This window comes from Nicotiana tabacum, chromosome 15 (genome assembly GCF_000715075.1).
Source record: "Nicotiana tabacum cultivar K326 chromosome 15, ASM71507v2, whole genome shotgun sequence".
In the NCBI taxonomy this organism is placed as follows: domain Eukaryota; kingdom Viridiplantae; phylum Streptophyta; class Magnoliopsida; order Solanales; family Solanaceae; genus Nicotiana; species Nicotiana tabacum.
The window spans coordinates 208,142-280,230 of NC_134094.1; the positions used below are offsets into that span (position 1 = coordinate 208,142).

The following is a 72,089-nucleotide window of genomic DNA, read 5'->3' on the forward strand; positions in this document are numbered from 1 at the left end:
AAAATATTCACCGCCTTGCCACGACTGTTCCTTATTTTTTGGCGTTTTAGGGCAAAAAACCTAGAATTATGTCCGAATGCTAGATTTTCGTGTGCTATAGCCCACCCCTTCCGCATGGCCCCAGGACCCTGTACCCGGACCGCCTCAATTTTTCACGAACCATTATAACCGACCTCAGAAATAATATTCATCGCCTCGCCAAGACCGTTCCTCGTTGTTTGGAGTTTTAGGGCCTTAAAAAAAAATTCTGCCTGATTCCCAGGTATGTTATAGCCCACGCCTTCCGCATGGGCCCGGGCCCCCGGATTCAGACCACCTAAAATTTCTCCCAGCCCATAAAAAATGACCTAAGGAACAATAGTCACCGCCTCGCCATGACCGTTACTCATTTTTTGGCATTTTATAGCCTAAAACCTGGAATTTCGCCCGATTCCAAGATTTTCGTGTGCTATTGGCCACATCTTCCGCATGGGCCCAAGCCCCCGGACCCGGACTGCCTAAAATTTTCCCGGGCCATCAAATACGACTAAGGAAAACTAGTCACCGCCCCACTATGACCATTCCTCGTATTTAGACATTTTAGGGCCATAAAACTGGAATTCCGCGCGATTTTCGTGTACTATAGCCCACGCCTTGTGCATGGGCCCGGTCCCCCAGACTCGGACCGGCTAAAAAAAATTTGGGCCATAAGAAATGACCTAAGGAACAATATTCACCGCCCCGCCATGACCGTTCCTCATTTATTGGCGTTTTAGGGCCATAAAACTGGAATTCCGTCTGATTCCCAAACTTTTGTGTGCTATAGCCCAAGCCTTCCACATGGGCCCTGAACCCCGGACCCGGATCGCCGAAAGAATTTTAGGGCCAGCAAAAATGACCTAAGTAACAATAGTCACTGCCCCGCCATGACCGTTCCTCTTTTTTGGCGTTTTAGATCAATAAAACTGGAATTCCGCCTGATTCCCTGATTTTTGTTCGCTATATCCCATGCCTTCCTTATGGGCCAGGGCCTCCGGACCCAGATTGCCTAAAATTTTTTCGAACCATAAAAATGACCTAAGGAACAATAGTTACCGCCTCCCCATGACTCTTCCTCATTTTTTGGCATTTTAGAGCCATAAAATATAATTCTGTCTGATTCCAAGCCTTTCGTTCGCTATAGCCCACGCCTTTCGCGTGGGACCAGGCCCCCGGACCTCCTAAACTTTTTTCATGCCATCAAAAATTACCTAAGGAACAATAGTCACAGTCTTGCCACAATTGTTCCTCGTTTTTTGGTGTTTAAGGTCTATAAAACTGAAATTCTGCCTGATTTCCATATTTTCATGTGCTATAGCCCCCGCCTTTTGCATGGTCCTGGGCCCCTAGACCCGGACTTCCTAAAACATTTTTGGGCCATAAATAATGACAAAAGGAACAATAGTCACAGCCTCGCCATGACCGTTCATTATTTTTTTGTGTTTTAGGTTTAGAAAATGGAAATTCTGCCCGATTCCCAGATTTTCGTGTGCTATAGCCCACACCTTGCGCATGGGCTCGGGCACCCAGACCCGGACCGCCTAAAAAGTTTTTGAGCCATCAAAAACAACCTAAGGAACAATAATCACAACCTGGCCACTACCATTCCTCATTTTTTGGCATTTTCGGTCCATAAAAATAAAAATCCTCCCGATTCCCAGATTTTCATGTGCTTCCGCCTTGGCCCGGGCCCTTAGACCTTGACTGCCTAAAAATATTTCGGGCCATAAAAAACGACCAAAGGAACAATAATCACAGCCTCGCCATGACCATTTATTACTTTTTGGCATTTACGGCCATAAAATGGGAATTCCGCCCGATTCCCAGATTTTCGTGTGCTATAGCCCACACCTTCCGCATGGACCCGGGCACCCAGACCCCAAACCGCCAAAAAACTTTTTGACCCATCAAAAATGACCTGAGGAACAATAATAACCACCTCGCCATGACCGTTCCTCATTTTTGGCATTTGAGGGCCAAAATATTAGAATTCTGCATGATTCCCTGAATTGTTGTGTGCTATACGCCATCCACATGGGCCCGGGCCCCCAGATACAGACCGCCTATAAACTTTTCGGGCCATTAAAAGCGTATTTATGAACAATAGTCACTGCTTCGCCACGATCGTTCCTCGTTTTTTGGCGTTATAGGGCCATAAAATTGGAATTCCGCTCGATTGCCTGATTTTATTGTGCTATAGCCCATACCTTCCCCATGAGCCCGAACCCTCGGACCCGGACCGCCTCAAAATTTTTTGGACCATTAAAAACAACCTAAGGAACAATATTCACCGCCTCACCAAGACTGTTCCTCATTTTTGGGGGTTTTAGGGCCATAAAACTAGAATTCCACCCTATTCTCAAATGTTCGTATGCTATAGCCCAAGCCTTCCGCGTGGGCCTGGGCCCCGGACTCGGACAACCTAAAAAATTTTCTGAGCCATAAAAACGACCTATGGAGCAATAGTCACCGCCTCTCCATGACCGTTCCTCGTTTTTTGTGGTTTTAAGGCCATAAAACTAGAATTTCGCTCGATTGCCAAATTTTCATGTGCTATAGCCCATGCCTTCCCTATGGGCTCAATTCTTAGATTTTCATATGCTATAGCCCACGCCTTACGCATGGGCCTGGGCCCCGGACCCGGACAACCTAAAAATTTTCCCGAGCCTTAAAAACGACCTATGGAAGAATAGTCATTGCCTCGCCCTGACCGTTCCTTATTTTTGACATTTTAGCACCTTAAAATTGGAGTGCCGACTGATTCCAAGATTTTTGTGTGCTATAACCCATGCCATCCGCATGGGCCCGGGCCCGTAGACCTGGATTGCCTAAAATATTTCGGGCCATCAAAAATGACCTAAGAAATAATAGTCATTGCCCCGCTATGACCATTCCACATTTTTGGCGTTTTAGGGTCATTAAACTAGAATTCTGCCCGATTTCCAAATTTTTGTGTGCTATAGCCCACGCCTCCCGTCTGGGCATGGGCCCCAAGACCTGGACTGCCTAAAATTTTACCGAGCCATTAAAAATGACCTAAGGAACAATAATCACTGCCTCGCCATGACCATTCCTTATTTTTTGGCGTTTTAGGGTCATAAAACTGGAATTCCGCCCGATTCCAAGATTTTTGTGTGCTATTAGCCACGCCTTCCGCATGGCCTCCGGACCCGGACCGCCTAAAATTTTTCCGGGCCATCAAAAACGACCTAAGTAACAATAGTCACCACCCCGCTATGACCAATCCTCGTATTTTGGCGTTTTAGGGCCATAAAACTGGAATTCCTCAGATTCCTAGATTTTCGTGTGCTATAGACCACGCCTTCCGCATGGGCCCGGGCCCAATACCCGGACTGCCTAAAAACTTTTCGGGCAATCAAAAATGACATAAGTAACAATAGTCACACTCCTCCATGATCAATCCTCGTTTTTTGGAGTTTTAGGGCCATAAAACTGGAATTTCGTCCGATTCCCAGATTTTCGTGTACTATATAGCCCACGCCTTCCGCATGGGCCCTGGATCCTGGACCCTGATCGCCTAAAAACATTTTGGGCCATAAAAAATAACCTAAGAAATAATAGTCACTGCCTCACCATGACCGTTCATCTTTATTTGGCGTTTTAGGGTCATAAAACTGGAACTCCGCCTGATTCCCTGATTTTCGTTCTCTATAGCCCACGCCTTCCGCATGGCCCCAGGCCCCGAGACCCAGACCACCTAAAATCTTTCCGGGCCATCAAAAATGATCTTAGTAATAATAGTCACAGCCTCGCCATGACTGTTCCTCATTTTTTGGCGTTTTAGAGCCATAAAACTGGAATTCCGCCTGATTCCTTAATTTTTGAGCTCTATATCCCACGCCTTCCACATGGGTCCGGGCCTCCAGACCCAGATCGCCTAAAATTTTCTCTGACCATAAAAACGACCTGAGTAACAATAGTCACCGCTTCCCCATGACTGTTTCATTTTTTGGCATTTTAGGGCCATAAAACTGGAATTATGTCTGATTCCCAGATTTTCGTGTGTTATAGCCCACGCTTTCCGCATGGGCTGGGACCCCTAACCCGGACCTCTAAAAATATTTCGGGCCATCAAAAATGACCTAAGGAACAATAGTCACCACCTCGCCATGACCGTTCCTCTTTTTTGGCGTTTTAAGGTCATAAAACTGGAATTCCGCCCGATTTTCTACTTTTCGTTCGCTATAGCACACGCCTTCCGCATGGGCCCGGGCGCCTAGACCCGGACTGCCTAAATTTTTCCAGGCCATAAAAAACGATCAAAGGAGAAATAGTCATATCCTCGCCGTGATTGTTCATTATGTTTTGGCGTTTTAGTGCCATAAAATGGTAATTCCACCCGATTTCCAGATTTTCGTATGCTATAGCCCACACCTTTCTCATGGGCCCAGGCACCCAGACCTGAACTGCCTGAAAACTTTTCGAGCCATCAAAAATGACCTGAGGAACAACAGTCACCACTTCACCTTGACCGTTCCTCATTTTTTGGCGTTTTAGGGCCAAAAACTAGAAATCCGCCTGATTCCCTAAATTGTTTTTTTGCTATAGCCCATGCCTTCCGCATGGGCCCGGGCCCCCGGATTCAGATCGCCTAAAAATATTTCGGGTTATCAAAAATGACATATATAACAATAGTCACCGCTTCCACATGACCGTTCCTTTTTTTTGGCGTTCAAGGGCCATAAAACTAGAACTCCGCCCGATTTTCTGATTTTCGGTCGCTATAGCCCACGGCTTCCGTATGGGCCAAGCCTTCCGGACCTCCTAAAATTTTTCCATCCATCAAAAATGACCTAAGGAACAATAGTCATAGCCTCGCCATGACCGTTCCTCGCTTATTAGCGTTTTAGGGCCAAAAAATAGAATTCTGCCTGATTCCCCGAATTTTTGTGTGCTATAGCCCACGCTTTCCGCATGGGACCAAACCCCCAATCCAAATCGCCTAAAAAACATTTCGGGCCATCAAAAACGACCTAAGGAACAATAGTCACCGCCTCTCCATAACCGTTTATCTTTTTTTGGCATTTTTGGGCCATAAAACTGGAATTCCGCCTGATTCCCTCATTTTCGTTCGTTGTAGCCCCAGCCTTCCGCAAGGGCGCTGGCCCCCCGGACCTCCTCAAATATTGCCGGGCCATCAAAATCGATTTAAGAACAATAGTCACAGCCTGCCATGACCGTTCCTTATTTTTTGACGTTTTAGGTCCATAAATTTGAAATTCCGCCTAATTCCCAGATTTTCATGTGATGTAGCCCCCCAACTTCCGCAAGACCCCAGGCCCCTAGACGCGAACTGCCTAAAAAGTTTTCGGGCCATATAAAATGACCAAAGGAACAATAGTCACAACCTCGCCATGACCGTTCATTATTTTTTGGCGTTTTAGGGTCATAAAACTGGAATTCCGCCCGATTCCAAAATATTCGTGTGCTATAGCCCACGCATTCTGCATGGGCCCCGACCTCTGGATCTAGACTGCCTAAAAACTTTTCTGGCCATCAGAAACGACCTAATGAACAATAGTCACCGCCTCGCCATGACCGTTCCTCGTTTTTGGAGGTTTTAGGGTCATAAAACTGAAATTCCGCCTGATTCCCTGATTTTCATTTTCTATAGACCACGTCTTCCGTATGGGCCCGGGCCCCCATAACCGGACCTCCTAAAATCTTCCTGGGCCATCAAAAATGATCTAAGGAACAATAGTCACAGCCTCGCCATGACCGTTCATTATTTTATGGCATTTTAGGGCCATAAAATGGGAATTCCGCCTGATTCCCAGATGTTTGTGTGCTATAGTCCACACCTTCCACATGGGCTCAGGTACCCAGAACCGAACCGCCTGAAAAATTTTTGAGCCATCAAAAACGACCCGAGTAAAAATAGTCACCACCTTGCTATGACCATTCCTTGTTTTTTGGCGTTTTAGGGCCTAAAAACTAGAATTCCGCCTGATTCCCTGAATTTTTGTGTGCTATAGCCCACGCCTTCCGCATGGGCCCGGGCCCCCGGATCTAGATAGCCTAAAAACATTTCGGGCCATTAAAAATGACCTAAGGAATAATAGTCACCGACTCGCCATGACCGTTCCTCTTTTTTGGTGTTTTAGGGCCATTGGAATTCCGCCCGGTTCCCCAATTTTCGTTCGCCATAGCCCACGCCTTCCGCATAGGCCCGGCCCCCCGGACCCGGACCTCCTAAAATTTTTTCGGCCATCAAAAACAACCTAAGGAATAATTATCATAGGTAGGGGTGTACATAGGTCGGGTTGGCTTGGATTTTGCAATTAAGAAACCAAACCAATTGTGTCGGGTTATTAAAACTAAAGATCAAACCAAACCAATAAACTCGAATTTTTCAATCTCGATTTTTCTCGGATTTTCGGGTTATTCAGGTTTTTTTAGTTTTTTCTCCGGTAAAATCTTCGTAGCACAAAACATGTAACTTGTGCTCCAAATATTTCTTTAATCCTAGTAAGATACAACTATATAAGGTATTTTCCAAGAAAATAATACAAAATATGAGATGTGTCATGGCAATATCCTAAAATATTCAACAATAAAGTTAATAAAATCACGTAATACAAATATTGCTAATTAAAAAACCATAATAAAAATAAACATAATCTAAAATTACTAAGTCATGCTAAAAATAAACATAATCTAAAAGTAGCAAGTCATGCTAAAATAAGTAAACTAATAAGGGAGTATAAATTACATGACTAAACGCTAAAGAAAAATAAAAATAGGTTATGCATTTTTATCTAAATTATTGCAAAACAAAAAATAAATATTCAATACATTGTCATTCCTAGTATTAAATTGAATGTCTTTTGTTAGCATTGGTATTGATTTGATTTTGGTTTGGGCTTTTGTTAGCATTATTTGAGTTACTAATATTAATGGCTATAAAACTTATTAGAACATTCAAAAGTTCTAAATCCAGCCTTAGAAATAATACCTTAAAAGATAAAATTATGAAAAAAATTTAAGAAATATTTATAAATTATATCACAATAAATATATTTATATATTAAATATATCTAAAATTTCTATATATGTATTGTCGGGTTGGTTTGATTTCGGTTTGAAATTCTTTAGTTAAAACTAAACCAAACCAATTATGGTCAGGTTTTTTTTCAACACCAAACCAAATCAAACCGAACCATAGTCGGGTTTTTTTCTCGGTTTTACTCGGATTATCGGGTTGGTGCGATTTGTCGGTTTCCTTTCTACATCCCTAGTCACAGGCTCGCCACGACCGTTCCTCGTTTTTTGGCGTTTTAGGGGGAAAAAATAGAATTCCGCCTGATTCCCTAAATTTTTGTGTGCTATAACCCACGCCTTCCGCAAAGGCCCGGGCCCCCAGATCTATATCACCTAATAAAAATTTTGGGCCATCAAAAACGACCTAAGGAAAAATAGTCACAACCTCGCTATGACCGTTCCTCTTTTTTGGCGTTTTAGGGCCATAAAACTTGAATTACGCCTGATTCCCTAGTTTTCGTTCGCTATAGCCCACGCCTTCCGCATGGGCCCAGGCCCCCGAACCCGGACCTCCTAAAATTTTCCCAGGCTATCAAAATCAACCTAAGGAACAATAGTCACAGCCCCACCACGACTGTTCCTCGTTTTTTGGCGTTTTAGGTCCATAAGTTTGAAATTCCTCCCGATTCCAAGATTTTCATGTGTTATGGCCCCGGCTTTCCACATGGGCCCGGGCCCTTAGACCGGACTGCCTAAAATTTTTCTAGGCCATAAAAACGACCAAAGGAACAATAGACACAGCTTCGCCATGACCGTTCATTATTTTTTGGCGTTTTAGGGCCATAAAATGGAAATTTTGCCCAATTTCCAGATTTTCATATGTTATAGCTCATACCTTCCGCATGGGCCCCGGCATCCAGAGATGGACCTCCTAAAAACTTTTGAGCCATCAAAAAAGACCTGAGAAACAATAGTCACCGCCTCGCCGCGACCGATCCTCATTTTTGGCGTTTTAAGTCCATAAAACTAAAATTTTGCCTGATTCCCAAATTTTCGTGTGTTATAACCCACGCCTTCCTCATGGGCCGAAGCCTCTAGATCCGGACTACCTAAAACTTTTTCGGTCAATATAAAACGACCAATGGAATAATAGTCACAACCTCGCCATGACCGTTCATTTTGTTTGGCGTTTTAGGGCCATAAAATTGGAATACCGCCCCATTCCCAAATTTTCGTGTGCATAGCCCACACCTTCAGCATGGGCCCAAGCACCCAGACCCGGACCGCCTGAAAACTTTTCGAGCAATCAAAAGCGACCTGAGGAACAATAGTCACCACCTCGCCATGATCATTCATCATTTTTGGCGTTTTAGGGCCAAAAAACTAGAATTCTGCCACATTGCCTGAATATTTGTGTGCTATAGCCCACGCCTTCCGCATGGGCCCGGGCTCCCGGATCCAGATCACCTAAAAATAATTCGTGCAATCAAAAAGACCTAAGGAACAATAGTCGCCGCCTCGCCACGATTGTTCCTCATTTTTTGGCGTTTTAGGGCCATACAACTGGAATTCCGCTCGATTGCCAGATTTTCGTGTGTTATTGTCCATGCCTTCCCCATGGGCCCAAACCCCCGGACTCGGACCTCCTCAATTTTTTTCTGGCCATCAAAAAAGACCTAAGGAACAATAGTCACCACCCGCCATGACCATTCCTCACTTTTTGGCATTTTAGGGCCATAAAACTGGAATTTCGTCTGATTCCCAGATTTTCGTGTGTTATAGCCTACACATTCTGCATGGGCCCGTGCCCCGGACCTAGATCGCCTAAAAAATTTTCGCCCAATCAAAAACGACCTAAGGAACAATAGTCACCGCCCCGCCATGATCATTCCTTATTTTTTGGCGTTTTAGGGTCATAAAACTGGAATTCCACCCGATTCCAAGAGTTTCGTGTGATATAGCCCACGCCCTCCGCATGGGTCCAGGCCTCCGGGCCCGGACCACCTAAAATTTTTCCGGGCCATCAAAAACGACCTAAGTAACAATAGTCACCGCCCCGCTATGACCATTCCTCGTATTTTGGCGTTTTAGGGCCATAAAACTGAAATTCCGCCAAATTCTCACATATTCCTCTGCTATAGCCCATGCCTTCTGCATGGGCCCGGTCCAGGACCGCATAAAATTTTTTCGAGCCATCAAAAACGACCTAAAGAATAATAGCTATCGTACCGCCATGACCGCTCCTCGTTTTGTTTGGTCTTTAAGGGGCATAAAACTGGAATTCCGCTTGATTCCCAGATTTTCGTGCGCTATAGCTCACATCTTCCGCATGGGCCCGGGCACCCACACAAAGACCGCCTAATTTTTTTCCGATCAAAAACGATCCGAGGAACAATAGGCACCGCTCCGCCACGACTGTTCTTCATTTTTTGGCGTTTTAGGGCCCCCGGATCCGGACCGCCTGAAAATTTCCCGGGCCATCAAAAACTACCTAAGGAACAATAGTCATCGCCACAACCGTTTCTCATTTTTTGTCGTTTTAGGGCCATAAAACTGGAATTCTGCTCGATTCCCGGATTTTCTTGTGCTATTGCCCACGCCTTTCGCATGAGCCCGAGCCTCCGGATCCGGACCGCATAAAATTTTTCTGGACCATCAAAAATGACCTAAGGAACAATAGCCACCGCCTCGCCATGACTGTTCCTCGTTTTTTGGCGTTTTAGGGCTATAAAACTAGAACTCCGCCCGATTCCCAGATTTTCGTGTGTTATATTTTTTACGATTATTCTCATTAAAAAAAATATAAGAATGTGCTTTTTTGGGATGGACTAATAAGGAATCTAAGACGAACAAATTAAAATGGAAGGAGGACATCTTATAATATGATTACGCCTACGTCTAGTAATAATAATAAAGTATTCACCATCCCCTACGAATATCAATTGGCAGATGTGTTCTCATAAAACCAGTAGTTTGAAGGAATGAACATGCGAAGAGAAATTAGTTCAATGATTATCTTGTTCCAATGCAACATCTGAAATAAACTAGAGTCACAAGTTCGCCTTCAAGACATCATCAAGTGTCTTAGAACGTTAAGATAATGAGAACTCAATCATTTGAAAAGAATTTTAAGGCCAAAAGAATTGTGTACTCTAACTCTCTTCGGATCCCTATGAAAGTTACACAATATCATGTACAAAATCAACAATCTACTATCCTACAACTAGTAACTTCTCCTAAGGTTACACTCTTCGAAAAGAATGTCTTCTAACAAGTAAACTAGTACTATATGCATTTCATTTTTACAATCATTTCTACATTGAAACAAACATACAAGCTTACAAGATGGACGGCTTCAATAAGTTCTGTGCATATGCTGCAAATTTTCATGTATCCTAAACTTGGGTTTTCTCAGGTTGCCGAGAAACTTCCTTATCAGCAAAGTGAAGGAGCCTTCGAAGCCTTAATACCATGTCACAATGAAAAGGCAAAGCAGATCTTCTCTCCAAGTATGCTGGACTTACAGTCATCCATGATAAAGCATGGAGCTCTGCAGCTATGTTCTCGAGAATCAAGTGAGTCTCTATTTCAACGTCTCTTGTTTCTGAGCTGGTACCCCTTCCCCCAACCTTGCCGACACCCTTAAAGAATTTTTCCTGGATGATGTTGCTGCCACCATAGTAATCAACGAGGCTGACAGAAAGAACTGAGGGCCATTCCTCTTTAGAGATGCTCCTTGCATCTCTCCTCATTGTAGGTACTGCTTTTGAAACCACAAAACCAGTTGAAAGAGGGATAGCACAGCCCTTGCTGTGGAGAAGATGGGCGAGTGGTGGTGATTCAGCAGTTAGGCAAGTGTGAAGCTGAAGACCAACAGGAGGTAGGAATCGCATATTCGGTGACGGGATTAGAATATAGGAGTTGGATGTAGAACCAAGGGACTTCACTGGAGTATAACCTTCAAGATAACCTGGCTGACTCAGAACGCCACTACTTTGACTTGTCCCTGCAAATTTTACATATTCATATACGATCATACACAAGTATGAAACAGATATAACCAGGCATAAAAATGTGAAATTAAAAATCCAAAGAAAATAAAAAAATTTCCATATGGTAAACCCCCCCCCCCCCCCCCACACACAAAAAAAAAAAATACCAACACAGATGCCAATGCTTACCCCTATCCCGCTTTACTCCCTTGGTAACTCATATCCTAACCACAATTCCTTGACATTAGGCTATTCCTCCCTTGAGTTTAGCAAAGAAAAATTTCAATACCTCCAACTAGAGAAGCGATTCCCTTGGAGTTATCTTAAAAGAACATCATACTTACAAGTGGCCTAGTGCATTTTATCTCTGATTGGTTAAGTATTTAGAAATAACATCTCCTTTACAGTCCATAGTATAAGAGATTCCAGAAGAAAGGCAAGGAGCGGTAACTCAATCAGAGAAAAAAGGGAATCAAAACCAAAAGAAAACGGGAAAAGACGACACCTACCATGACTCACTATATCCGCTTGGAACATAAGCTGTAAGGAATGATCAATTGAAACAGAGACAAAACTAATGCTTTGCACCCATTGAAGTAAGCCCCTCGAGTTGTCCACCATACCCTGTCCACCAATTAACTGCTTCCTTGTGGATGGTTGCCCCATGCCACCTTTCATGAAAGAGGAAACCTTTGAGTGAGGACTGTACAATGGACTAGGGGAGGAAGGAAGTGCTCTTTCCTGAATCAGACCTATTTCCTGTTGCTGCAAGGATGTCCCATTACTACTTGCCGACATTCCATCAGGCACGGAGCGTCTTAGCTGCAGAGACCATTTCTTCACCTCAGATCCCCCAATTGCATACAAGGCTTTCTGCCATTCTGCGTCCAGAAAATTGCATTAATAAGATTAGCAACTTCAGCAACATTACAGATGAATGATCAACCAAGTAGACACTTTATTCTAGTCCCTCAAAAGCCAACAAGTCAATGTCATCAAAATTCAAAACCAGTAAGGAAAGCAACAATCATAGCAATAAGCAGAAGATATTGATAGGATATGTTTACCCTGGCATTCGAGCTCAAAGAAGCTTCCAATACGTGCAATAACAAAATCCCTAGGCTTGGCATTGGCAGCCTCAGGAGGACATGCCTGAAGTATCTGGCATCCTTGCTGCAGAATTTGCACAAACAAGGATTGCAGACCTTTCGTATCCTGCCTACTACTAATTCCTCCAAATGGATATATATAATTATCAAGCAATTCTCCCCTGGAATCTGTCCATATACAAACCAGCCAGCGCCAATCCTCAGTCCATCCATAACAACAATGCAGGCTTGGAAGTGACTTTTGATGTGCAGAACCAAAGCCATCTGGTTCAGATGTTTCAGACTGTGTGTTTGGTCCAGTATCTCCGCCACCTGAAGAAGCTGAACTCTGCATAAAATTTCCACTTGTACCATCATCTAACAAAAGCTTTGAAGATTCAGCCATTAGATTACCCGACATAGGAAATGAAAGTCCACGATCCAATGAACCTGGTTCAGCAAGAATGTAAAGGGGCTCAAACAAATAACGAACTTCATCTTGAAAAGAAAAATCCCCAATTCTGTTTGGATCACATCCCAGACTTCCCCCTCTTGATATTTGCCAGTTGTCCCAACTACCAGACCTTAGGCTAGCATCAAGTTCAGCCTCTCTTTGAAGGGAAGTTCCTATGCTTCGAGGACCAACACAGTCCTTCCACATACCTGGAACTGGGGAAGTCATTTGCATCAAGACCGGATGAGATCTACCAGACATGGATGATGACTGAACCATGTCACTGGAGGACCCTCGAGATATTCTGCGGGCTTTGTTATAAACTGTGAAAGCAATTTCCTTTAGGACGAGAAGCTCACTCAGAGCAGGACTTGTAACCCTAAAAATTGCATCAACAGTTACAATCTGCAATACCAACTTAGGAATACAAAATCCTGAAAGAGTTAAAACATTTGAGAGTGACTCATCCACTGCTGCTGAGTAACTTAAGGCCTTCCCGACTTGATTCTGCAGTGTAGATCGCCTCTCTTTGTCTGAAGAAAGAACCACTGATCCAACAGCAATAGAAGATTCAACCACCGTCTGTAGGACCGCAAGAGGCTCAGGGAAAGGGCAAACCACGTATATCACCTGATTTGACATTCAAATATACACTCCGGTATCAGTTTCTGTGAAATATTTTATCCATATAATACTGCTTAAATCAGATACTCCAATGTTTCATAATTATGGAAATGGTAGAACAGCAAATAACACAAGAACAACTATCCTCAATCCCAAACTAGTTAGGTATGCTATATAAATTCTCAATATCTAGTTCTTCCCATTTGGACTCAATAGAACAGCATGTCAAATTCTCATTCAAGGCTACATCCCACTGATTCCTCAAAAGTATCGATAGGGTATTTCAACTTTTCCGAAGAGAAGCATTTCGGACAGATGGAAGTCAAAGACCAAAATGATGTAACAAGTGGGTATCCTAAACTAATAGAAAAGAAAAAATCAGTAATTATTGACTCAGAAATGTAACCAGGAGTATAAGAGCCATTTAGCCTTAACCAAAGTTGCTTCATCTCAATACTAATTAAGCTTCTCAAACGTTTCAGCTGGTCACAATATATCCTTCTTTATAATAAAAAACTTTTTAGCTATTGGTACGTCTAGTGAATCTCCTAGGCTACTAGTACTGTTTCTTATCCCTGGTTCTTTATTATTACATGTTGTATCATTCGCTTCCGTTGCCCTATTACATTGTTGTTGCTATTGTTTGTTGGTTTATTTCCACTGTTCCTTGAGCCGATAGTCTATCAGAAATAACCTCTCCATCTTGTGAAGGTAGGGGTAAGGTCTGGGTACACATTACCCTCCCAAGACCCCACATGTGGGAATTACAATCACTTCGTATGCTGCTCTACTTTAGAGATTTATCACTTTTGAAGCTGACTAGTCCCCTTTAACAGATGTATTTTAATAGAAAATTTTGACCCCTACGGAGGACGAAACATTTATAAATGCCCCCTACTATATTCGCCCATCCAATTAATGAGCATTTCACTAGCCTCAGGTAAGTGAGAACTACTCTACCAGTGGTAAATAGAAAATAGACATTGGGGTAACAATATTATAACAGACCAAGTCACTGTGCAAGTCATTCTTTTACTATCAACTTGACAGCTCCTCAACCCCAAGCCATAGCATCATAAACATTGTTGTTACGACCAATCATACATGAGCTAAGGCACCACCCCAAGCCATAGCATCATAAACATTGTTGTTACGACCAATCATATTGAAACAAATGGGTATGTAGTGGAGGCACCAGAGACAGTAAGAAAAGTTCTAGTTGACAAGTACTTTCCAATTTGTCCTTTCGGATCCTCTTATCCAGAAGACATGGAATCACTCTTTTCTCTCAATCTATTCTTTCCGTTTTGCTTTGCTGGCGAAGCTTAAGTGTATAAAAAGGTTCCCATATCAAGAGAAAGGGGTGGCACTGTCCTAACATCTAAACTCTATTAACAGGGTACATTATTTCCACCAATCCACAATGGACTCGGGGAATTTCAGTTTAATGATGCATCTTCGACTTTATAGTGCAATAGAGAAACGAGAGGGAAAAAGAGAGAAAGAGAAAACAACAGCAAGATAGAGAAGAGAAAGTAGACGAGGAATAAAGAAGAACAAACAAAGAGAGTCACAACTTACTGTACACGGACCAGTACTTCCTTCTTTTGGATTCATAGTCATGCATGAACTAAGCTTTAAATTCCTGAGAACTTTTGAGAGAGACTTCAAATAGCTTTCTAAATCCCAGCCATTGGAGAGGGATAGGAAATAATCACTGATTGATCCCAGCATAGATGTGCTACTGCTGTCTATCTTCATTGACTGAGGGCAATCAATCAGAACAAAACCAGAAGATACATTCTTCCCGGAGTCTATCTCCATCTCATTTCCCATACATTGAGGTGAATGAGTTCCCAGTTTGCATGTCTCATAAACTGAAAGAGAGAAGTATAGTCAATATACAAGTCGAGGAAAAATTTCATTCCTCAAACATAGAGGTAGCCATATTTACATTACAAATATCCAAGTCAAGGACAATTTTGAAGCTTGATTTATATCGAGAGGAACGCAATAATATGATCTCCCTTTTTCAATTACTTTAATATACTACTTTCGTCTCATCTTCTTGTGCAATTAAAAAAAAGATCTTAAATTAGTCACTTATCCACATCTTCAAAATGGAAGAGACATGCAGATTGAGTAATAAAATGTAGAATATTAAATATGAACCAGCCACCTTGTAAAATCAACTCGAAAATACACTTTTCAGATACCTGAATGTTATAGCATGTTTGGCCAAGCTAGAAAATCATCTTATTTTGAGAAGTGCTTTTTCAAAAAGTGCTTTTGGAAAGAAACAGTTTGTGTTTGGCTAATCACTCCAAAAAGCACTTTTGAGCAATAATTTGTGTTTGGCCAAGCTTTTCAAAAAGTGCTTTTAAGTATCAAATTACAAATAAGGACATGTATAGATTTACTTAATAATTAATATTATAAGTAAATAAATAATCTCAAAAATTTATTATTAAAGACAATAATTAAATCTTGTCATTTTATTTAAGTAAAATATGAGAATAAAATTAAAAGTACTTTAATTCTTATAATATGATTTAAATATATTAAAAATCATTCAACAAATATAAAAGTATTCACCCCTAAAGTCACTATATATTAGAAAGTTATCCTAAAAATAAGAAGAAATACTTATACATTAATACCAAAGTATTAGGTTTAAAATAAGTAAGGTTATTTTGGTATATACTATATTTTGTTAAGGGTATTTTTGGTAAGAAAAAAAGTCAAAACTGCTTTTGCTTTTGCTTTGGGAAGAAGCTACTTTTTTCTACTTCTCAGAAACTACTTCGGCTTCTTCCCAAAAGCACTTTTCCCCTCAAAAAAAAATTGGCCAAACACCTTAAGTTGGGGAAAAAAAGTACTTTTGGGTAAAAAAACACTTTTGGAGAAACTTGGCCAAACAGGCTATTAACCTTCTTATAACCATAGCAGCCAGTATATTATTTTCTATTCAGATCAACATCAATTTAAGTATACTAACCAGTTCCAAGCTGTTGGAAAAAATCAGTTGCAGCTGTTGTTAGAGCATTGATGTCTGGGCAGACAACGTAATATGACATCTGAAAAATGTTGGAAAAAATGGTTAAGGAAAATAATAGTTAAGGAGATGCAAAAGAGCTTCTTAAAGATAAACTTGCTACTTGTGTTATCTATCTTAAACTTACATGCTTGGGCATTGCATAGGGCTCAAAAGGTGCCTTTTCCCAGAGCTGAAGAGAACTAGGTGATGTCTTAAGCCAATCATCTTGGTATCTGCAACGTAAAATGACTTTAGTTCCTACCTTATAAAAGCGAACTTAAGACCAGAAACAGAAAAGGAACTCAAAATAATTTGGTGGTCATGAATACAATGTAACAATGTCCATGTGAGTCCTCTCCATTAACAGGTGAATACAAGAACCAAATGCAGCTCCAGCATGCTTTCAGTTAATTCAGTTATCAGCAGGTTGAAGCCTTATAGGTAATCCATATGAAAAGAAGTCCTAGAACTTAGTAAGTGGTGACAGATTGCAACTAAGTAAAAGGTAATCCATATGAAAAGAAGTCCTAGAACTAGCAATTGGTGACAAATTGCAACTTAGTAATTCAACTAACACCATCACATTTTAAGGCTTCAGGAGGTCTCTTAAGGGACTTCACCGCCTTGTTCAGGGAGCATTATCACCTAAGGGTCATCCATCTTTTATTTGCAGACGACACTTTTTGGTTTTATGTGATACAGATGCTTCTCCGCTCTCATATTTGAGGCAAATTCTTATTTGGTTCCAGGTTGTCTCAGGTCTCAAGATCAACCTTAGTAAATGTGAGATCACACCAGTGGGGAAGGTGAACAATGTTGAAGAGCTAGTGCAAGTTTTGAAATGTAAAGGTGCATTACTTATTACATACTTGGATCTACCGTTGGGCGCTTCAAACAAGGATCTTGCTGTGTGGAACCCGGTGATTGAGAAAGTCGAGAAGTGGCTAGCAGAATGGCAGAAGAGGTACTTGTCAAAAGGAGGGAAGGAAGTGTTGACTAAGAGCACTTTGTCTAACATGCCTACATACTTTATGTCATTATTATAGGCACAGGCTACCGTGACAGAAAATCCGGAAAGACTTCAGCAGAATTTCTTATGGGATGCTCCAGACGGCACAAGCAAGTTTCATTTAGCGAATTGGAAAGTCGTCACATCTACGAAGATATTCGGGAGGACTTGAGTGAAAGATCTTAGGTGATCAACAAAGTCCGTCTAGGAAAATAGATTTGGAGGTTTGATACGGAGGAGAATATTGTTTTAGTCTCTACTTGATTCCCACAAAGATAACATCTGGAGCATAGTTGGAATTTTCTCTTCACAAAATTGTCTTGTGTCAAAACTGGCTCTGTCGCCAAGAGCCAAGTAAAGTAGGCAACTTTGTATGGTACTTTAACTTTCTATATCATCTTGCATGGTCAATATCCAACCCGATTGTTTGATATATTACATTCTTCATAAGCTGACTCATAGAGAACATTCCTTTGTTATCATTTTGCCATATCATACAGTCCTCCACCCAGTGTTGGAGGAAGCGAGGGCTTCAACACTTTAAGAGAGAAGCGAACCGAAGGGTAGTTCGCTTCAAATGACTGAGGCAAAGCAGTTTTAATGAAATGAGATCTTCATCCCCTGAAGCGCGAACCGTGTGCAGCAACTGAAGCGATGAGGCGTGTGTTTTTTATTTTTCTTTTTTATTGTTAAAAAGAAAAAGAAGTACCAGACCTGCGTGTACATGTTTCTCACCCTTGGTGTGACTTTCTTGTGCAAGTTGCGACTAGGTTTGGGACTTTATATTGCTCTACTTCCTCAAGCTCCAGGTATGGCTTTCTTTTTTCTCCTTTTTTTCTTCTCCTTCTCTTCTTTGTTTCTCTGTTGCTACGTTTTTTTCCTTTTCTGTTTCTTTTATTCTTTCACTTCTTCAGCTTTTATTTTATTCATCTGTTTGACTTTTTGTTTCACCATGTTAATTTAATTGAATTCTTTAAATTATTCTATTTCTTTTTAAAGTTATATTAATTGTATTAATTTATTTATTTGTCTTCTTCTCTCAGTTTTTTCCTCATTTTTTTCACTTTGTTAATTTAATTGAATGTTCAAATTGTTCTTTTTTTTTTGTTTTCTAATTTGATTAAATTTTATTTATTTATTTTTCTTCTTCTATCTGTGTTTTTTCATGTGCTCTAATGTTTACTTTGAACTTTTTTTAAAAACTGCACTTCACTTCAATGAAGTGAGCGCTTCGCTTCTCGTTTCGCGCTTTAAGTGAAACGAGCCCTTGTCGCTTTTTGTCCCTTCACGCTCTAACAATTACTGCCTCCACCACTAAAATCCCTCTGAAATTTGCTAGGACACTATAGAACTCTGTTAATCTGTCCACCTCACAATCATTCAACAACTTTCTGAAGCTCAGATTCCACGCTTGATCTGACCATACCTCACCCACAGTAGCTCTTTGTTGCTGACACAGGTTGAAGATGTAAGGATACAACTGCCTTAGGATGCTTGAACTAACCAATTGTCTTTCCAAATGATATTTTCTTGTCGTTACCACTATTGAAGTGTGTAACCATCTCATCTAAAAGCTTAAGTTGTTAGAGAGAACACACTTTTATTTACTTAATTATGTCTTCAACACGCCCCCTCACGTGCAAACGTGATTTTTTTTATGAGCCAAGCACGTGGAATTTTTTTTTTATATTGGGTGGCGATGAGACTCGAACCCAGGATCTCAGCCTGTTGTGATACCATGTTGCAGTGTGTGACCATCTCATCTAAAAGCTTAAGCTGTTAGAGAGAACACACTTTTATTTATTTAATTATGTCTTCAACAACCAACTTTGAGACTGGATTTCCTTTTGATAACTGGCCATAAATTACTTATGGATCTCTCCACTCAAAACGCATAAGGTGTATTTCCTGGTTTTGTTGTCCGATTGCATCTTTAGTTTTAAACTTCTAATAACATCCTTCCACAAGGATTTTTTCTTCAGATGCAAACATTTCAACAAGCAGCTTTGGTTATGAATCTTTAGGTTCCTAATTCCCAAACCCCCCCTCTTTTTTGCTAACAGTTAAGGACTTCCAGTTGACCAAGTGAATTTTTTACTTCTCGCTATTGCCTTGCCAAAAAGCAAAACTTCTCCTAAGAGCATCCAACCTTTTAGTTACACTTGCTGATGCAGGGAAAAGAGACATCATGTATGAAGGTATTGTATCTAGTACCCAGTTAATCAGAATTGATCTCCCTCAGACAAATATTGACTTTTCCAGTTTGTCAACCATCTTCACATCTTTCCAGTACTCCATTCCATATTACTTTGGATCTACTCTTAGCACCCAGTGGCACCCCCAAGTATGCTATAGGTAGATTTCCAATACCCCCCTCCCCCCAAAAAAAATGTCTGCCAAAGCTTGTATCTCCACTGTTTCATTCCCTGGGTAAATATGACACTTACCCCAGTTAATATGTAATTCAGAGGTTGCTTCAACTAGGATAAAAATCACCCTCAGCATTCTATATTGATCTTCCTCAGCATCACGAAAAATTAGAGTATCATCAGCATATTGAAGGTGAGATATATCCGGGCTATTGTCTACCCTGCAGTTCACTTAAATCCGTTGATCCAATCATTCACCTTGGTAGTTTTTAACATGTTATTATATCCCTCCATTGCTAGGATGACCAGAAAAGGAGACACAAGATCACCCTGCCTTAAGCCTCTTTGAGATGAGAAAAACCTGAAGGAGACCCATTAATCAGGACCGAGAACTTCACGGTACTAATGCAGAAATTGATCCATCTATGACCAAACCTCATCTTTTGTAGAATCCCTGGCAGAAAGCTACAATTTACATGATCATAAGCCTTTTCTATATCCAACTTATGGAATTGTGCAGGGGTAACTCACTTGTAGTGGAGAAGTATGAATTATGGAAGGGGGTGGAGAACTAGTAACATCACAACCTGTGTGGATGTGGTCTTTGGAGGGGCATGATGAAGGGGTAGGAAGATTTAGGGAAGGGGATGGCAGCAGGATAAGTTTTTTGGGGCGTAGGTGGTATAGAGAGAGTAACCTAAGATTTTCTTTTCCCAATCTATATAGACTATCATGCCAAAGAGAGTTGACTGTCCAACAAATCTGTGGAACACATGGGGGAGTTCGCTGGGGCTTAAGGTTTAGGAGGAACATCCAAAACTGGGGGGCGAATTTCAAAACCTGGTTGATCTATTGTACGGGCAAAATGTTCCAAATGACACTGCTGGCTTGTGGAGATGGAGAGAGAGAGAAGGGACGTTTGTTCATTGTTAGATCATATTACCAGAGTTTGCTAGTGAGAGAGGAATCAGCCTTTCCATTTGGATTCCCGGGGCGCCCAAGGTGTGCTCCTTCACGTGGCTGGCAGCGAGGGAAGTGATACTGACAGCAGTGAATCTGAGGAAGCAAAGGATCACTTATCTTAGTTGGTGTTTTATGTGCAGATGCTCGGGAGAGGATGTAGACCATCTCTTGCTACACTGCCAAGTGGCTACGCGGTTGTGGTCAGTGATCTTAAGTTGGTTTGGAATTTAATGGGTGATGAGGTGTGGCATAGTTGGGCCTTCCGAGGAAGGAAAAGAAGACCGAGAGCATGGGACGTTGCACCATTAGCCATTATGTGGGTTTCATGGAAAGAGGGAAACATGAGAGTTTTTGAAGGAGTTGTTAGTGATTTCGTTAAATTACAGAGTAGTCTCTTGTTTCTAGTTTTGTTTTGGGGTATCCATGAGGCTCTTTCATGTAGCTGATTGGGTTTCTTTTGTAGAGAACCATCTTCTGGTGTACCCATGAGGTTCCTTCATGTAAAGATGATGGGTTTCTTCTGTAGAGAACCATATTTTGGTGTACCCATGAGGTTCCTTTAAGTATAGATGATTTGGGTTTCTTTATGAATACAGGAATGTCTTTCTTATAGAAAGCAGGGGTAAATGGACCAGCACATGAGAAATAAAGCAATTTGGTATATAACGAAATTTGGAGAAAAGGCAACGTGCAATGTTCACTAATTCAAAGAGGAATGGACAAGGATCAACCACCTTCAGTATAAAATACATACCCAACAAGTATAGCAGGATACGGTACTGCAGACAATGTTGGCCTAAGCCTTGAGCCTGGTAGCTGCTCTGACTCTGATAGGCAAGTGTCTTGGCTTAATCTGCGTTCACTTGCCTCATCCACCCTAATTCCATCTGAAACAAAAAAGAATTTTATCAAAACCCATGGCAGGATAATTCACAGTATGACCATGATAATTCACACCTTTCAAACTAGATCCACCAGCGGAGGACTGAGATGGACTTATAGGTTCTCCAACAGAAAACGATATGGTACTTGAAGAATCTCGACATTCACTTGCACTTGCAGTGGACTCTGCAGAAAAACCATCACCAGATATTCCCCCATCATTTGATTGACTGCGACCTTTGCACCAATCAACAACAGATAAAGGACCTTCCATAGTACCAAAAGCAGATTTCATAGCTGTTTTTATATCATTCTGCAGCAGAGTGAGGGCAAATGATGCCTGAACCTGAATGAAGATGTTCAAATATTAAGTTGCGAAAGGTGAGAAACCCAAAGTTATACAATGTGCGAAATTTAGCAACAAGTAATTATGCATCTTCTCACCATTCAAACTAAAAATTTGTTTCAGGTGCTTACCCATGGAATCAATAATGAGAGTAGTCGCATGCTAACCAATGTGAAGAAGAAAATGAACGGAAAAAAAATCACAACTGAGAAAGAACTTTCCTCCGACTCAGATGCTAACCATGTGACACCTAAATTGATAAAAAGGAAAACTATACACTGGGGAGATAAAACTAATAAATAAAGTAACAAATTCTACATCATCTCATCGATAACGATAAAGATCAAGAGAAAAACTCTGAGCTGAAAAAACACGGATAGAATGCAATTTAACATCTCCATGCAGCTACACTCATGGATGTTTATAAAAATCTTGTTTAAATATTCTTTTCCTCAAAACTATCAGATAGCACTTCCCAATCTGTCCACAGTATCATAATCATGAGTAATAGGTCATCTGTGGTATTATTGCATTCTTATGAGACTACACCACCAGCATAAACAAGCCACTGTAGCCTAGGGTAGTAGACAAAGCAGGCTAAGAGTATGCCAGAGGTGCCTCTGCTGAAAGGGGAGAGGAGGGCTACATTCTATCAACTGTGAACCCATACAAAAAGCATTTACTTAAAAACAAAAGGCTTACATCAGCTGAAAGTGGATCAATAAGCTCCACGCCAGCAATATCCAGTGAATGACAGGAAGCCAATACTCCCCCACAACCTGCATGAACCATGGATGGTCCACATGAAAAGCCACGCCTCCACTGCTCCTGCAGTGCGAGCCAACCATAAGGACCATCATTATTATCAGCATCTAGTGCAACATCAACAAGAGATGTAGCTTGCTGCACAAGTAAAGCCATCCCATCAAGGAGTTCCTGAAGCGGTTGCCGTAGCCCATAAGCTAGCATACTTTCCTCAATGAAAGAATTATGCTGAACAGAGTGGCAAGCTTCTAAAGCAGATGATGGTTGTTTCATGCCCTTAGAAACTCCAACAGAGCGCCACACACCAACTTGTGCATTAAGGGTCCCATCCAGTAATCCTCCATCAATATCACCTGCTATCCTAACTGGTATTATTTCTTTCTTTTTCATCTCGGATTTGCTTGACATATTGTCCACTGTAACCACTGCTTCACCTTGTGGCTGGTTTATAATGGTACTCCCTGACATCCTGCTCGCGCCAACAGGAAGGTAGCTGCTTGAAGACAATAACGTATGCCGAATCTTACACATAAATGCCTGGCACATAAGGCATTCAACTTCTGTTGCTAGCACAGTTTTCATTGATTGACCAAAGCTGTCTGCTTTTAGTAACGCTTCATTGGCTTTCTCGGTTTTATTGTGGATAGATTTAACAGAATTTGTTGAATTGAAACCATAAAATGGAGACTGTTCTACTTGAGCCTCACGTGTAGCGCAACTATGGTCAGAACCAGACAACTTGCCGTCATTTTTCTCTTTTCCACTTTCAATATGAGTGTAATATCTCTTTGATTGAATAATGGAGCTTGTATCACGCCTTCCAGAACCTGTTTTGAGGTTTACAGTGACACCAGACTTCTCCTCACATGCGTCAAAGTAAGGCGATAAAGGTGGGGTTGCAGAGTAGACATAGCTATCTGAGCTTGAATTTGAAGTATCCACTTCCCGGGACTTCGGGAGATAGGGATTCCTGAAAATCAAATGGGACTTCTCACCTGTAGGGGTTTCAACTGCTCCATACTCTGGAGCAAAAGTCATCAGAGCTTCAGCTTTAATTAAGTGATCGAATTCACCAGCAATAGCTGCTGAAGAATTGTTTACTTGATAAGCAACTGCAGTGCTTTTTATAACTTCTTGATGTTTGCTCAGTGAATCATCCAGACTTGCTGGCGGTGGTGGTTGATTAAAGCTATCAAATGATGGAAAACCTACTGGCAAAAGCATCTGATCTTTGACATCCATCATCGAAGGACAGGGGCTGCTACCAACATCTGCACTATCTGCTGCAGGATACATAAGAGCCTGAGACTCTGCAGTTCCTGGAGGCTTCAAGAATAAAAAAGAGAAATTAGCTCATTTACTGGTTAGGGAAGCAAAAGAAGAATATCTACTACAACAAGGTGACTCGCATTCATCTGGCAAGCAACAGGCATCTATTAGCTACCAATGATGTCCTGTTATGTCCAATTTATTCATAGTTCCACGTCATCCAGTAAAACAGCACATCCATCTCTTATGTGCATTGTGCTAACTTCGCAAACTCCAATTAATAACTAACACCCAAACAGCAGTGCATTCAAATATCTTGAAGCAATTAAACTTTACGGCAAATCTGTATACAAGTCGTAGAATTCCTATCTCCCATGGTGGCATGATTAATGTGTACACACTCTACTCCAAGAAAACAAAAACAAAAATGAATCATATTTAGGTTGTTGTGTTTCATGCGATGAAACTACTGGATCATCTGTTCCCTTGAGATGCTTTGGTTTGCTTAGTTTCATAGATTAGCAAAGCCTTCCATCTGATATAAGAGGGCTGATTGGTTTGACAAAAATCAGCTACTCAACTGCATTACACATTTATATTTTATAACTCTGAGATTTTCAGATTTAACTTGTAAGTTCCAGGTCAAGGAATAATCAGGGTCTTAACAAGACTCTAGCACATACAGTTGAGATGATGCAACCGCACTTTGTCATGGAAAATATAACTACCTCTCCAAACGGCAAAACGTCATTCTCAAAGAAGTCACCAAAATCTCCAAACTCAGATAGAAGTGCCTGAATATCCATGCCTACACCTCTATCATCATCATCCCAACCCCACTGAAGCCCAATCTGATCATTTCCTCCAGTTATTGCAGAATTATTAACTTCCATTGAGGCATAGTCACTTGTTGATGGATTTATCACTGCTCCTGCCTGACTAAATGACTCTGAAATCCCAGTTCGTGACCTCTTAAAGCCCTGCATAGAAACATGAAATGTCATTTCAGCCAATTCCTGTAAACACACGCACACCATAAGAATTGAGTGGAGAAAACAAAAGAGCACACGGCACATGCTATCAATATGGATAACTGGAACTTTCACATTTTAGTAACATTTATGCAAACATTTCAGAGAAATAAGGTAATCACTAGTCCAACAAAGGTGGGAGCAAATACTGTAACAGAGTTCCTCTTCAACACCCAAAAGAGGGGGAGAAGAATCTCTATGCCAAAGAAATTAATCATCATCGACCTCACAAAGAAAAGATCAATTATACCAATGTCATAATTATGCTGCAGAATCTATGCAATTCCATATTTCAGTTACACATGCTGTGCCAATTTAATACTTATATAAAAGGCGGATCCAGGATTTAAAATCTATGGACTCAACCTTTAAGATTCTTAGCATTGATGCCCTTGTATTTTTAAATGGGTTCAGACCTACCGTTTGTTGCAATTTTAGTGAACTTTTACACAAATTTATGTTCCACGTCAAAAGTACTGGATTTAGATGAACCCGGCACCGCAACTCAACATCCGCCCCCAACTTATACTACAAAGAGCAGCTATTATGCTGGGGCGGGGCCTCTAAATCTTTTCTAGCCTTTATTAGAGTCCAAATTCAGCTAGAATACTATGTGCATCCAGTGCAAAATACGTCTTATCCACCCTCCACTAACTAGCTTCAATCAGATACTATTATCTCTGAAAACTCTTCTCAGATCCTTCCTCTTGGTTCCAACATTCCAGATCCTTCCTCTTTGTTCCCTTTAGCAAAAGAGGTATAATGAAATGGACAAACGGTTGTGCGTCTCTCCCTCTTCTATAATCATAAATTATCATATTTATCAATACTAATTATGCCACTGTTACAGAGATAACATAAGCAACAAACATTTCTGAGAAATTCCATCCATACAAATCTTTTTCATTAGCATCATTGCCTGCTGATCAGAGCAAAAAGTTCGCAGCCACAATAACATTTTTAGGTTTAAGAATTTGACAGATATCTTTATCCATGACCAAACAATCAAGTGAAAGAAGTAGAAGCAGCCAAAACAGAAATTGCAGAAGCGCAATGAACCAAAAATATTTATCTTTAAAGCAGAATTCCTAAAAATGAACTCAAACTTTAAAACTCCAGATAAGTTGTTGATTATCTTCATTTTGAATGTCAAACTTAACTAATTCTCGTAGTGAACTCACAATTTCTATATTTCTTACAACTTTGACCTTTTTCTTTCTCTATTAGGAGCAGAACAATGAAACAATTGAGAAGCCGGTATGTGGACCTGAGACCTCAAGGTTTGATTATAGAAGATACAAAGAGAAGAAAAGACCAACAGTATCGGCGTCAGCATGCTTGTCAGTTTTGCTGCAACAAAGTCCTGAGATAGAATAAGCTCTCTATTTGTGCACTACAGCAGAGAATAAACACAGATGTGCAAGACTTCATGCTTCAACAATTCATAGCTTCCAAGTCATGTTATACTTTCTTTAGTAGATTCCTCCTTGGATGGACATGGAGTGAAGCACATAGAAGGTTGCAACTCAATTCTAAGAAGGTACTATGTACCTCTTTGAATTTGAAAAAAAAAAATGAGATAACAAGATAGTAATAAGAATAGTTTCCAGTTCACTAGTCATAGCAGGATAAAGAAGGTTAAGATCGAATCAAGACTACATATTTAAATATAAGATAGTGCGTACAGTCCAGTGGATACAAATTAGAGAGAACTCAAAATTATGTACAGGAAGCATACCGTTTTAAGATTGTCATTTCGAGACTGATCCACAGAAGATAATCCAGACGGTCTACACATCAAAGAATCGGCATCTGCTTCAAGATCGCCAGCTCCTGAGGTCTTGTAATCACTATCACTAGAAGAGGTACTTACGCTGCTAACACTACTACTATTGCTATTACTACTACTGTTATACTGCCGATTTGAGCGCATGATGTTTGCATCAAGCCAAGATCCATCTGTCGAATTGACTTTGGCATCACTACTAAAATCAAAACTGCAAATATTGTGGATTAGATGTATGAGATAGAAGTTCAACCTAAAAAAAGTTATGGAATGAACTGCCAATATGAACAAGCTGAGAGTACCAATGCATAAAGGAGGATGTAAAGGACAATGAGGGCCCAATCCAGTTCTGCAGCCAGAATCTGCGAATAGAATGTTTGAATGTTAATTTGTTCTCTTTTTCAGTAGTGGAAAAAGAAACTTGAACGGTTTCTAATTGTGCATGTCATCCTTGCATAGAACCATCTTAATAATCTTCTCTAAGCCATTCTAATTTTATCAAATGTCCACGGAGGAACTCTTCATGATTCTCAAGTAAGTTTTTAAGGGGAAAAAAAATTCAGAATCATTTTAATCATTCTATTTTTTTTTTTTTAGAATCACAATTCTCAAGTAATAGAAAAAGCAAAGTCCCAAGGGAGGTTCTATGGAGATCTTTGGAGGCTAGAGGTGTTCCGGTAGCTTACATTAGGGCAATCAAGGACATGTATAATAAAGCTAAGACCCAAATTACATCGGTAGGAGGAGACTCAGAAAACTTTCCAGTAGTGATGGGGTTTTATCAGAAATCGCTCTTAGCCCGTTTTTATTTGCCTTGGTGATGGAAGAGTTAATGTGATGACGCATCAGATTCAAGGGAAGGTGTCATGGTGCATGTTATTTGAAGATGACATAGTACTGATTGAAAAGACGTGCGGCAGCGTTAACACCAGACTGAAGGTTTGGAGACAACCCTTAGAGTCTAAAGGTTTCAGGTTAAGTAGCACTAAGACAGAGTACTTGGAGTACAAGTTCAGTGCTATGACTCGTGAATCTGACATAGAAATGAGGCGGAATTCACAAGTCGTCCCCAGGAGAGGGAGTTTCAAGTACCTTGGGGCTATAATCCAAGGTAATTGGGAGATTGACGAGGATGTCACACATCGGATTGGAGCGGGGTGAATGAAATGGAGACTCGCATCCGGTGCCTTGTGTGATAAGAATGTGCCACCAAGACTCAAAGGTAAGTTCTACATAGTGATGGTTAGACTGACTTGTTGCATGGGGCGGAGTATTGGTCAGTCAAGAACTCTCATGTCTAGAAGATGAAAGTTGCGGAAACGAGGACGCTAAGATGGATACAAGAATGAAGATATTCGGGACAGAGTAGGCGTGACCTCCATGGCGGACAAGATGCAGGAAACAAGGCTGACATGGTTCAGGCATGTCAAGAGGAAATGTACAGACGCCTCCGTGAGAAGGTGCGAGAAGTTGGCGATTGCAGGCCTAGAAAAGGTAGAGGTAGGCCGAAGAATTACTGGGAACAGGTGATCAGGCGGGATATAGCGAGTTTGCAGCTTACCGAGGACATAACCCTTAAAGGAGGGTGTAGAGGTCGAGGATTAGGGTAGAAGGCTAGTAGGTAGTTGCGCGTTTTGCTTTTCCTGTCAGTAGTATCAGTAGTATTTTCGTATTTCCTTATTCTTAGTTCTCTAGTACTACATGTTGTTTCTTCTGCTTCAATTTTCTTATTATCTTCTTGTTGTTACTGTTTATTTTACATCATTATTGTGTTTATGCTTTCTTGAGCCGAAGGTCTATCAGAAACAGCCTCTCTACCTGCACAAAGTATGCATATGGTCTGCGTACACACTACCCTCCCAGGCACCACTTGTGGGATTACACTGGGTTTGTCGTCGTTGTTTAATTCTCAAGTAAATTTGAACTGAAAGGCACCCTAGTCACACACAAACAGCACTAATATGCACTTTTGAGAAAATACTCGCACGCATGGATGTTAGGCAAGAATATATTGATTTGTCAGGTTGATTCTGGGTAAGGGTCAAGGTTAAAGCAACTAAGCAAGAAACACTAAAAATTAGCCAATAAGTATTCAATCCCAGCTTTATTAATTAGATCAAAGTATGAGATGTCAGTATAGAAACTTTGCTTACAGTGGAAACCACAGATATAGACTTCCCACAGAGAACTTATTCTCCATCAGCCACTCACATCGACTCTGATAAAATTTTAAGAGATGGAATCTATTATAGCAAAACCTCAAAAGATGGAAGACCATAATATTTCTACAACCTAGTAGTGGATGGATGGTTATCTGACCATTACTGTGGCGAAAAGGCCAGATATTTAAAAGAGTAGTTTTCTGTCATTAATGTGGAAGGTCACAGATTTGTCTTCCAGCACTCCAGTGAAAACCTTCAACAAGACTGAAAGGACACTAGTTATATGCTGACTGACACTAGTTTAATGTATCTCCTTTTTTATCAGCAACTACTTTAATGTAATCTTCTTCCACATCAGCTAGATGCAAACTTATGCTCCTTCCCATGTGCTCTTGTCTCTTGCTCTCTCTCTCTCTCTCTCATCAATGAAACTTCTGTTCCTACTCCAAAAAGGAATGAAGAGAAAAAACATTGTCAGAATTTAACAAATATACCTTTTTAGAGAAGATCTAGCACATGCTGTTTGCACCACTGGAACAAGAATAGCCTCAGGAGGGTAAATAAGCATTCTTGAACTTTCTTTTATATTGTTGTTTCCTGGCGTAGTGCAGCCAAGGCTAACTTCAACATAGCAATTCTGTCCCTTGAGCTGATAACCAGATCGAGAAACATTGCATGGTAGCCCAACAATACCGTTTGAAGCACTAAACTTGCAGGAACTGTTTGAGCAAGTCAAATAAGAAGAACCACAGTAAGGCAACCACATTAAGATGAGCTCTATCACTTTGAAAGAATGATGTTCACAAACACGAAAAGGAGGGAGTGAGAAGGACAAATTTTAAAACAACCAAAAAAAGGGGGAAAAAAGAGGCAAATTTGACCTAAGATACACTTGCTTCACAAGATCAGCAGGGCAACATCCAGTGAGCCTCCCACGCATTCCATGAGGTGAGACAATAACTGGAAAAGAGGAAAAAAAGGGATAAATGAAAATACGAACATACCTAACCATTCAGGAGCATAACGATGGTGCCAAAAGGTTTTTTATTGGTTGAAAACCAAGTTCAACAAAAACAACAACAAACCAATAAGTTACTACAAGTGGGGTCTGGGGAGAGTAGTGTGTACGCAGACCTTACCCCTACCTTGGGAGGGTAGAGAGGTTGTTTCCGGTAGACCCTCGGCTAAAGACGAGATGAATCAGTGGCAATAAGTGGTAACAACAACAAGGTATTAAGAAACAACAACAACAAACCCAGTGTATACACTCCGCAGACCTTACCCCTACCTTTAAGAAGGCAGAGATGTTATTTCTGGTAAACCCTCCAAGGTATTAAGAAAACCGAAGCGAAAAAAGAAATCAAATAGTAGGTAGAACCAGCAACCCAAGAAAGAAGAGATACTAGAGCAAGAAAAAGGGAAACGCTCGACTGCCTACTAATTGTCCACCCTAATTCTGGACTTCCAAAACCAAGTTCAAAATTTTTATATATGAATAAAAGCTCATATTTTTTATTGTTAAGTTTGTTTAAACTATAAGTAGACTGATTAAAATGTGGATTTTCTTTAACCCATCTTTCTCACATGCTAACAAGAAACATGTTGCTAATAAGATCTTACAATTAGATCTTAAAATTTCAGGAGGCTCATAAACATTTGTGAGAGGACGAAATTTATAGCTTAACCATAGTGTATCATTTATTTATTTTTTTTGATAAGGTAACAAGTTTCATTAAAAGGACCCGTATACAAGCAGTACACCGAAAAACATAGAACCATAACGTATCATTTAAGCAATTGACAATCATGGCATACAGAAGATATCTATCTTAGCTTTCTAGCACTTTTCACAAGCCATAACAGCTTACTGCTGCCAGAAAAGCACTCCCATACAAGCAATACGTAAGGTTTGATCCTAAAATACTCACATCCTAAACAATCTCGGCAACCACCTCCCCAGAAGAGCAAAAGTTACAAACAGCCCCCCCCCCCCCCCTTCCAATCCCCCATTTTGCACATAGAAACCAATTAAGGCTTAAAAATTTGTAGAGCCTTCTAAATTTCAGGAGGTCAATAATATCGACTCTACAAAGGACTAACAACCAAGAGAAATCAGAAGATCAAACCATCTAAAAATGCAGACTTGTCTATTAAAGTAAATATAAATTTAGGCCTTACAAATGATTTCTATATATGATTTTACTCACAAATTCAGCACATAATGGAGTGCAACAAAAATGTGCATGTTTTGCCGCTGGGTTTATTTCCAACTTCCATTATTTTTGGAGTACTTTTACAAAATCAATCTCAAGGATCAACACATTTCTTTAGCTTCGCTTAGATTCCATTAGGTTGTAATTAGTGTAAAGATAGCAAGAATCTCACAGGTTCTGGAAGAACCTATTGGGTGATTAACAAAATTCAGCATCTGAATGTACATCCAAGCCTTTAATTGTTTGTAAAAGCATTGTTTTGCAGCGAAACCAACCTGGAAGCCTCTCACCAGAGACATTAGATGTATCCTCTGATATTTTATCAATGTCACCACTTGAAAGTGCTCGTATAAGCCTAGAAGAAGGTATGAAGAGCAATAACTTATTACAGGACCAAATAACAGATAGCCAAAAGGATAGATTGCAATCCCTCCCTCAAATTAACAATGTAAACAAGGGTTCATTAAACTTACTTTGCAGATATTATAACGTGGACAAAGATAGCCTCTTCCGTAGCAGAAAATATGAACTCAACCACTGGCTGTCCCTTCCTTTAAGAAAGCAGCAATTGCAAATCAAACAGATATAAGGGTTAATTACAATGAAATCGCGATTAGAATGACAGAAGAATAACTCGGGAACTAGCATACATCAAGGAGAACAGTAATACAAAAAACACTTAGACCATGATTAGTATCCAATTCAAAAAATGAAAATGCAAATTCCAGGCACTGGGGAAGCTATGAACATTTAGCAGGCAAATAAAAAAGATATAGCTACTACAAGTGCCACATCCAGAAAAGACTAAAAAGATGTACGTTTTCTCAAACTTCTAACTGTACATAAAAACAGAATGACTCCACAGATTGAGGTTGTAACTGAAAAATCCAAAAGTATACTAGATTGGAATCAGCACCACAGTCCTTTTATCTCCATAACAACTTCTAAGCCGAGGAGCGCACGATTTCATGGCAACATAAGGAAGATAGTACGGTAACAAAGGAGGTTATAAAATCATAGTAAAATCACAATTCTTGATCTCTGTGGTGTCAAACCACTTAGGCAAACAAAACAATGTAACATTAATAAACATACCTGAACAACTCTTCATTCTGTGAAAATGGATGGTGTTTTGTAAATACATCTCCATATCTCACATATGAAAGTCCTCTTAGTTTTCTGCCATTTCACGTTAACAAGTAAATAAATAATAGATCATGGAGACCTCTAACATGTTAGAATAACAAACATTACCTTTCCATGCAATTCCTTAAGGCCTGAGATAGCGCAGCAGCAACCTCTTCTGAATCTCCAGGAGCCACCCAGAGACCAGATGCCAAAACTGCAAAAGATATGATAAAGATTGTTAAGCAAAGCAAAACGAAAAACAAAAACGGGAATCAGGATAAGTTCAAGAGTTAAGTGCAACTCAATTACAAAAACAATGACAATTGGTCAATCAGTCCATCAACAACGCCTCAATCCCAAACTAGTTGGGACCAGTGATATGAGTCCTCTACATATTCCGCTCTATTCAGGCCCGTCAATATTGGTAAGTAACTTGCCGTTTAACACAGATGCCTAGTTCTCTAAGATTGGAGGTTTTCAAAATTCCACACGTGTCCTCGCCAGACCTAACTCAAGTGTAAAAACAACTAAACCCTTAATCTCAACTAGTTGGAATTGCCTACATGGATCCTTTGCTTCCATTGTATTCTACTCTTGGCTAAACCTGCTTTGATTCCTAAAGATTGTAGGCATTTTCAGACAATTTTCTTCATGTAACTTTAGGTCTACCTCATCCTCTTTTAGCACCTTCAATCATCATAGTGTCGTCTAATATAACATACCTCTTAATTTGGATACAGCTGACTGTGCCTTTTCAACAACAGATGAATGCTGCCCAGGGGAAAAAAGCCAGAGCTTGATCTTCTCATCTGAAAACTAAAAGCAAGCAGAAGTTAGACAACTAAGAAATTTACAGTTTAACTACTTTGCTGATCATCCATACCAGGGTTGTGAAGACCCTGAGATGGGTCCCAAGGTCCAACAAAGGAATTGGTCCACGTGCTGAGAAATCCTTCCTTCTGCAATTGCAGATGCGATGAGAGCACGAGCCATGTAGCAGCGTCTTTCTTATCCAGCTTCACACTTTAAAATAGATCGCAGAACACGAAGAATTAAATAAATTTTACAGGTAGTTTATTCAAAGGAGACAGCACTATGCATAAAATGGACTTTAGACTGCTCAAATATCAAACCTTTTGTCCACCAGAGAGCTGACATCAGATTCATGAGGAAGAAACTGAAACCAAGATATCTGATGTAAGCCACCCTGCAAAACCAGAAAATAATAAATGAGTCCAAGGCAAATATATGCAATCATAATAAGCATCACAACATCAGGGACAGTTCAAGAGTATCATATTAGAAGAAACTATATCTCTTTCTCAGTAATTTTAGACAATCAGTACAAATGGCATGAAAAAGATGCACACAGGCCACATATTTATTAGGATATACCATCAAAGCAGCTGAGACTTCCTCAAAAGAAAGAAAGCTGGAGGACTGATAAAATCCCGAACGTGAAAGGGAATTACCGTTGGTACTACATTATATGTGAACCAGTTTTTGGATCAATCTGTGTGGTCAAACTTTTGGGAGCACCGTACGAGAGCTACAAATATCTGGAATGGTGTAATTGAGAAGTTTGAGAAAAGACTAGTTACAAGGCAGATGCAATGCCTTTCAATGGTTGGCAGACACACACTAATAGTTAGTGTCCTTGACAGCATACCAACTTACTACATGTCACTCTATCCCATGCGAAATAAGGTTCTTAAACAGCTTGACATGATCAGAAGAACCGTCTTACGGGAAGCTAACAGCAAGAGCCACAAACTCCACCTAGTGAAATGGTCCAAAGTCACAATTCCAAAGCACCATGGTGACCCGGTATAAAGAATCTGACTATGCACAACAAATGCTTGCTCATGAAGTGATTGTAGAGGTCTACACAGGAGGATCAAGCTCTATGGAAGAAGGGTGTCAATGCTAAATATGAAGTTCAGAATCATTGGTGTAACAGCTGCTTAGAGTTCCACATGGAATATGCGAACTTTGAGGTCAGTTCTCTCAGAATACTCACTTTGCACTAGGTAATGGTTTACATATCAAATTTCGGGAGGACAATGGTTGGGCAGTTGTACTCCTAATGGATGATTACCAAACCTCCTTTCAAATTTCACGTGTTCCAGATTCAACCATATTCCAGAACAGAGAAGACAGCACCTGTAACCTATACAAGACTGCATGTTTGAGGACTTACTTGACCTTTTCTCTAGACTGGATAATTGCATAGTGAATAACCAGGCAGTTGACAACATAAAGTGGGGGCAATGCCAGTGAAGGGAGACACCCAGTCAAAGCAGGCTACACTTTCTACTGTGCACAGAATGAACGGTTGATTGTTAGCCATGGAAGCTAATATGGAAAAACTAAAGTACCAACAACTGTTATATGTTTCAGCTGGAAAGCTCTGCATGAAGCATGTCTTACCAGGGATAACCTCGGTAAAAGGAACATTCAGATTGTGAATAGATGTTATATGTGCCTTCAAAATACAAAAAACAACAACCACATGCCACAGAGTACTAAGCACGCCTTTGAATGTTGCACTTGGAAAGTTGGTAAAGCCATCAGAAAAATTTGGAAGATGATCCCTTCTAGCATTTTTTTATAATGGTGGTGTCGGGGACAATTTGCACGCACTTTGACTAATTTTATTGGGTACCTCCTACCAGCACTAGTACCGGATAACTCGCCCACCATGACTTAGGCAGATCGGGAAGAAAATACCTAGTGTCTTTTGCCTCCGGGGTTTGAACCTGAGGCCTCATGATTCTTTCCACTTCATTGACCATTAGACCACACCCTTGGGTGCGATCCCTACTAGCATTTGTTGGTGTGCATCAATGTTGTAAATAGCGAGCGCTACATCGCTAATAGCGTGTGGCGACGCGAGGCGAGCCAGCTGCGCTTTTTTGGTATGTTGCGTTGCGAATCAGAAAAGGCGAGCGCCTCTGCCTGTGTAGCGAGAGGCACTGCGAGGCGAGAGGCGCTTCGAGGCGACGCTATTTGAATAAAAACGGAATAAAAGTAAGCGATTTAGATTAAAACACAAAATTAGGGCTTGGGTTTCACTTCTTCTCCTTCAGCGACGAGCAGCGACCATTTCTCGGCAGAAAAATTAGGGCTTCATCTTCTTCTTCATCTTCATCAGCCATCAGCACACTAACTCAGGTATGTTACTTTCTTTTCTTTTCTTCTTCTACTTTCTTCTTCTTCTATTTCAGCTGTCTTTTTCTTTTTTTCTTCGCTCTGGTCGACTTCACTATTGTTGTCTTCTTCTTTTTTCTTTTTCTTTTTCTTTCTTCACTGTTCAGCTCTTTCTTCTTTCATTGCTCTGTTTTTCTTCTTCTTTATTTGCTCTGTTTTTCTTCTTTCTTTGCTCTGTTTTTCGACCAGAGCTCTTTTTTTTTTTTGGGGTTCTGTTTTTCGAGCAGAGGCAGTAGCCCTTTTTTTTTTGCTTTGTTTTGTTTGCTCTGTTTTTTCAATTATAGACTTATAGTTTTATAGAGTAAAATTAATAGCATATTGACTTGATAATTTTTTTTCTATAAAACAGCATTGAAATGGCTTCACATTGAGTCTTTAATTTTTTTCTATTGAGTCTTTAATTTTTGAATTGATATATTTATTAATATATTATTGTTATTGAGTTTTTAGTTATATGAATATAATATTTTATGTTTTTGTATAAATTGTCACTTCACATCAAAAAGGCGAGCGCTTCGTTGCGCGCCTCTCGCCTCAGTGAAGCGGGCCCTCGTCGCTATTTGTCGCCGCACGCTATCCAAAACACCGGACAGCATGGACATAATGGAACAGAAAATGTTTTGATGGTTTATCAACCCCAAATCATTCTCTTAAGGCTAGAAGTCTATTGTATCTCGTTAGTTGGCATAATGTGTCCCATGTAGATCCCCTAATAACTCTTTTGAACTTTGTTAGCTCCCGGGACTTAGCATAACCATTGCAGCAGATCTATGGAGTATGTTTATATCACTTTTTGGGCTTAGATGGGTCATGCCACATAATATCAGGGATGTTTTTGAGTCTTGGAGTTACTGGAAAGTTGATAGCACCATCAGGAAAGTCTGGAAAATGATACATGCAGCTATTTTTTGGAGCATTTGGAATGAGAGAAAGAGCAGATGTTTTGATGGAGTATCAACTTCTCCTCACAAACTCAAGGCTAGATGCCTCATGTATCTGTATAGCTGGGCTTATCTATCCCCTATAAACTCCCCTGATAGTTTTTGAATTTTGTTAGCTCCCTAGAACTAGTATAAACATCTGTAAGGAGCTAACAATCCTCCCTTTATTTTGCTATACTCTTTTGTAATTTCTGCATCTTCTTGATGCCAGCAATGAAACCAATTACTTCACCAAAAAAAGGACTTAGCATAGCCATTATGTAATGGAGCTAACATCCTATATTTTGCAATCTTACATTTTGTGCTCTTTTGCATCTTCTTGACGGGAAGCTACTTACTTCATCAAAAAGACCCTAAAAGATGGAATAGGAATGTATATACAAGGAAGAAGATCACGTTGAGGAAATTGATGACAAGTTCTGGGACTCAGAGAGGGTAGGAGGAGAAGGATTTTACTGGAGGAGAAAATGAGAAAAAGGGTGATAATGGAACTAGTGGTTGTGGTAAGTTGCTAAGGAAATTAGCTGAAAGCAAACGAGAGTGTTCGGTAAAGAAACTGTCTGCTGGTTGGGGAAAAGTATTTGAGGAGGAGAAGAGGTCAGGAAGGCAATTGAGGGCCCCGCTGCTCTCCTTTTTTGTGGGGAAAGAGAGGCTAAGCTATGTCGATCAAACTCTTCAAAATCCATGTACATCCGTGTCGACACGACATGGGTTGGGTGTGGGTATGGATCCACGTCAGATTTGGACAACTTAGGTGCTTTGACTATATCTATGACCGAGAAGTATAGATTGATTAGTTTGATTAAGGGTTTATGTCATATAAAGAATGAGAATGCTTTGCTATTACGCGTATCTTATGAATACAATATTAGGTGTTTATAAGGAATTAAATTTTATTAATTTTAGTTCAATAACTTTAATTAATAAAACACTGGTCGTAATATATATATATATATATATATATATATATATATATATATATATATATATATTTAGTGTGGATACGGGTGCTGGAATATGACCGATAAAAGAATATATATATATATATATATATATATATATATATATATCTTTTATCGTGGTGGATTCATACCCCCGAATCCTAAAATTTATGTGATGAAGAATCCGACCTCTAGATCTACACCCTTATTGGATACCCAAACCCGAGCCCGAGCAACATAGAGGAAGTACAATTGAGGGCTTGTACCAAAAAAAAAATACTCTAGCAAGACTGGAAATAAGAAAACGCATGTTAAGTTACCTATTTGAATTCCATGGAAACGGGATAATAGTTAGGACACAATTTCATTACTAGGGTTTTCAAACTTATAAAATTAAGCAAGTAAAAATAACAAATCAACAATAAGAACTTGCAACTTAACCCTCAAAAATAGTAGTCCTAATATCAGAACAAAGGCAAGGGTAATGAGTCATAAAAGGATATAATGCAAGAAACATACGATCTTGAACACATTTGTCCACATTATTAGATAATTTTGAAGCCCGCTGAAGTAAACACGTGTAGTTCTCTGGAATTTGGATCTTAGGGTATATGACGTGTATCGAAGGCATGAAGCATTTCCTTGCACAACAAAGGGGCTGCAGTTCCTTCTAACAGAACATGGAAAACGAAAAATAACAAAGGATTAGTGTTTGTACGAAAAAGATAAAGGGACTTAATAATCTCACCCCAAAAAAAGTAAGCTTCTGCTTTTCTAGGACAACTAGAGAGCAAACAACTACTTTTATGTTACTTGGGGAGATCCTTTTAGCTAATGGTAAAGCAATCAATAGATTAAGCGTAGAACATAATTCAAAACTTTAACTCCAGATCTCTTCAGTATGCAATAACTTTCCATCTAAAAATATGCATCTCTCTCACTTCCAGCTTCAAATCATACAAAACTCCATCAATCAAATAAAAACAACAAAACACAAACAAAAAGGCACAAGATCAGAATCCAGAATTATCACTCCGCATTATAATAACACCAAGGAAGGCGATATTCATTTCAGAATTAGAATTCTACATAGCAAACAAATTTGAGATCAATAAATAACAAGGCAAAAATATTATAAATTCACATTTTAAATGAAAATTAAGTTGAGTACAAGTAGACGACAAGAGAAAAACTGCAGACGAAGCACTACCGTATGTACTAGTGACCATCTAAGGCTCCAAGTTAAAATAAAGAAGCGTCTTTCGAAATCAACCCCATTTGTAACAAGGAGAGCGAAAGAGTTAAAAAAATTCAGTAAGCCAAAACTCACAAATCCAAATAGATTAACTTAAAAGATTTTCTTCTAGATTAATAAACAATAAATTGAAAAATTGGTTGCAACATGAAAACTTGCTACTAGAGAATTGGAAGATAGCATCATCGATGAAGATTTTAGCCATAGAGATTTTAAACTTTTTAATAAATAATCAAAATTTCTCTTCGTAATTCGAGAGAATACTTCTCTACCTTCTTAAGGTAGGAATACGGTCAACGTACACTCTACCCTCCCCTGACCCACTAGTGGATTACACTAGGTTTGTTATTGTTGTTGTAATTCCAGAGAACACTTCAACAAAGCCACCATGCACACCGTCATACACCCGGCCGACATCCCAATGGCCATTAAAATCTCCTCCTAGAATAAGCTTCTCGGTGAGCGGAATGCCCCGCACTAACCCATCTAAATCTTCCCAGAAGCGCCTCTTAACCTCCCCGTCCAAACCCACTTGAGGTGCGTAAGCACTAACTACGTTCATGGTACACCCTCCCACGACTATCTTAATAGCCATCAACCTGTCATTCACTCTCTTAACCTCCACCACTAACTCTCTAAGTTCCCTATCCACTAAAATGCCTACCCCATACTTCCCTCTCACTACCCCTCAGACAACTCTAACATATGAAAGGAAATTCTAGACAAGGTTTCTAAAGTAAATGATCTTAAACCATGATGTATAACTCGATAAGCATTAACATGGAGTCTTGAAATGATTTCTATACCCAGTGAAATTTACAATATGATTTCTACATGAAAATTCTAAGTCATTATTGCTAAACAGGACAAACCTCATACAATAAGCATTTTCTTTCTTGATAAACATGTACTGCTCACGTTTTAATTGATACAATCAGAGTTTAACTTCCTAACAGAACATGATTTATACTAAGAAATTAAACAACACCAAACGCTTATACAAAGAGCCAGCCGTAATTCATGATATTTAAACTAAAATATTCGCACAAAGGTCGATCCTAAATCATGGTATCAATAAAAAAGTAGACCTTAGCTCGCGTTTTCTAATCAAGCCATATAATCATTCTAGTTGTTAAGAAGAAAAATCAGAGCCTTAAATGTTACTGACCAATTTTGGAGCAGCGAAACGGGGCTTCGACGGCTTCGGATCTACTCCTTTTTCTACGGATTCGAACTAAATGGAAGAAGTTCGGAGTAAAACTTGCTGCCTTAAAAGAAAGTAATCAAACGAGAAACTACAGTAGCGTGGTCCAGAACTTTGTGTATATTTTGAACAGTGGTGGCGGCTCTGAACAAAGTAGTCTGAGATGCAAGTATTGATAATAGAAAATCTAGGGCTTGAGTCTTTGAGCGAGATTTTGAAAGGCTCTAGAGTTTTCATCCACAGTCATATAAAATCTTCGAGGATGGATTTTGGGTCAGCCTTCGGCAGAAGAAAAGCAAAGAACAGAAAGCAGGTGTTCTTGCTTTGAAATCGAAAAGGGGGAAAAAGTAGATTTTGTGTCTCAATTACCTTAGTCAAAATCGTCGAGAGTAAAGGATTTGCTTTCAAACGATTACCCAAGTGGTGAGACCCCTCCTACTTGCTTGAGATTTGTGATTTCTTGGAGAAGGAAAGAGAGAGGTTGAGATGGGAGGAGGGGTAATGTAAAATAGATAAATAATCTGTTTAATACATAAAAATGTGTTAATTAGTGAATGATACCCAATATATTATGGCTTTCCGAATGTGATTATTTAATGTTGAAATTCCAATTTGAGTCTTTAAAATATAAAGTTAAACATTATTCACGAAGTATTTAATTTTTAAGTTAATAATATAAATTTTATTCATATTTAATTTATTTTTAAAAAAATTATTATTTAATCCATCTTTATGAATAATTATTTTTTTAATTTATTTTGCCATCACTAGTTGAGAGTCACGGACCTATTTGTTTGTAATCTGAAGGGCTTTTGGGTTTGTGCTGGTCTTGATGGTAAATAAGATGGGTTTGTGCTAGGTTGGGCTATTTAGTTGTAAGAGGTCTTGCTAGGCCGAATTTGATAGGCTATTTTTTTTTTTAAAGAATTAACCCAAATAGCCGTCTACCTAACATCTTAAATTAAAAATAGCCAATGGAGATATAGTGTATGCATAATTTATATATTATATGTGTATAATTATGTATAATGAATGTATAATCTATGTATATGCTAGAAAAAATAAACAATAAATATGACCGGCTATTTGTGTAAAGATCCCATTTCCTTTCTCAAATTAATTTATCTGGGCTTCTTAGTCTTAATAACTTGGACTAAAATAACAACAACGATAACAAACTCGTTGGAATCCCACGAGTAAGTTTTAGGGAGAGTAATGTGTATGCAGACCTTACATGTCATATGAAGGTGAAGATACAAGTTATTTATTGCTCATGTGTTGTCCATCTATCATTATTCATGATCATATCTAAGCAGGGCCTAAGGCAAAACCATATTCGGAGGCCCTTAATCCCAGTATAATCTCACTAGTGGGATCTTGGGAGGGTAGTTTGTACGCAGACCTTACTCCTTGTTTCCGATAGACCCTCGGCTCCCTCCCTCCAAGAACTCCCAACTTGCTCTTGGGGTGACTCGAACTCACAACCTCTTGGTTGGAAGTGGAGGGTGCTCACCACTAGAGCAAACCACTCTTGTCAAATATACTAATTAATGAGGGAAGAAAATTATCGTAATTTATAAATTTATTGTATAAAATAACCTCAATCAAGTAACAAAAAATATACTGTAACACTTTTATTATTCTAATTATTTATATAAATTATATAATATATAATAATAACAATAATAATAAGAATTTAAAATAAATTTGGGGCCTTCAAAATTTGGGGGCTAAGGCAACCAAAGCCTTAGAACCGCCCCTGTATCTTAGTTTGGGTCAAGTTATAATTATTTGCTCGCTTGATTTATCTATATAAATCTAAAAGGGTAATAACAACTAAATTCTAAAGTTGATCAAAGGTTTACATTTGGATCGTACAAATAAAACATGTCTTCGCGCAAAGAAGTATCATTTGCTACCGCTGCCTTTTAAAAAGGCAAGAGGTCCTGTTGATTGGCCATTATATTCGACAATGTACCATTACTGGACGAAACAAATTGGAAGGGAATTTTCGATTTTAGCGTGTCAATTTTTCATTATTGTTAACATGTTGAATAAAACTAGGGGTGTCAATGGATATTTATAAATCGATTAAATCGATTGAACCGTACTGTATCGAACTGATTTTTAGGTTTCTTTATATAAAATCAAAGGTTTTTATATAAATCTACAACTGTACCGATAATTATGGTAGGTTTTTTATTTTATGAAAATAAATCAAAAAAATACCGAACTGTACCGAATAAATTTACATGTAAAAAATATATTTATATACTAAGTTTAAAAATAATAAAGTATTAAATTTTTCTTAACCTTTGAAATTATAAAAATAATTACAAGCCAACAAGTAATTAAAGTCAAAATCCTAATTTCCAAACCTATTATGTTACTAGCAAGACACAAAGTATTCTAACGATTATAAGTAGCAAATTATAATATATTGAATATGTTTCTTTTTGTATGATTTAGATTTATCTTTTTGAATATTTAATCTTCTATAGACTTTATTCTTAAGTCCCAACTTGGTTAATATCTTTCTACTCGTGTGATTTATTTTTTCTTTGTCTTTGTTTAGTTTCTTTTATGTTGTTGTAGAGTAGTTGATGGATCTATACTATAGCCATCTTTCATGTTTTCTTAATTCATCACCATTTAAACAGTAAAATCGTTTAGAGAGTTTTGCTAAGTCCAATAAAAGTATGTATATTATTACATTTTACTTTTACTAGCGACTTTTACATGACATTTAAAAAAATATCGAAAATTAACCGAATCATATAGATACCGAAAAGAAACCGACATGATCGGGACGATTTCGAAAAGTTTAATTTTAATTATATATAATAGAATAATCAAATAATAGATATGATACAAATTTTATAAATTGGTCGAACAATTGACACCCCTAACAATGATCCCACTAGGTTTTGTCTCGTATAATGATTGCAAATGAAAAGTAATGATGTTCAAGAACTGTCCAAACCATATTTTGTACGAAATGAGATAATAAGAAACCAAAAAGTAAAAATGAATTAAGAGTAGAGTGCCAAAAAAAAAAAACTATTAAACTTTTCAGGAAGTAGACATTTTTTTTCTTTTAACTAAATTTTGTAGCATTTTTCCTCTTTAAAATTTTGAAGTTCAAAAATATCCTCCTCCCCTTGATTTTTGGTTAACATTAATTACAAAATACGTAGTAACTTAACTCTTTAGTCTTTTTTTTTTTTTTAGTAAGAGGGGAAACCCGCATACAACCTTTTTCACAGTCTCTTTCCTTTGGGCGAGCATTCGGTAGTAAATACTTTGTGCGCATTGGGTAAACTTCCCCATGTGTAATAACCTGCAAATCACACAGGGAATGTAACCGCACTAAATAAGCTATGTACGACATGCTCAACTCATAAACATTGAAAAGAAAATCGATCACAGATCATCCGTATAGATGATCGTTCTCCAAAAACCCCCCGAAGGGTCTCTTTAGTCTTTATGTGTGCTTTTCTCTCTGTTCTTTTCATAATGTTTCTTTCTCCATTTCTTTCCTTTTACTTCCAACCACCAATTTCCACTACATAGTCAACCCACTCACTCCTCTCCTTTGGCTCCTCTGTTTTGTCCTGCTGCAATCATTCTTCTTCTTATACTCCCCCCTCATTCTCTTCCTTTCAATTGTTCCCCTTCTCTTCCTTCCTTCTGCTTCTTCTCTTGACCTATCAATTTCTCATTTCTTCTGTAGTTATTTTTGTTTTTCATTTATTTATCTTGGTGTGCCATGATCTTTTTCTTTTTCTCTTTTCTTTTCATCTTGTTCTCCATTCCTGCGAAGCAGGTTGCTAGTAAAAAATAGGACTCCCTTTTTTTAGAAAAATCATGAAGAAGCAACAAACTAAGGATAAACTTGGTATTTTAACTATAAAAAGTAGCAGGATAAAAATGTCACAGACAAAAAGTTCATGAGGATGTTATGAAAATTACTCTAAGAAAAAAGCATTTATTTTTCAATAATCAAAAGAGTTTTGTGGCATATTACGTAGTACTAGTAGTACTTAATAAAGAAGAAAAGAAAACAGCCTTTGGAGAGCTGAAATATATTGGTTCCAATTGTCTAATATATCAATTGGATATTTGGTATTTGGAATTAATTGTAAAGACGTCCTTTTTCTCACACTCGAATCTAAATCCCTTTTCTCACACTCGAATCTAAATCCCACGATTAACATTAACAGAGATGCTTATCCGTAAAATGGTACAGTTGAATTTATACGTGGTGTCTAGATAAGTGAACTAATTTGATCCTGAAATAATGCAATAATTAAAGAATTGTACAATACTTAGCCTTAAAATGTAGATAAAACAGCAGAGATGACAGTTCCGGGAACAAGGTTTCCGAGCATAGTAATGATGAGATAAAAAAAACGGGAAAGTAAGATTACATTAAGCTTTATATAGAATGTAGTGTAAGTTTAGCCAGAAATTTCGTGTCCTTTACAATGATAACTGGGCTCACTATTTATAGTTGTGTCTAGGGAAGGAGGTCCTAGGATTGTGCCCTCCTTTAATATCAATTATGAGGGTCATTGATGAAAATGTAACGGTAAACATAAATGTCAAATTCTCTATAACGGGTCGTCGCTCTTAATGCTGCAGAATATTCTTTATCAAATGCTAACGGGCGCAGAGCATTTAATACACTTTAATGAACGTTATCCCTTCGGTGACAAGCGGAATGACTGCGTTCGGTCTTCGGCCTTCCCCGTCTTGGATTCCACGTGTCTTTCCTTTAGATGATCATGTGTCATATCATATTTTACCCTATACATATAGCCCTCTGCTTTCCGGTGACATAACTTCATATTACCAGGAAGTTGGTAGAAACACTATTTTGGCGAGAATTACTATAACTTCCTCTGAAGGCTTCTGACGGTTGACTAGACGTGCGTCTATCCGCATTTAATGCCCCAAACACGCGTCATCCCACGATTCAGCACAGCTTTTGCAGATTGTTGAAGTAATCATGGCCGAATTTAGCCACCAAAATTTCACTTATGCGCATCATTCTTTTCCTTTGCATTTCATAATTTCTCGAGCTTCTGATTTGTATCTTTGTTCTCCATCCTTTCTCTAATTCTCTTCAAACAAAACCCTTTTCCTTCGTCTTATTCAATGGCTTCTTCCTCCGAGCGTGCCGGTTCTTCAAAGAACAAGAACAAAGTCGAGGACTCTGCTCCTCCAACAATGGGTTCCATCATCCCAAGAAGACTCAGTACCACAAAGGACTTTGAAGAGAAACTCCCTATTACTAACCCTCGTACATGGGTTGTTAGTAGGTACCCTTCTTCCATTCGTCCTTCCAGTATTCCTGCTGTGAAGGAAGACTGCCACTGCCATGAGTTGGATATCATTGCTCCTAATCTATCAGAGCGAGTGACCCTTCCCAAGGAAGGTTTTACATATTTTTACACGTATCCATTTACTTTGGGTACGTTTTCTTTGAGTGGAGAGCTTGATTCCGTGATTGCGGAGTTTTGCCTTCGCTGCCAAGTGTGTTTGGCACAGGTAAGTCCTTCAGTGTGGAGGACGGTTGCATGCCTTCGACGCTTGTGTCAGGAGACTGGAGAAGAGCTAACGTTAGCTCGTATAATCAATCTCTAATCCCCCAAAGTTTTTCGTGAGGGTATGATAACCCTCTGCAAACATGGTCACCATGCTCTGTTGACTAGCATGGATAATGACAATGACCGTGGGTGGACGAAACGGTCTGTTGCAGTTGCCACCAATAATATCATTCTGCCAATGGATTCATCCTTTCCGCACGCTTGGAACCGCACTCGTAAGATCTTTATTTAATATATTTTCTTTCACTAAATATTATTCTATGGTTGTATCGACTCTTCACCCTTCGCATGTTTCAGCAACTCGATGGATCCCACCGGTGGTGGAAGGCTTGGACCGGTGGGTTCAGAAGATATTGGACGTCACGACGCCCGAAACTCGTTTGTGGAAAGAATTGGCCCTTAAATACGGGTGGAAGGCCAAAAATCATGGTAATTTTAACTTACCTTGCTTCCATATTTTTTGTATATGGAGAACATGGTCGAACCTTCTGACTTGTTCATGAAATTAGGTCTACATGCGGGTTCTGTTATTATCCCTGAGGAGGACGTCTTAGTTGATCATGCTGATGCAGCGAGGCTGCTTCAGGAGGCACTTACTCGAACAGTCTCCGGGCCTATTTCAGAAGCAAACACTTCTTTACGGCATCCCCGGCCAGAGGATAAACAACTAAAGAGAAGACGTTCCTTCGTGGTCGGGTAAAAGAATAAGAGGGAAAAGACTAATGCCCTCGAGTCATCTCTGGTGGCGATGGTGACTGGTCCTCCTTCCGGGCCGATCATAGACACCGTGATGATTGATGATGATGAAAAAGCTAGTGATGGGGGAACTTCTCTACATAGGAGGCGACGATCATCATCATCTTAACAGGATGCTTGACCTGTAAAGACAGTTACACCAACCGAGGACGATGTCTTAACATTGTGGGGAGAATTTGATTTGGTAGATAATGCTAACTCTCGTTTTAGGGCCCCAAGTGAAGTGTTCGGTATTGCGGGGTTGAGTACCGGATCCATGCCGTCTTTGGTTGGCGAGCATCCATCCAATAGCACTACATTTGATGCAACTTTTTCTCACCTTTCGACTCCACCAGCTTCATCTCCACCTTCACCAACACCAGCAACTGCTACATCATTTCCAGCGGCCGCACCTGACCATGGAGAAGGTGTTAAATTCCTCTTCCCTTATCCCCAGTTCATGTGAATTTAGGGCAAAATTAGGCTGCCCCTACCAAAGATCCACAAAGGAGGAGGAATGTTATCCTTTAGGTCTCTACCGGGTACAACCTGCTCTCCTGGCCGGTGGAGCTTGCTAATTACCTGAAGCCTTTGGCTTCATAGAAAGATTGGCAAAAGATTCAAGCACTCTCGGGGGAGTGTTTGTTGAACAATGACATGCACAATGTCGTAACTGTGCATTCCTTTCTTCCTTTGTTACTTCTTCTACTTTTGTATGAATGTATTCTAAGTTTTACTTCTTCTTGTTTTGTAGGCCAACTTTATTGCTTCTGAGGGCCTTCAGAGGTTGATTCGTTAGAAGGAGGAACTTACTTCTGAACGGAATCAACTTTTGGTAGAACGGGACCAAACTGTTCTCTGCCTCTCGGAACTGGAAACCAAAGCTATTGAGCCCATTGTTTTGGAGGCTCATTTGCAGCAAAGTGAGCAAGAAGTGGTAACCCTTAGCCAATAAATTAGCCCGCTGAGGGTTAGATTTGATGAAGCCAAGGCCAAATGGGTTGAAGTCCAGGACGTCGTTCTTGCTGCAAACGAGCGCGAGGCTACTACTGCCGAAAAAGTGACAAACTTAGAAGCGGCGTTGAACTCTAAAATGGAAGAGCTTGTTGTAGTGAGGGCGAAACATGCCCGGTTGGAAGAAAAGTACAAGAAAACTATCGAGCACAACAGGTGTTGATACCCAATTTTGCCCTCATATTTTTCAATAGTATATATACTTTCAAATTTTTTTTTTTTTTTTGCATCATTACTTAATTTACAAAAGTTATACAAGTATTTTTCTTAAGCCTTAAAATTAATTTTCTTGCATTTCAATTACTTGAATAGGTATTAATTACCCCTTTAAATTATTTTGTGAATACTGAATTTAAACTTTTTATATGTTTATAACCTTCAGCTATTATTTTAAAATGCTTATTTGATTAAATCATATTTTTTACACTTATTTATATACTTTTATTAATTTTATTTCTTTTCATATCTTTATTTTTAAAAACTGGCCCAAACCAGACTATTTCTTCGGACCCATTTGGCAGCCCAAACATCCCACCTTAGCCCAATAAATACCCCAGCCCAAACCAGATTCCCTCTAATTCTATAACCCGATCGGGACCCGTTCTCCTAACCTGCCCCATCTACCTTTAATCATGGCCATTGATCTCAGATGATCAATGGCCCATAATAATTCCCCCACTTCCCTTATATCCCATAACCCAAACCCTAGACCCCATTTCCCATCTCTGCCGCCTTCAAACACTCCACTTCACCTCTCAAACCTAAACCCTAGCGATCGAAATTGTCTCACCCTTTCTCTGCATATTTCCTTCAAACTGGAGATTTTCTTGCCTTTTCTTAACGCTTACCACTCTAATATGTTAATATTGAGTACCGTTCCATATATGGAAGGTGTATCTCGTGTAAATCGGGTCCAAATGGGCTCGATATTGAAGATATTGTGGGATTCCAGCTAGATACCTCAAAGAGCACGGAGTATCTCTCCAATTTGGGCATATTTTCATCGAATCCAGCTTAATTAGGGTTTGCCTTACTCGTTGACCTAATTCCAATTTGAAATTGATGTGCATTTAGTCTTTTCCTTACACTGTATGATGGATTTCCTTTTTCTTATTATGTATGATTGATTTTGTTTTCCTTATTCTGTATGATTGATTTCCTTTCCTTATTCTGTGTGATTAGTCTTCTTTCCATGTTCGTTCTTTCAGTTCCTACTACTATATAAACCCCTCCCCAATTTTCCCCCAAGGAGACTCTAGCCGGCTTAACAAATACGATTATTCTCTCACTTTCGCCTTCTATATTATTTATTCTCTCTTGATTATGGCCGGCTGAAAGCCAAGGCCATCATAATCTTCTTCATTAACTTCCCTAGTGCGAGCACTGCTCGGGGCTCACTGACGCTCCTGTGAACTCTGATGCACTGGGATCTGGGGTTATCACTTTTGTCTTTCTTTTGACGTCACTGCTGAGATTCTGAGTTAGTCACTCTTTTGCTCGTTTATCTTTGCAACTGGTTAGCATTCTTGACCTTTTACAACCTTAATTATTACTCCTTTACTTGTTCATGTATATGTATTCTGCGTGCCCACACTGTTTGAACTTTTAGACAAGTATGCCTTAAGCTTCTTTATTATTTGTGAACTCCGAGCATTGTATTGTTGTATGCTTACTGTAATTCTATTGTCATGATGATTTTCTATAGTTCCATGTTCTCTAGTATTGAACTCGATAAGTTTCAACATGTGTAGTATACCTACACTCTTTATCATTGAATCAAATGATTTCTGGCCTTCTTAGGTTCTGTCTGATTGGTCATGCTCATGTTAGCCTCGATATCGTATCTTTTGCCCTTTATGAGTTCACATTCATGCCTTGGATTTCTGTGATTTTTGTTTTTGGTAGAAACTGCTCGCCCATAGTCTACTTTAATCCTTCATGTGTAACCTGTTATTTCATGCAAATTGATTCTTGACTCTCACATGTTATATTATTGTCTTGATCTCTAGCCAAGCATGTTTGTTTGCGATTTGATAATTGTGTTCCTTGACTTGTCAATCACGCATTCTTAGCATTGCTTCTAGGATAAACACCAATGTGTAGCTTTTTTTTAAAATCTCATGTAGGGCTGACTAACATGAATGGATGCTTGTCTTGTAGCCTATAATTGACATGTGAGTTCTTTAAAATCTTTGTGCTATAGTTAATGTCCATCATGTTAAGTTTCGTGATCAACTAAGTGATGTTTGCCAAATTGTGCCCACTAGCATGTTGTTATGCTGTTTGCAACTGCATTCTCACAAGATTCTCATGTTAAAACCTTCCTATAGAGACTGCACTCTACCTGCTTCTTGTTCATGATCCTGTTAAACTATCATCTAAAGGTCTTTAGGTTGTTTTTGGTTCATGCTTTACCTTGAAACTCTTTGGAATGGTTTACTGTCCTATGAAGGTCAATCTTATCACTATCAAACTTTGTTTCTGGAATTACAAAATATAGGCTTGCCTCATATGTGTCTTGTGTGCTTTTCTATTTAGCATGGTCCTACTTATATATCTTGGCTAGAATTGTTGATGGTTGTAGCTATAAGAACTAAGTGTTTAAGTTGTTCTATGAGTATTGTGCCACCTGCATAGCTAGATTTAGCATCCATTTGGGTAAAAAATGTATTGTTGGACCTGGGCATTGGATTCAGGCACACTCTAGTTGTCTTGTGAGCCTGTGGTTTGGGCTTGTTGTTTGGCCGAAGAGTAAGACTATTAAAGGCCGAGAATATCCCTTGGTTACTTTTGTATTGGGCTTGTAATCGCTTTAGCAGGCTTGTTTCAACCTGTATTTTGTCATTTTCAAGTTTGTATTATTTCATTCTTAGGTCTGTAATAATTAGTAAACAAACTATTGAGGTGCTAATAAAATTAGAGAAACAGGTATATTCTAATGCTTGCACAAAAGGGTAGAAAACATGCCTATAGGGTCAATGTGGTCTATTTGATATTTCGTTCAGTATGCCTTATATGATGTTTAGTTTTATGTGTTGTACATTAATAGAAAGCATGCTTATAGGAATCATGCACTCACTTCACTTCATTTGTCAAATATGCTACACCTGTTTCCATGTCTCCTATTCAACACTCTTCGATAATATGTTTATAGGATACAACAATGCAATACCTTTACTTGCCTAGATATCATGACTATAGGGTCTTAACTAATTAATCAACTACTTCGTGATGTTTTCTTTGTACTGCTTCACTTAGATAGCATGCCTGTAGGGATAAAGTGTTACAAAATCAAGTCCATTCGACAGTTATTAGAAATCTTGCCCATAGGATGTTGATTTGCACTGCTAATCTTGTGTTTTCAAATGACTTCACTGCCTAATTATACGACTATTATAGATCATGCCTATAGGGATTTCCACCTACATAAGACGATGTCTATAAAACAAGCATTAGTAATTCAGAATTAAGAGATTGTTTTCACTAACTTATTACGCAAAACGATTAGATATCATGTCTATAGGACTTGCAATACTCAAATCTGCATATACGTTAGTCTGGAAATTACAGCATTGCCTATATAATACTGGAATCTAGAATCATATAGAAATCATGCCTATAGGACTTAACGATTCCAACATGTCTTAATGTCGTCTAGTGCCTAACCAGAAATCAGTTTGCGTGCTTTCCTACTTATGTGTAAGGGTTAATTGAGCCTTTTATTGCAATTATATGCAGTCATATCTGTTTTTGTTGTCGCCTAGTTTTATCATTTTTGAGCACCTGAGTGGAGTCTAGAACTACCAAATAGTAGATCCAAAGCCTCCTGGACAATAGACATGGGACGGGTAATGCATGCATAGGGTATGACTTAGAAATGAATTAGAAGGCCTTTAAGTAAACAACTTTAATATAGTAATCGGGTAGCAAGAGATGATAGTCTGTGCCCGCTGAATAATATGAGCAACCCCTATCTTAAGGGAGTTACGAAGTATTATTTATGTTGCACGGGGTGATCCTTTAGGCTAAAAAACTTATGACCCCCCTTTTCTCATTTATGTACTTGTTATCTATATTTAATCGTTGAATGTAGATCAACGTGGTTTGTACCTACGTAGTCATTAAGACTTGTATCGATTCCCATATGTTTTAACAAGACTCTACGGCTTCCGAATTTCACTTCTATTTATTTGATCACCTAGCTTAACTATATAATCCACATAGTCTAAAGTTCGGCCGGGACCCACAGTTGTGGACCTCGAAGAGTGCCCAACACCTTCTCTTTGAGGTAATTTAATCCCTTACCCGATCTTTGGTGGTGCTGAATAGTCAAATAGAGTTATTTTAAAACGGGTGCCCTAACGCACCGTAAAAATCGTTAGGTGGCGACTCTTCTTTTAATATCTTCCTTTAAAAGAGTTGTCACACGTCGAAACCCGCTTTCGCGAGAAAATGGGGCGCGACAGCATGGCGACTGCGCTGGGGATCTTAGGCTTTTACCATAATGAACTTGACTTATGTGGATTGCTTTCTCTTGTTTGCTTTAAACTTCTATTACATGCACATCCCTTCCCTTATTCACTTTTATTCACTTTAAACTGCTACGACGTGCACATCATTTCCTTCATTCTCCTCTATTTGCTTAAATTGCTATGACATGTACGACCTCTCTCCATCTTCTTCATCTAAGACTGATATATTATGACTCTCTCATCCTTATTTCCCTACCTGTTTCGTTATGTTCTCTCACATTTTCATGGGCTAAACTGGCATCTTTCTTGTCTTTCTTTTCTCTTCTTTTCTTGTTCACTTTGCTATTTTATTTACTGTTTTACGTACTTTTATCGTACAAATACTTGGCAATGTGTTATTATTCCTGCATAAAGAATGCTCCGCATCACACTTCACTCGTGCCCATTATCAATATAGCGACGCTTGATGAGTGTCCGCGTTTTCCTAAAATCACTCCTTTTAAATCGGAAAGGATTATTTGCGGTAGACTAGTCGATCAGCGGTGCAGTCGACGGTCCCGTGCCTTTCCCTCTCAAGTTGTCCACTTGGGAGTACCGGTTTAGACCTTTCTAGAAACCCTACTCAGATTTGAAATGTACATGCATCATGCAAAACCTAGTACAGGTTGAAGCGTTGTTAATGTAATAACCTGCTAAGATGAACCTTGTCCAAAGTCCGATGGGATTTCCACAATCCCAATGGAAACTACTATATTATGTGCATTACTTGGAGAAAATGTGCCAACCTGTTGATCATTATTGCGTAAGTAGTCCAAATCTGGAGGGAGGAAAGGCTAACCTTTGTTTGTTTGTAGAAAATGAAGCACGAAATCCCTAGGTTCGGTATAGTCCAAAACATCCCACCTTTGCTACTTGACTGGTGGAAAGACCTTGCACCTTGTGACAAAAATCATGTGAGGAGAATACTTGGTGACCTGCCATCTTTGATGAACGTTCGACCAAATATGGAGTTGATTGAGGCCGATGCCATGTTCTGGGATGAGAAAAGAGATGTTTTCCGATTTGGCAATATAGAAATGACTCCTCTCTTAGAAGAAATAAGAGGCTTCACCAAGTTTCCATGGGATAGTCCGGGATTACTTGTAGCAGAGAATCGCACTCCCCGCGGTTTTCTAAAAATATTGGGTTTTAAGAAGAATGATGAATTACTCTGTCAAAAGAAATCATACATCCCTTTCGAATTTCTTTACGAGCGTTATGGGCATAGCAAATCGTATCGTCTTCACCATGATGAACTCGCCATTACGTCCTTGGGTTGGGTGCACCGTCTGGTTTATGTGTTTGTCGTCTACTTCTTGGGTTTGTTGATATTTCCAATGAAAGGAGGAAGGATTCATACTCGCTTAGGCATGGTCTCCAGGACCTTGATGGATGCCATCGAGGGACAAACTTATACCATAATCCCTATGATCTTAGCTGGGATGTACCGCGCTCTAGATCAGTGCAAGCAGGGATTTGGACACTTTGAGGGTTGTAATCTATTACTACAAGTCTTGCTGCTGGAACACTTTCAGAGAGGAGAGTACCGTCAAGAGCTTCTACAAAGGCCACTGAATGACTACATAGCCAACCATCACCCAAAGAAAATGATGTTTATTCCAGACAGGTTTGCACAACCTGAAAATGCTATAAGTTGGGTGTGTTTCTTTAGCAATCTGTCAGACGATAAGGTACATTGGATGTTTGAATGGTTTCCTAGTAGTGAGTTCGTCATCAGGTCAAGGGGGACTACTCATTTGGTACTGATCGGGTTGCGAGTCATCTATCCTTACGCTCCTATAAAGGTAATGAAACAAGCTGGAAGGAAACAATTCATACCTCGGATTTTCAACATGGTCCAGTAGAAAGCAGATTTCAAGGGAGACGTCATTCCATTCAAGGGAGACGCCATTCCATTCAAATTCGAGGCACAACATATGTGGAACCAAAAGATCGTTGTGAAAAGAGAAACTATCGAGCCAGATAGGTATCACGCTGGTCATATGTACTACTATCTATCATGGCTGGAAGACGACGTAGTAGGGGAGGTCAAGCCAGGAGTCAATCTAAAGAATAGGATCATAGACGAAGTGGTTGAGGCACACGTTAAGTACAAGAGACTACGTAAAAGGGTGTCCGAGTCTGAAGCTAAACATCTGGAGCAACACAAAGTGAACATGGAGGCGATAGGGGAATGGAAGGAGATTGCCACTAAATCAACAGAAATATTGGAGTACTTGGAACAAGGACTGATTGTTACATCCCGTACTTTTGAACGTTGGATTTGTCATAAGATAATTGACATAAGTTCAAGGACAAGACTATTTTTGAGGTTGTAAGTATTTATGATATTTCAAACAAGTGATAAGTAAGTGTTATCAAGGTAAGGGGGTAAACGAATCAGAGAAATTGAGTATCGCCAAAGGTTGTCAATTTGGGATAAAATACGATCTGAGCTATAATACCCGGTATTTATGGACTAGTGTCATACAAGGTACCCTATGACCATGATAGTACGGTGTATAAGGTATGTTAAAAGTAAGTAGATGTGGATTTGTCGTATTCCACGTGTATATGTATATATGTCTTTTGGGCATGTTTTCCTCACGTATGTTATTCACGTGATTCAGCAGTTTATTGACAGATGTTATTCATGACCTACCCTTAATTCATGTTTATATCTTAGACGCATGCTTAGGGGTGTTCGACAGGTAGGACTCGGGCACTCGTCATGGCTCATCGGTTTGGGTCATGACAAAGTGGTCTCAAAGCAAGCCGTGCTCTACGGAGTCCGTGCCTAATAGAGTATCACTTATGGGTGTGTTGCGCACCACATTTATAATTGAGAGGCTATAGGGCATTTAGGAAATGTTACCTTTCTTTTGCTTCCATATCGTGCCATAGAGTTGAGTCGTAAGAAGTCAGTATGAAGCTTTTGTCGAATTTTGTATGCACCAGAGGTGCAAGTATTACAGTAGAGCTTTAAGGCATGGATGTAATTTCCACCTATGTAGAAAGGAGTTTATGAAAGCGACAGAAGATACGATGCGAATTGAAAGGTAAGTAAGGTAAAGGTAAAGAAGATATGAGATACTCAAGTGTAGAAGGTTATGAATAGACCAGACTTCATATAGAGGTTGGGTTTTAGTTTAGTTTACACATGAGACTCTGAAAAATGTTTTTATAAATATCTAAGAGTTAACATTTGAGGACTAATATTTCTAAAAGGGGGGAAGGATGTTACATCCCGTACTTTTGAACGTTGGATTTGTCGTAAGATAATTGACATAAGTTCAAGGACAAGACTATTTTTGAGATTATAAGTATTTACGATATTTCAAACAAGTGATAAGTAAGTGTTATCAAGGTCAGGGGGTAAACAAATTGAAGAAATTGAGTATCGCCGAAGGTTGTCAATTTGGGATAAAATACTGTCCGAGCTATAATACCCGGTATTTATGGACTAGTGTCATACAAGGTACCACATGACCATGATATTAAGGTGTATAAGTTATGTTAAAAGTAAGTAGTATGTGGCCTTGTCGGCTTCCAGTCATGGTTATGTAGTTGTCTATAGTAGCCTTGCCGGCTCGTCCTACCGTATTTTGCATGTATATGTATATATGTCTTTTGGGCATATTTTTCTCATGTATGTTATTCACGTGATTCAGCAGTTTATTGACAAATGTTATTCATGACCTACCCTTAATTTATGTTTATATCTTAGACGCATGCTTAGGGGTGTTTGACAGGTAGGACTCGGGCACTCGTCATGGCCCATCGGTTTGGGTCGTGACACTGATGGATCTAGAAGGGAATATGAGAAAGAGACTCTCGGACTGTCAAGGCATGAACGACGATGAAAGAGAAAATCTAGCAAAAGCTTACTTACTGTTGGATATGCGCGATCTGGGAAATTTGATTGATGGGGTCAAAAGAGCCAAGCATGGAGAAGGTCCTTCAGGGACCCACTAGATTAAGACATAATGTTCTTTACTGCTTTTTAGCTTAGATTTCGATGTAATAAGGCTTGATGCCATTAGTGACTTTATTATTATTTTCGATTTAGTGAAGGTTTGTTTTGGCCTATTTTCGCATTAATGAAATAAAGCAAAGTTGGCATCAATTTTCTCCAAGTTTATGTGTCGCTTAGGCCTACCTCAGGTACAATGAGGTCCCCAAAATTAGGACGTGAATTATTGCACGACTTTGTGAAACATGTTTAAATACTGCAAAAATTCTTTTATTTTCGCCTTACTAACTTGGTTACCTTTCGCTTTTTTTCTCTCTCTCTTTTGATTATTCCCATTCCCAAAGGTTGGTTCGTGCATACTGGCATCGTCAGCATGCCACACTAGATCCAGAGGTCCTCCACCTCCTCCTCCACCTAGCGACCCAAAAGGCAAAAGCAAGGGAAAAAGGGAAGATGGATGATTTAAGTATCAAGAAAGATAATGCTACCATGGCAGAAAACGTTGAAACTTCAGATGGCAGAAGTACTACGGGGCAGAACGAGCTGGTCTTACGTTTGGAGCAGAAAATCCTGGAACTATAGGGCGAGCTTGAGCAGGTACGAAATCTGGCAAACCTCTCCCTCACTCTCAATGTTCCCGAAATCAACGATAAAAATCGGACTACCCAGAACCAAACGCCCCCACAAAACCCACAAAACCAAAATCCACCACCAAATCCTCCCGCACCTCACTAGTATCATAATCCTGCACCCCCATAGAACTTTAAACCGCCACCAGTGCCAATCTCTCAACACCTCTACCATCATCCAACTCAATACCCGCAAATCACTACTTATCACACCCCTCAAAATGCACTGCAACCCACTCCTGATCCCCAAAACTCAACCAACGACCATCCATATACCCAAGTTCCAGGAACTCGTCAAAGCAACCCGATATATATGGAAACCTTACCCCATACCCCACAACAAACCCTATACATACCCGAATCGACTGAGAAGGACCTGCTCATTCGAAACATGGCAGAGGATCTCAAGACGTTTACAGGGAGAATCTAGAGTGTTGAAGGTGGTAAAGGCGTTGAAGGTCTAAACTATGAGGACCTATGTATTCAGCCGGATGTGGAACTGCCGGAGGGTTACAAACTTGCCAAGTTCATAATGTTCGATGGAACCAGACCACTGGTGATCCGAAAGTGCATCTGAGAACATACAACGACAAGCTTGTAGAAGTGGGAAAAAATGAACAAATCCGCGTGACTACTCATGCGAAGCCTTACATGAGACGCTTTGTCTTTGTATATCATTCATTCAACACGGAAAATGCGCTAGACGTTTTATAGACTCAAAACCTCAAGAAGAAGCCAACAGAAACCTTCTACGAGTATGCTACTCGTTGGAAATCAAAGGCTGTAAAGGTAAGGCCAACACTTGAAGAAGAATAAATAAACAAGTTCTTTGTCAGAGCTCAAGACCCGCAGTATTACGAAAGGTTGATAGTTATTGAAAATCACAAGTGCTCCGACATCATCAAGCTAGGAGAAAGAATAGAAGAAGGAATTAAGAATATGATGGTAACCAATTTCGAGGCATTGCAGGCTACGAATAAAGCTTTGCAATCAGGAGGTATTTCAAAGAAGAAGGAAATGAGTATCGTGATGGTAGCCCAGGGTCCCAAGTCTCTCCTCACATACCAATTACCTCCACCCACATATCAACATTCACCCCCCAAATATTAATACCTTGTCACCGTATATCATACCTACAACACTCAACCTGCATATTACCATTCACCTCTACCCGCCCGCCAAAATTACCTAAAGCCACGCCCAAATTTTGACCTCATACCTCCTAGACAATACACCCCAATTGCTGAACCCATAGACCAACTGTATGATAGACTAAAGGTCGCTGGTTATGTCACCCATGTTCCTGCCGTTGTTGTGGAAAATCCTTCCCAATAGATCAACCCCAACAAGACACGTGCTTATCATTCAGGAATGAAGGGTCATACTATTGAGGAATTTTTCACATTAAAAGACAAGATTCAGACGTTATTCGACACTAAGGTTATACAAGCAAAGGAATCTACACCAAATGTTTGCAATAACCCTCTCCCGGATCACAGAGGTGAGGGAGTGAATGTGATAGAAACTGACGAGGAATGGGATCAGTAAAGGTCCATCAAACTTATTCTAGAGGGAGACGCCCCTAAAACATCTCCGGTTACCCTCACGCCAGTTTTGGTACAAACCCTGGCGCCATTTGATTGAGGTAACTATACCTTCACTGTGATGGTAGCTCCCACACCAACTTACATGTCTGATGCCATCCCATGGGATTATGTTGCGGAAGCAAGAAGAAAGGGAAAAGCCAAAGTAGAAGAAACAGATGCCATGCAAGGTATGACGAGAACCGAGAGAGTTTACACACCTGAGAATCTGGGTGGAACAAGCAAGGAAGTTTCACCTAAGCCACCTGTTGTCGAGACTGGCACTGACGATCTTTGGAGGAAGATACAAGTAAGGGAGTACTCTGTTATTGACCACTTGAACAAAACTCCTGCTCAGATATCTATCTTATCATTGCTGCAAAACTCAGACGCGCACATGAATGCTTTGATGAATATGTTAAGCGAATCTTATGTACCCACCGACATCACTATTGGAGAGATGGATAACATGGTCGTACATGTATTGAAGATCCGCAAATTCACTTTTCACGAAGATGAATTACCACCAGAAGGACTGAGTCACAATATGGCACTGACCACTCTAAATAGACTGGGTAGATAGATGGAGGTTCGAGTCTTAACATATGTCCACTGGCCACTCTAAAGAGACTGGGTAAAGGCCTGCATGAGATACGAATGGGAAGTATGAATATGAAGGCGTTCGATGGATATCAGAAAGCCACCATTGGAGAAATCAACCTCAATCTACAAATGGTGCCGACTTGGTTTGATATCGAGTTCCAGGTGCTAGATATATCTGCTACTTACAATCTATTGCTAGGACGGACATGGATACATGCAGCCAGGGCAGTAGCCTCGACTCTGCACTAGGCTGTGAAGTTCGAGTGGAATCATCAGGAGGTGATCATTCATGGAGATGGAAGCAACCCCATCTACACCAATCAGACCATTCCAGTCATCAAGAACAGGAGGAAATTGGGCGGAGAAACATATCACCACATTGAACGGGTCAATGCAATTAAAAAAGATCGATGGTGGAGCAAGAAGATAGAAAGCATATTGTTGTGGGCGAGATATGAACCAGGCAATGGTCTCAGTAAAAAACTTCAGGGGATCACCAAACCCGTACAACCACAGTATCATGGCACGACCTTTGAACTCGGGTATGAATACACATGGCAAGAATATCAGGATTGGACACCGCCGTGGCGTGCCCCTTATTATCCACTGGAACAACCCGTACCACTTCTTCACCAGACATTCCATCAGGCTGACATGATGTGGGGATCTGAGGAAGATGAGGTTTTGGCTGGCATAAGGTAATTGTTTCTAGATGAAGAAGACATGGGCTCTAGTGCAATTGTTGTTGAGGAGGAGGAAAAAGACCTTACCATTCAAACCATGGAAGAAGGATATGTTCTCAAGAACTGGACCGCTGCACCATCCCGGGCTCGACGAGTTCCTTGGTAGCCTGGCAATTAGCATGAATTACTTTCAAGTATTTTTGTGCATTTAAGACATTTTTCAGTATTTTGTTTTGAAATAATTACTCGAGCCATCGACTCGTATTTGTCGACATTTTTAAAGTTTATTAACGCATTACTACTTTTCATATTTATTATTATCCTTCTACATTCCTCTGAGTATAATTATTACATATCCCGATGAACTTACGACTGTGACATGTAATAAGACAATGCAATATAAAGACAATGATTCAAAGGATCTGGAAGACGATATAATACATGAGGAAATCATCAGAGAAGTAGAGAGCTTTGAAAACGAATCGAAGTCTAATATGGAGGAAACTAAGACCGTTAACTTAGGGGATTCCGAAATAGTCAAGGAAACACGCATAAGCATTTATCTATCACCGTTAGAGAAAGAAGAGTATATCAGATTCCTAAAGGAGTATGAGGACATCTTTGCATGGTCCTGCAACGACATGACTGGTTTAAGCACATCCATAATAGCTCACAAGCTACCCACCAATCCCATGTGTCCACTAGTGAAGCAAAAGCTCAGAAAGTTGAAGCCATATATGAGTTTGAAGATAAAAGAGGAGGTCACCAAGCAAATCAAAGCCAAGGTTCTCCGAGTGGTCATATACCCGACCTGGTTAGCCAACATTGTGCCAATTCCGAAGAAAGATGGGAAAGTTAGAGTATGTGTTGATTACCAAGATTTGAACAGAGCAATTCCTAAGGATGATTTTCCACTGCGCAACATACACATACTAATTGACAACTGCACCAAGCATGAACTCCAATCCTTTGTGGATTGCTTTGCAGGATACCATCAGATTTGGATGGATGACGAGGACGCCGAAAAGACTGCCTTTATCACACTATGGGGAATATATTGTTACAAGATAATGCCATTTGGTTTGAAGAATGTTGGGGCCACCTAGATTAGGGCCATGACGGCTATCTTCCATGACATGATACACAAGGAAATAGAGGTGTACGTGGATGATGTTATCATCAAATCTAAAAGGAATTCGGATCACATAGAAGACCTGAAGAAAATTTTTGATCAGCTCCGAAAATATAATTTGAAGTTGAATCCTGCAAATGTGCCTTCGGGGTCCCTGCTAGAAAGTTGTTAGGATTCATTGCCAGTTGCCGAGGAATTGAGCTAGACCCGTCAAAAATCAAAGCTATCCAGGATTTTCCACCGCCAAAGAATAAGAAAGATGTGATGAGTTTTCTAGAGCGCCTCAATTATATCAACCGTTTTATAGCACAATTAACGGTGATATGTGAGCCAATCTTTAGAATGTCGAGGAAAGATGCTGCAACAAGATGGACTAAAAATGCCAGGAAGCCTTCGACAAAATCAAGGAATATTTATCCAAACCGCCCGTGTTGGTCCCACCAGAACCAGGAAAACCTCTGGTGCTTTATCTATCTGTGTTGGATGGTGATTTTGGTTATGTTCTAGTACAACATGATGAAACGGGAAGGAAGGAGCAAGCGATATATTATCTGAGCAAGAAGTTTTCGCCTTACGAAGCCCAGTACTCTTTGTTGGAACGAACTTGTTGTGCTTTGACATGGATAGCCTAGAAGTTGAGACATTATTTCTATGCGTACACTACATATCTCATATCAAGGATGGATCCGCTAAAATACATCTTTTAGAAATTCATGCCTATGGGTAAGTTAGCAAAAGTGGCAGATATTGCCGAGTGATTTCGACATCGTCTATGTAACTAAGAAGGCAGTCAAAGTGCAAGCATTGGCAGATCACTTGGCAGAAAATCCCATAGATGGAGAATACGAACCATTGAAAACATATTTTCCCGATAATGAGGTGTCGTTTGTAGGAGAAGATATCACTGAGGCATACGATGGTTGGAGGATGTTCTTCGACGGAGCAGCAAACTTCAAAGGAGTGGGTATCGGAACTGTCATAGTATCAGAAACCGGTCAACACTATTCTATATCCGCAAAACTAAGGTTTTCGTGCACTAACAATATGGCGGAATATGAGGCTTCCATCTTGGGACTAACATTGGCAATTGACATGAATGTTGAGGAGTTGCTAGTAATCGGAGATTCAGATCTATTGGTGCACCAGGTTCTAGGAGAATGGGCTACGACGAACACTAAAATATTGCCATACTTGCATTGTGTACAAGAGCTGATCAAGAGATTCACAAAGATAGAGTTCAAACATGTTCCAAGGATTCAGAATTAGGTTGCAGATGCATTAGCCACTTTGTCTTCCATGATACAACACCTAGACAAGAATTTCATCGATCATATCCCAATAGGAATTCATAAGCAGCCAGCTTATTGTTCACATATTGAAAAAGAGATTGACGAAAATTCGTGGTTCCACGACATCAAGAAATACTTGGAAAAGGGATAATATCCACGCCACGCACACTAAGAAGCACACGCTTCGAAGATTGGCCAACCATTTATTTCAAAGCGGAGGAATTCTGTATAGAAGGACTCCTGATTTGGGATTGTTGCGATGTGTCGATGCCAAGGAAGCATCCAGATTGCTTGAGGAAATACATGCCGGAACTTGCGGACCTCACATGAATGGTTTCGTTTTGGCCAAGAAGATATTAAGAGTAGGGTATTTCTGGATGACAATGGAAACACACTGCATTAAATATGTTCAAAAGTGTTACCAATACCAGATACATGCTGATATGATACGGGTACCACCCAATGAACTTAATGCAACAAGTTCGCCCTGGCTCTTCTCCGCTTGGGTATGGATGTCATCGAACCAATCGAACCTACTGCTTCAAACAGATATAGGTTCATTCTGATAGCTATAGACTACTTCAAAAAATGGGTTGAAACTGCATCCTATAAGGATGTAACTAAGAAGGTTGTAGCTGAATTTATTCGGGACCGCATCGTTTGTCGATTTAGAGTACCTGATTCAATCATTACTGACAATGCTACCAATCTCAACAGCGACTTGATGAAATCCATGTGTGAAACATTCAAGATCAAGCATCGGAACTCTAAAACATACATGCCGCAATTGAACGGAGTCGTAGAAGCCGCCAACAAGAACATCAAGAACATATTGAGGAAAATGGTAGACAATTACAAACAATGGCACGAGAAGCTACCGTTTGCTTTGCTCGGGTATCGCACCACAGTTCATACATCAACTGGGGCGACACCCTATCTACTTGTTTATGGTACTGAAGCAGTTATTCCCGCTGAAGTGGAAATCCCTTCCTTAACAATCAATCATACAAGAAGCCGAGCTCAGCGATGCGGAATGGGTACGAAGCCGGTATGAACAACTAGCTCTCATTGATGGGAAAAGAATGAACGCGGTATGTCACGGTCAACTCTACCAGAATAGAATGGTAAGATCTTTCAACAAAAAGGTCAGGTCGAGGCAATTCACGCCGGGGATATTGGTACTAAAGCTAATCTTCCTACATCAGGATGAAGCAAAGTGGAAATTCTCACCCAACTCGCAAGGTCCTCACATGGTTCACCGGGTATTAACGGGAGGAGCACTTATACTTGCAGAAATAGATGGAGAGATTTGTCCAAAACCTATCAATTCAGACGTAGTCAAGAGATGATATGTTTAAGATTAGGTCTGTACTTTCTATTTGATATAACTAAACTACGCTTGACCTGATTCCCATTTAAGAGGGGATACGTAGGCAGTCATGTGGGTTCGGTCACATCATAATAAAATCTCTATTTCCCCTAGGGTTAGAAACATGGGCAAAGTCTCGATGTTTTCCCGATCTCATCATATTTGGAACCGCCAAGGAATGTACTTCCAAAAGTATACATTTAAACTAGGGCCGAATTTTGAGGATAATGCTCAAAATTTCGAATTAAGGATGTTGCAATGTCTCAAAATGCGTCACAGTCATCAATTCATAAAAATTATTTGATCTCATGCATTATCACATATTTCAAACAACTACAAACAATTTATTACAAATGCATGTTTTTCGAAAATTTCTTTTTATAATAACCAGATGTTACCCGGGGGCGACTTAAGCAGGAATTCAAGACAAGAGCAAAGGCGAAGCAAGGAATCAAGAGCACGAACCAACCTTGCTCCCGCAAAACTCACGATTTTTCTTTGGATCCAGGCACAATGAACATAATAGGAACATTCGCAACTACATACACACAACAAGATCACTATCTTCATAACGCAAAAGTCGCCAAACACAAATACATCAAGCTAAGAAATGTTTTATCCTCTTGCATTTAGTTATTGCTTTTCTCGCATGAGGCTTAACACTCCTCTTATCGTTGCATACGGCTAAACACTGCCTTCAGCTTGCATGAGACTAAGTAGTGTCTCCATTATTGCATAAAGCTCAGCACCGCCTCCATTCTCTGCATGATGCTAAGCACTGCCTCCAAATGGCATAAGGCTAAGCATTGCCTTTCCTTGCATGAGACTAAGCATTGTCTCCATTCCTGACATGAGGCTAAGCACTGCCTCCATTATTGTATAAGGCTAAGCATTGCCTTTTCTTGCATGAGACTAAGCATTGTCTCCACTCCTTGCATGAGGCTAAGCACTGCCTCCATTATTGCATAAGGCTAAGCATTGCCTTTCCTTGCGTGAGATTAAGCACTGTCTTCATTATTTGGATGAGGATAAGCATTGCCTCCATTATTGCGTAAGGCTAAGCATTTGCCTTTCCTTGCTTGAGACTAAGCATTGTCTCCATTCCTTGCATGAGGCTAAGCACTGCCTCCATTATTGCATAAGGCTAAGCATTGCCTCTCCTCGCATGAGAATAAATAAGACTAAGTACTGTCTCTCTTTCTTCACATCGGGCTAAACACTGCCCCTCATATCATACAAGACCAAGCCCGATCTTGTCTCATTCTCGCATGTGACAAAGCATTACTTGCTCGAGCGATCGATATCACCGCATCCTTTGCATCTCATGGGCTGAATTATCGCCATATTGTCCGAAGACGTCATAGTTCGAAGTCACTATCCTCATATCTTGAAGACACCATCCTATGGCCTTAGGATCTCTTGAAACTGCACAACATTATTCAAAGGTGTCATAGTCCAAAGGCAGCATCCTCATAGCCCAAAGACACCATTCCATGGCCTACGAATCCCTTATCATACACTTCATGGCCCAGGACGTCATGGTCTAAGGACATCATCTTCATCATCCGAGAACAATCCTCATGGTCCAAAGGGAATTTGCATCATGTTTAAATTACGCAATCACCCTATATATTCGTGTGCATCGTGTTTTAAGTTTGGAAGGTAACTCGGGAGGTAACCGTTCTACAAACAAGAGCAATTCTCGCTACGATTTCCGTTCACAACGTTCACATCCTTTGACTATCTCAAACGTAGCCGACAATAAGCAACTGTTTACTCTTTGTCCCGTAACCGCCCAAACATTTACCTCAAATATTCGTAATATTCAAATTCGCATTCACAGCTCCACTTAAAATTATCCGTTACCTTCAACACTATCCTACCTAAACGATCCTTTTGAAACGTACAACCACTCTTATAACAACTCCATCAGTTTCGTTCACCGTTGGATCTAGAACTACACACGGCCTGACTCCCGTAACACCTGGGATATGTAGGCAACTCAGGAACCAGGGTTCGACCCCCATTTTTTCAAAATACATCATTCCTCACTCACTTCGGACAAAATTGGTCATTATTTTCTTTATCCGATAACTCTTTCATCATTCCCGAGTAAAGAGGGGTATCTATTGATACCCAATTTTGTCCTTATATTTTTTAATAGTATATATACTTTCAAAATATTTTTTTTTTGCATCATTAGTTAATTTACAAGAGTTATAAAGGTATTTTTTTAAGCTTTAAAATTTATTTTCTTGCATTTAAATTACTTGAATAGGTATTAATTACTTGAATAGGGTCAAAATAACTTTTTATATATTTACAAACTCAAACTATTATTTTAAAATGCTTATTTAATTAAATAATTTTTTTTACACTTATTTATATATTTTTATTAATTTTATTTCTTTTAATTTCTTTATTTTTAAAAGCTGGCCCAAATCAGACCATTTCTTCGGACCCATTTGGCAGCCCAGACACCCTACCTTAGCCCAATAAATGCCCCAGACCAAACCAGATCCCCTCTAATTCTATAACCCGGTCGGGACCCGTTCTCCTAACCCGCCCCATCTACCTTTGATCATGGTCGTTGATCTCAGATGATCAACGACCCATAATAAATCCCCACTTCCCTTATATCCCATAACCCAAACCCTAGACCCCATTTCCCATCTCCTTCGCTTTCAAACACTCAACTTCACCTCTCAAACCTAAACCCTAGCGATCGAAATTGTCTCACCCTTTCCCTGCATATTTCCTTCAAACCAGAGAATATATTGCCTTTTCTGAATGCTTACCACTCTGATATGGTAATATTGAATACCGTTCCATATATAGAAGGTGTATCTCGTGTAAATCGTGTCCAAATGTGCTCGATCTTGAAAATATTGTAGGATTCCGGCTAGATACCCCAAAGAGCACGAAATATCTCTCCGATTTGAGCATATTTCCATTGAATCCGGCTTAATTAGGGGTTGCCTTACTCATTTACCAAATTTCGATTTGAAATTGGTGTGCATGTGGTCTTTTCCTTACTCTGTATGATGGATTTCTTTTTTCTTATTCTGTATGATTGATTTTCTTTTCCTTATTCTGTATGATTGATTTCCTTTCCTTATTCTGTGTGATTAGTCTTCTTTCCATTTTCGTTCTTTCAGTTCCTACTACTATATAAACCCCTCCCCAATTTCCCCTCGAGGAGACTCTAGTCGGCTTAACAACTATGATTATTCTCTCACTTTCGCCTTCTATATTATTTCTGGTCTTTTGATTGTGGCCAGCTAAAAGCCAAGGCCACCAGAATCTTCTCTATTAGCTTCCCTAGTGCGAGCACTGCTCGGGGCTCACTAACGCTCCTGTGAATTCTGATGCACTAGGATCTGGGATTATCAATGTTGTCTTTCTTTTGACGTCACTGCTGAGATTCTAAGTTACTCACACTTTTGCTCGTTTATCTTCGCTACTGGTTAGCATTCTTGACCTTTTACAACCTTAATTATTACTCCTCTACTTGTTCATGTATGTGTATTCTGCGTGTCCACACTGTTGAACTTTTAGACAAGCATGCCTTAAGCTTCTTTATTATTTGTGAACTCCCAGCATTGTATTATTGTATGCTTTCTGTAATTCTATTGTCTCGATGATGTTCTATAGTTCCATGTTCTCTAGTATCGAACTCGATAAATTTCAACATGTGTAGTATACCTTCACTCGGTGTCATTGATTCAAATGGTTTCTCGCCATCTTAGGTTCTGTCTGATTGGTTATGCTCATGTTAGCCTTGATTGTCGTATCTTTTGCCCGTTATGAGTTCACATTCATGCCTTGGATTTCTGGTATTTTGTTTGGTAGAAACTACTCGCCCATAGTCTGCTTTAATCCTTCATGTGTAATCTGTTATTTCATCCAAACTGATCCCTGACTCTCTAATGTTATATCATTGTCTTGATCTCTAGCCAAGCATGTTTGTTTGCGATTTGATAATTGTGTTCATTGACCTGTCAATCCTGTATTCTTAGCATTGCTTCTAGGATAAACACCAATGTGTAGTTTATTTTTTAATCTCATGTGGGGCTGACTAACATGAATGGCTTCTTGTCCTGTAGCCTATACTTGACATATGAGTTCTTTAGAATCTTTGTGCTATAATTAATGTCCATCATGTTAAGTTTCGTGATCAACTAAGTGATGTTTGCCAAATTGTGCCCACTAGCATGTTGTTATGCTGTTTGCAACCAGATTATCACAAGATTCCCATGTTAAAACCTTCCTATAGAGACTGCACTCTACCTGCTTCTTGTCCATGATCCTGTTAGACTATCATCTAAAGGTCTTTAGGTTGTTTCTAGTTCATGCTTTACCTTGAAACTCTTTAGAATGGTTTACTGTCCTATGATGGTCAATCTTATCACTAACAAACTCTGTTTCTAGAATTACAAAATATAGGCTTGCCTCATATCTGTCTTGTGTGCCTTTCTATTTAGCATGGTCCTATTTATATGTCTTGGCTAGAACTGTTGATGGTTGTAGTTATAAGAACTAAGTGTTTAAGTTGTTCTATGAGTATTGTTCCACCTGCATAGCCAAATTTAGAATCCATTTGGGTAAAAAGTGTGTTATTGGACATGGGCATTGGATTCAGGCGCACTCTAGTTGTCTTGTGAGCCTGTGGGTTGGGTTTGCTGTTTGGTCGGAGAGTAAGACTATTGAAGGCCTGGAATATCCCTTGGTTACTTTTGTATTGGGCTTGTAATCGCTTTAGCGAGCTTGTTTCAGCTTGTATTTTGTCATTTTCAAGTCTGTATTTTTTAATTCTTGGTCCTGTAATAATTTGTAAACAAACAGTTAGGGTGCTAATGAAATTGGGAAAATAGGTATATTCTAATGCTTTCACAAAAGGGTAAGAAAATGCCTATAGTGTCTATGTGGTCTATTTGATATTTCGTTCAATATGCCTTATATGCTGTTTAGTTTCATGTTTTGTACACTAATAGAAAGCAAGCCTATAGGAATCATGCATGCTTTTCACTTCATTTGTCAAATATGCTACACTTGTTTCCATGTCTCCTATTTAACACTCTTAGATAACATGTTTATAGGATACAACAATGCAATACCTTTACTTGCCTAGATATCATGACTATAGGGTCTTAACTAATTAATCAACTATTTCGTGTTGTTTTCTTTGTACTGCTTCACTTAGATATCATGCATGTAGGGATAAAGTGTTACAAAATCAAGTCCATTCGCCAGTTATTAGAAATCTTGCCCATAGGATGTTGATTGACGCTGCTAATCTTGTGTTTTCAAATGACTTCACTGCCTAATTATGCGAATATTATAGATCACGCCTATAGGGAATGTCACCTGCATAAGACGCATGTCTATAAAATGAGCATTAGTAATTCAGAATTATGAGATTGTTTTCACTACATTATTATGCAAAACAATTAGATACCATGTCTATAGGACTTGCAATACTCAAATTTGCATATACGTTAGTCTGGAAATTACAGCATTGCCTATATAATACTGGAATCCAGAATCATATAGAAATTATGCCTATAGGACTTAACGATTCCAACATGTCTTAATGTCGTCTACTGCCTAACCAGAAATCAGTCTGTGTGCTTTCCTGCTTATGTGTGAGGATTAATTGAGCCTTTTATTGCAATTATATGCAGTCTTATTTGTTTTTGTTTGTCGCCTAGTTTTATCATTTTTGAGTGCCTGGGTGGAGTCTAGAACTACCAAATAGTAGGTCCAAAGCCTCTTGGACCATAGGCATGGGACGGGTAATGCACGCATAGGGTACGACTTAGAAATGAATTAGAACACCTTTAAGTAAATAACTTTAATATAGTAATCGAATAGCAGGAGATGATAGTTTGTGCCCGATGAATAATATGAGCAACCCCTACCTTAAGGGAGTTGCGAAGTATTATTTATGTTGCACGGGGTGATCCTTTAGACTAAAAAACTTAGGATCCCCCCTTTTCTCATTTATGTACTTGTTATCTATATTTAGTCGTGGAATGTATATCAACATGGTTTGTACCTACGTAGTCATTAAAACTTGTATCGATTCCCATATGTTTTAACAAGACTCTACGACTTTCGAATTTCACTTCTATTTATTTGATCACCTAGCTTAACTATATAATCCACATAGTCTAAAGTTCGGTCGGTACCCACAATTGTGGACCTTGAAGAGTGCCTAACACCTTCTCGTTGAGGTAATTTAAGCCCTTACCCGATCTTTGGTGGCGTTGACTAGTCAAACAGAGTTATTTGCAAACGGGTGCCCTAACGTACCGTAAAAATCGTTAGGTGACGACTCTTCTTTTAATACCTTCCTTTAAAAGAGTTGTCACACGCCGAAACCCGCTTTCACGAGAAAATGGGGTGCGACAACAGGATCTTTAGTTCTACGAACTATGACCTTGATGTTAGCCTTAGATGTGTTAAGTCCGCCCGGGAAAGCCTTTCTGCCGAGGTTACCCAACTCAAAGAAGAACTTAAGTGCCCAGTAACTTCCCTCGTTGTCGAAAAACTTATGCCATGTACAACCTGAGGAGAAAAAACTTGGAAGAGGCCAAAGCATGTATCATTGACTATGATGCCAAAATTGCTAAGGCCCGAGAGCTTGAGTTGTTTGCTAAAACTGGACTCCCGGTGAAGTCTGATGCTCTTGTTTCTTCTGGCTTCGGTTCCGAGTTTTCGGGAACTGAAGAGGAATCGGAGAGCGACGATGCTGAAAACCAGACTAGGGAAAACGTCTATCCATCGGTGGACCCACCTACTTCTCCCGGGGATGCGGACACTTCTCTTCATCCTAGTTCCGGAGACACTACATTTTAGCTTTTATTTTATTTTTCCCATTGTGTACTTTTACCATTTTGACATGTTCTTGTAAATAAAGACATATTTTTGCTCAAGTATTGTTTGAGTCTTACTTTCGTTTGAATATCCATGCAAGTCTTTAACCTTTGCATTTGCTTAAGAATTCTGTGCACGTTTTTCTGTTCGCGCTTTACTATGTGTAGTCTCAGATGCATTTTCCTTGAAGCACTTTGGTTCCGAGCATTATCCCTTTTACGTGAGAGTATCTATAAGTATTTTCGCAAGTTTACTTTTTGCGTCCTTTCATGTACGTCTTTGGGTGCATTTTTACTCGAAGGCATTTTGATTCCAGGCACATCTTCTTCCGAAACCAACCCTTTAACGTGAGGGTTTTCATAAGAGAGGGCCTTATTATGTTTACGGTGCCCTCGAAGAGGACGTCTCATGTTCATTACGGTACTAACATTTGAAGTACTTATTTAACTTTCAAATGAAAAATTTAGTTCATCGTTCAAACAAGAAACAAGATAAAAACAAAAGCATTTCATTTCATATAATTTCTTCTATTTTCTAAAGTACACAAGCATTTATTATGCAAAAACGAAATTGCTATTACTTGTGGCTATCTTGTACAACTTGTTTCTATAGGGCTGGCTGCGTATTCCCCGGTCCCGATGATACATTTTATTTCCTGATTTTTGTTTCCCGGTTGATGTGGAAGTCAATGCTATTGTATCCTCATATCATTCCCTCCAGTGTTCGAATGCGAAGAATACGAATTGAAACTTGTTTGTTTGCCTTGCTATCAAAGGTCTTATTGATGATGTCTTCGTAGTATGCTTTCTATTGCTGTCTAATTAAAAACCTTGCCAGAAAAACCCAATTGGGACAAAAACTGAACGAAGGGAATGCAACACATACTTTCTGCTTGAATAATGTTCATCGGCAATAATATCTTTTGAGGTATTCCACGTTCCAGTTGCTAGGCAACTTTTCTCCATTTTGGTTCTCCAACTCGTATGAACCTTTCCCAGTGATAGCAGAAATCCTGTAGGGACCTTCCCATATTGGACCTAGCTTCCCCGTGTTGAGATCCCGGGTATTTTGGGTTACTTTCCTCAGAATCAAATCTTCTAATTTGAAATAACAGAGGTTGGTTCTTCGATTATAATATCACTCCATTCTCTGCTTTTGAGCTGCCATTCTTACACGCGCCAAGTCTCTGCGTTCCTCGAGCAGTTCCAAGTTGATTAACATTGCTTCGTTGTTCTATTCTTCATCTGCCCGAAAATATCTCAAAGTGGGTTCACCCACTTCTACCGGGATTAGGTCTTCAGCACCGTACACAAGGAAAAAATGAGTTTCTCCTGTGATCGATTTGGCCGTTGTTCGGTAGGCCCATAGAACTCCGGGCAATTCTTCAGCCCATTGGCCTTTTGCTGCTTCCAACCTTTTCTTGAGGTTTTGAATAATCACTTTGTTTGTTGACTACGCTTGATCGTTTGCGCTCGCATGATAAGGAGAAGATGTGATCCTCTTTATCTTCAAATCTTAGAGGAACTTTGTAACTTTTGCACCGATACATTGTGGCCCATTGTCGCATGCTATCTCTTTTGATATTTCGAACCTACAAATTATATTTTCCCACAGAAAATTGACTACTTCGCGTTCTCCGATATTCTGATAAGGACATGCTTCCACCCATTTAGAAAAATAGCCAGTCAGATTTAAAAGAAACCTTACCTTTCTGGGAGTCGGTGGCAGTGGTCCGACGATGTCCATCCCCCATTTCTTGAACGGCCATGGGGACAGAATCAAATGTAAGGGTTCTGCCAGTTGGTGTACTAGTGGTGCGTAGCGTTGGCACTTATCACATTTTTGTATGAAGTTTTTGGCGTCTTGTTCCATGCGAGGCCAGTAATATCCTGCCCGTACCAACTTCAGCACCAAAGAATCTGCGCCCGAGTAATTTTCGCATATCCCTTCGTGGACTTCTCTCGTGATATAATTAGCTTCTAACGCTCCTAAGCACCAGGCCAGTGGGCCTTGGAAGGTTTTTCTATACAATTGGCCTCTCTTAATGCTAAATGTGCAGCTTTGGCCCATAACGCCTGTGATGCTTTGGGATCTTCGGGAAACTTCCCGTGCCCGAGATAGTCGATTATTTCATTTCTTCAGTCCCAGACCACACTAGTCAAATTTACCTCACATTAACCATCTATATCCAAGACTGAGTTCATCAGTTGCACTACCATCCCGGACTCCGATCCCTTTATTTCCGTTGATGATCCTAAGTTTGCTAATACGTCCGCTTCTGCGTTATCCTCCCTCGGGATATGAGTAATTGACCACTCCCGGAATCGTGCCAAAAGAGCCTGGACCTTTACCACGTATTATTGCATACGTTCTTCTTTAGTATCAAAG

At 39.6% G+C, this 72,089-nt stretch overlaps 1 protein-coding gene across 7 annotated transcripts; it reads right to left on the bottom strand.

The window, feature by feature from the left end:
* Positions 1–10,118: 10,118 nt before the first annotated feature.
* Positions 10,119–40,276, bottom strand: LOC107792594 (mediator of RNA polymerase II transcription subunit 13). 7 transcript variants are annotated; one of them, XM_016614824.2, is made up of 24 exons: positions 39,654–40,276; positions 37,750–37,900; positions 33,272–33,345; positions 33,022–33,161; positions 32,861–32,947; positions 32,265–32,352; positions 32,106–32,189; positions 31,484–31,561; positions 31,286–31,365; positions 29,679–29,757; positions 29,292–29,516; positions 26,938–26,997; positions 26,588–26,846; positions 24,547–24,798; positions 22,487–23,875; positions 21,514–21,784; positions 21,311–21,443; positions 16,361–16,448; positions 16,177–16,255; positions 14,760–15,055; positions 12,080–13,184; positions 11,765–11,893; positions 11,522–11,683; positions 10,119–11,026 (listed from the first exon to the last, which is right to left on the bottom strand). In XM_016614824.2, the coding sequence occupies exons 2-24, from the start codon at positions 37,771–37,773 to the stop codon at positions 10,416–10,418; spliced, it is 5,793 nt and encodes a 1,930-aa protein (XP_016470310.2). In that variant the 5' UTR covers positions 37,774–37,900; positions 39,654–40,276; the 3' UTR covers positions 10,119–10,415. The 7 variants fall into 7 exon arrangements, with proteins under 7 accessions (XP_016470310.2, XP_016470305.2, XP_016470304.2 ...); XM_016614819.2 differs by having other exon boundaries at positions 11,522–11,893; positions 39,654–39,719; positions 40,059–40,180; XM_016614818.2 differs by having other exon boundaries at positions 11,522–11,893; positions 39,654–40,272.
* Positions 40,277–72,089: the final 31,813 nt, after the last annotated feature.

Bases quoted from the DNA above. Each gene is read 5' to 3' on its own strand.
- LOC107792594 (XM_016614818.2), bottom strand. From the start codon at position 37,773: ATGTGGACAAATGTGTTCAAGATC. The intron at 15,056-16,176 runs GTTAGTATACTT...TCTCTCTTTCAG, and splicing joins TTTCCAACAGCTTGGAACTG to TTTATGAGACATGCAAACTG. The intron at 13,185-14,759 runs GTAAGTTGTGAC...ATGTCAAATCAG, and splicing joins GAAGTACTGGTCCGTGTACA to GTGATATACGTGGTTTGCCC.